Source organism: Canis lupus, chromosome 23 (assembly GCF_003254725.2).
Source record: "Canis lupus dingo isolate Sandy chromosome 23, ASM325472v2, whole genome shotgun sequence".
In the NCBI taxonomy this organism is placed as follows: domain Eukaryota; kingdom Metazoa; phylum Chordata; class Mammalia; order Carnivora; family Canidae; genus Canis; species Canis lupus.
Window position 1 is genome coordinate 22,638,844 of NC_064265.1, and position 72,089 is coordinate 22,710,932.

General features: G+C 37.2%; 1 long non-coding RNA gene across 1 annotated transcript; it reads right to left on the bottom strand.

Annotated features, from left to right (window-relative positions):
• Positions 1-10,741: 10,741 nt before the first annotated feature.
• Positions 10,742-19,653, bottom strand: LOC118352122 (uncharacterized). The gene is made up of 3 exons (XR_004808712.2): positions 19,514-19,653; positions 12,223-12,400; positions 10,742-11,191 (listed from the first exon to the last, which is right to left on the bottom strand). It is a non-coding gene; the product is annotated as an uncharacterized LOC118352122 (long non-coding RNA).
• Positions 19,654-72,089: the final 52,436 nt, after the last annotated feature.

Genomic DNA, 72,089 nt, shown 5'->3' on the forward strand with positions numbered 1-72,089 from the left:
AAATCTTTTCTAACATTCTATAATATGATTTTTTGATAGAAATATCTGCCTCTACATAGCCAATTATTATATGATTACATAAATTTTCCTGATAGAAAAAACTTCATTATCAAAGGTGCCATCTCCTTTCTTAGCAAATAATTAGCTCATCTTTTAATGAACTTGTCTTATAGGAAATCTGCTTTAAAAGAAGTAGAGAATTTCTACTATTGTTCTAACAGAATTCCTATCCAGTATCTACCTGCCTGAATTTTTGTTGTTTTTAACAGTGCCTAAAATGTAGTTACTACTCAGTAAATATTTGTTAAATCTTGAATGGTTGACAGAATGCATGTATGCATGATATTGTTAGCAGTACCTGAAATAGCACATAGGTGTAGTACCCAAAACCCAGGAAAAGACAAATATATTCTATCTGCATGGATACAAAAATAGAATAATTTGAGTGACATTTCCATAGCATAGTGCAAGTAGATTCATAATTTCTGTTCTTTATTGCAAAGAGCTAGTATGTCATACCCATAACCGAAACCCTAGTAGCCATTTTCCCATTGTGCTCCAGAGGTTAAACAAAACTCTGGATACTTTCAGTTGGTAATGAAGTTACAAACTCAGTAGATAATAGAAAATCAGGTTTCTAATATAAATACTTCAAATATCTACCTAAGATATAATTTCCATTTTAATTCTGTTTCTGGACAGAAGTAAGCCAAGCTCCCTTGTGACCACAGGCCAATGCATGCACAGCCTGCCTCTGCATCTGTAAGAAAGTAGACACAAAGACAATGTATGTCATTTGAATTGGTCAGGTGCCCCAGCATCTGTGCTTCCAAGGTGATTGTGAATGTTCCAGGAAATGGGCAGTTTGGTGGTTCTGGCTCAGGTCCATGTGGCCTGGAGGGCCATGTGCTTCAACATTTTTTAAAATAGTGCCGCTAAAATCCTGACACTCCTTTTCCTCATCACTGAATAAGAAACTGCAATTGATTCAAATATGATATTATGATTTCACAAGTCCCTCTATTAGCCTGAGAACAGATGTACTGCTACATCTTGCCAGAATCGCAGTAGTTTGGCTGTGGTCCAAGCTGTGCTCTACACACATATCAATTTTGTAAAAAAAAAAAAAAAAATTGTATATAAGGAACAATTAGACAAATTTCTTAGGTGACAGATCTTTTTTACCTTCTCTGTGTAAGAACACCTTTGCAACAAATCATTTTCTCAAAAATATTAATGTGCTTTTTTTAAAAAAATCATTGTATTTCCTTATACATGACTTGTTTTCTCCCTCATCATCCCAAAGTATATATCTACTTCAAGTTCAAGGGTTAGGGAAGCAGCTGAGGTTTAGCTTCTGACCTCTCAATTTAATTTTAATGTCTACAGAAAGACTGTAGTCTTTTTACAGTGAAAGTGTAAAGTGAAAACTAGCATTTGTCTTTTTAAAAAAGGTTTATGCTAGGAACATCTGGGTGACTCGGTGGTTGAGTGTCTGCTTCCAGCTCAGGGCCTGATCCCAGAGTTGTGGGATGGAATCCAACATGGGGCTCCCTGCATGGAGCCTCCTTCTCTTCTCTCTGCCTATGTCTCTGCCTCTCTCTCTCTTTGTCTCTCATGAATAAATAAATAAAATATTTTTTTAAAAGAAGGTTTATGCTGATTTTCTTGTCATCTTTCTCCCATTCATTTTTTTTTAAAGATTTATTTATTTTAGAGAGAGAGAGAGCGTGCACACAGGGGAGAGGTAGCGGAGGATGGACAGCAAGAATCCCAACTAGACTCCCCATTGAGTGTGGAACCCAATGCAGAACTCAATCCTATGATCCTGAGACCACAACCTGGGCCAAAATCAAGAATCAGATGCTTGGGGGGGCGGGGCAAGATGGTGGAAGAGTGGGGTCCCCAAGTCACCTGTCCCCACCAAATTACATAGGTAATCTTCAAACAGTCCTGAAAATCTACGAATTCGGCCTGAGATTTAAAGACAGAACAGCTGGAATGCTACAGTGAGAAGACGGGGGGGGGGGGGGGGGGGGGGGGGAGGGGGTGGAAGAAATAAAGAAACAAAAGGCATCCAAGGGGGAGGGGCCCCACGAGGAGCCGGGCTAAGGCCTGGGCGAGTGTCCCCAGGACAGGAAAGTCCCGCCTGGAGAAGCAGGAGCTGCACCAATCTTCCCGGGCGGAAAGGCGCTCACAGGGAGTTGGAGCAGGACCCCAGGAGGGCGGGGATGTCCTCAGGCTCCCAGGGACAGTAACAGAGCAACGTGCAGCCCGGGAAGGGCACTCCACACCCCGCGGCCGAGCTCCCTAAAGGGCTCGAGCCTGCAGCTCCTGCAGCTCGAGCACGGGTGGATCCAGGAGCAGCTCGGAGGGGCTCTGGTGGAGGCTCCGCGGAGGGGGCTGCGCGCCGGGAGCACGAATCCAACAGCACAGGCCCCGGAGCCCAGGGCGCCAGGACACAGCCCAAGATCCGGCCTCCCCCGGGGACAGGCAGAGGCCCAGAGGGCACAGGTCAGCAAGGACGCTCCTGCCCCCCGGCGGCCCAGAGCTGAGCCGCTGAGCCGATCAGCGCCCCGCCCCCGGAATATCCAGGCCCCTGCAGACTGAGAGCTCCATAGCTACTGCTGAATCCAGGGCTCCAGAGCTGGCCACCGCCACTGCTGTTGTTCCTCCTGGGGCCTCACAGGATAAACAACCCCCACTGAGCCTCACAGTGGCCTCACCGAACAAACAGCTTAAACATCTTTCACGGAGCCCTGCACCAGGCAGGGGGCTGAGCAGCTCCCCCAAGTGCTAACACCTGAAAATCAACACAGCAGGCCCCTACCCCAGAAGACCAGCTAGACAGACAGGGGAAAAACAAATTATTGACCAAGCAGCACTGGAGAAAGTTCCAGGGGAAGTCGACGGATTTACAGCATACAGAATCAGAGGATACTCCCACTTGTTTTTTGTTTTTTGATTTCTGTTTGCTCCCCCACCCTTTTTTTTCTTCTTTTCTTTTCCTCTCTTTTTTCTTTTTCTTTTTTTTTTTCTTTTTTCTTTTTCTTTTCTTCTTTCTCTTCTCTCTTTTTCTCCTTTTCCCAACTTGTTTTTGGCCACTCAGCACTGAGCAAAATGACGAAGGAAAATCTCACCTCAAAAGAAAGAATCAGAAACAGTCCTCTCTCCCTCAGAGTTACAAAATTTGGATTACAATTCAATGTCAGAAAGCCAATTCAGAAGCACTATTATAAAGCTACTGGTGGCTCTAGAAAAAAGCATAAAGGACTCAAGAGACTTCATGACTGCAGAATTTAGATCTAATCAGGCAGAAATTAAAAATCAATTGAATGAGATGCAATCCAAACTAGAGGTCCTAATGAGGAGGGTTAATGAGGTGGAAGAACAAGTGAGTAACATAGAAGACAAGTTGATGGCAAAGAGGGAAACTGAGGAAAAGAGACAAACAATTAAAAGATCATGAGGATAGATAAAGGGAAATAAGTGACAGCCTGAGGAAGAAAAATCTAAGTTTAATTGGGGTTCCCAAGGGCACCGAAAGGGACAGAGGTCCAGAATATGTATTTGAACAAATCATAGCTGAAAACTTTCCTAATCTGGGAAGGGAACCAGGCATTCAGATCCAGGAAATAGAGAAATCCCCCCCTAAAATAAAAAAAAATAAAAAAAATAAAAAAACATTCAACACCTTGACATTTAATAGTTAAGCTTGCAAATTCCAAAGATAAAGAGAAGATCCTTAAAGCAGCAAGAGACAAGAGATCCCTAACTTATATGAGGAGAAATATCAGATTAACACCAGACCTCTCCACAGGATGCCCCGAATGTGGGAGCTGCCAAATACATCAATCAATTAATAATCAAAGTTAAGACATACTTAGATAATAATACACTTATACTTGGTGACTTCAATGTAGCGCTTTCTACACTCGATAGGTATTTTAAGCACAACATCTCCAAAGAAACAAGAGCTTTAAATGATACACTGGACCAGATGGATTTCACAGATATCTACAGAACTTTACATCCAAACTCAACTGAATACACATTCTTCTCAAGTGCACATGGAACTTTCTCCAGAATAGACCACATACTGGGTCAAAAATCAGGACTGAACTGATACCAAAAGATTGGGATCGTCCCCTGTGTATTCTCAGACCATAATGCCTTGAAATTAGAACTAAATCACAAGAAGAAGTTTGGAAGGATTTCAAACACGTGGAGGTTAAGGACCATCCTGCTAAAAAATGAAAGGGTCAACCGGGAAATTAAGGAAAAATTAAAAAGATTCATGGAAACTAATGAGAATGAAAATACAACTGTTCAAAATCTTTGGGATGCATCGAAAGCAGTCCTGAGGGGGAAATACATTGCAATACAAGCAGCCATCCAAAAACTGGAAAGAACTCAAATACAAAAGCTAACCTTACACATAAAGGAGCTAGAGAAAAAACAGCAAATAGATCCTACACCCAGCAGAAGAAGAGAGTTCATAAAGATTCGAGCAGAACTCAATGAAATCGAGACCAGAAGAACTGTGGAACAGATCAACAAAACCAGGAGTTGGTTCTTTGAAAGAATTCATAAGATAGATAAACCATTAGCCAGCCTTATTAAAAAGAAGAGAGAGAAGACTCTAATAAAATCATGAATGAGAAAGGAGAGATCACTACCAACACCAAGGAAATACAAACGATTTTAAAAACATATTATGAACAGCTATACGCCAATAAATTAGGCAATCTAGAAGAAATGGACGTATTTCTGGAAAACCACAAACTACCAAAACTGGAAGAGGAAGAAATAGAAAACCTGAACAGGCCAATAACCAGGGAGGAAATTGACGCAGTTATCAAAAACCTCCCAAGACACAAGAGTCCAGGGCCAGGTGACTTCCCTGGGGAATTCTATCAAACGTTTAAAGAAGAAACCATACCTATTCTCCTAAAGCTGTTTGGAAAGATAGAAAGAGATGGAGTACTTCCAAATTCATTCTATGAGGCCAGCATCACCTTAATTCCAAAACCAAAGACCCCACCAAAAAAGGAGAATTACAAACCAATATCCCTGATGAACATGGATGCAAAATTCTCAACAAGATACTGGCCAATAGGATACAACAGTATATTAAGAAGATTATTCACCATGACCAAGTAGGATTTATCCCTGGGATGCAAGGCTGGTTCAACACTCGTAAAACAATCAATGTGATTCATCATATCAGTAAGAGAAAAACCAAGAACCATATGATCCTTTTAATAGATGCAGAGAAAGCATTTGACAAAATACAGCATCCATTCCTGATCAAAACTCTTCTGAGTGTAGGATAGAGGGAACATTCCTCAACATCCTAAAAGCCTTCTGTGAAAAGCCCACAGCAAATATCATTCTCAAGGGGGAACCATTGGGAGCCTTTCCCCTAAGATCAGGAACAAGACAGGGATGTCCACTCTTACCACTGCTATTCAACCTAGTACTAGAAGTCCTAGTCTCAGTGGTCAGACAACAAAAAGAAATAAAAGGGATTCAAATTGGCAAAGAAGAATTCAAACTCTCCCTCTTCACCAATGACATGATACTCTACGTAGAAAACCCAAAAGCCTCCACCCCAAGATTGCTAGAACTCATACAGCAATTCGGTAGCGTGGCAGGATACAAAATCAATGCCCAGAAATCAGTGACATTTCTGTACACTAACAATGAGACTGAAGAAAGAGAAATTAAGGAGTCAACCCATTTACAATTGCACCCAAAAGCATAAGATACCTAGGAAGAAACCTAACCAAAGAGGTAAAGGATCTATACCCTAAAAACTATAGAACACTTCTGAAAGAAATTGAGGAAGACACAAAGAGATGGAAAAATATTCCATGCTCATGGATTGGCAGAATTAATATTGTGAAAATGTCAATGTTACCCAGGGCAATTTACACGTTTAATTCAATCCCTATAAAAATACCATGGACTTTCTTCAGAGAGTTGGAACAAATTATTTTAAGATTTGTGTGGAATCAGAAAAGACCCCGAATAGCCAGGGGAATTTTAAAAAAGAAAACCAGAGCTGGGGTATCACAATGCCAGATTTCAGGTTGTACTACAAAGCTGTGGTCATCAAGACAGTGTGGTACTGGCACAAAAACAGACACATAGATCAATGGAACAGAATAGAGAACCCAGAAGTGGACCCTGAACTTTATGGTCAACTAATATTCGACAAAGGAGGAAAGACTATCCACTGGAAGAAAGACAGTCTCTTCGATAAATGGTGCTGGGAAAATTGGACATCCACATGCAGAAGAATGAAACTAGACCACTCTCTTTCACCATACACAAGATAAACTCAAAATGGATGAAAGATCTAAATGTGAGACAAGATTCCATCAAAATCCTAGAGAAGAACACAGGCAACACCCTTTTTGAACTCGGCCACAGTAACTTCGTGCAAGATACATCCACAAAGGCAAAAGAAACAAAAGCAAAAATGAACTATTGGGACTTCATCAAGATAAGAAGCTTTTGCACAGCAAAGGATAAGAAGCTTTTGCACAGCAAAGGATACAGTCAACAAAACTAAAAGACAACCTACAGAATGGGAGAAGATATTTGCAAATGACATATCAGATAAAGGGCTAGTTTCCAAGATCTATAAAGAACTTATTTTTTTAAATATTTTATTTATTTATTCATAGAGATGCAGAGAGAGAGAGAGAGAGAGGCAGAGATACAGGCAGAGGGAGAAGCAGGCTCCATGCAGAGAGCCCGATGTGGGACTCGATCCCAGGTCTCCAGGATCATGCCCTGGGCTGTAGGCAGCGCTAAACCACTGCACCCCCGGGCTCCCTATAAAGAACTTATTAAACTCAACAGCAAAGAAACAATCCAATCATGAAATGGGCAAAAGACATGAACAGAAATCTCACAGAGGAAGACATAGACATGGCCAACATGCACATGAGAAAATGCTCTGCATCACTTGCCATCAGGGAAATACAAATCAAAACCACAATGAGATACCACCTCACACCAGTGAGAATGGGGAAAATTAACAAGGCAGGAAACCACAAATGTTGGAGAGGATGTGGGGAAAGGGGAACTCTCTTGGACTGTTGGTGGGAATGTGAACTGGTACAGCCACTCTGGAAAACTGTGTGGAGGTTCCTCAAAGACTTAAAAATAGATCTGCCCTACGACCCAGCAATTGCACTGCTGGGGATTTACCCCAAAGATACAGATGCAATGAAACGCTGGGACACCTGCACCCCTATGTTTATAGCAGCCTTGTCCACAATAGCCAAACTGTGGAAGGAGCCTCGGTGTCCATCGAAAGATGAATGGATAAAGAAGATGTGGTTTATGTATACAATGGAATATTACTCAGCCATTAGAAACGATAAATACCCATCATTTGCTTCTATGTGGATGGAACTGGAGGGTATTATGCTGAGTGAAATGAGTCAATCAGAGAAGGACAAACATTATAGGGTCTCATTCATTTGGGGAATATAAAATATAATGAAAGGTAATAAAGGGGAAAGGAGAAAAAATAAGTGGGAAATATCAGAAAAGGAGACAGAACATGAAAGACTCCTAACTCTGGGAAATGAACTAGGGGTGATGGAAGGGGAGGTGGGCGGGGGGGGGGGGGTGTGACTGGGTGAGGGGCACTGAGGTGGGCACTTGATGGGAGGAGCACTGGGTGTTATTCTATATGTTGACAAATTGAACACCAATAAAAAAATAAATTTATTAAAAAAAAAAAAAGAATCAGATGCTTAACTGACTGAGCCACTCAGGCACTGCTCTTTCTCCCATATAAAATATCAAGAAATAATCTTGTCAATTTGATCATAGGATTTTACAAAATGGATTATTTCCCAAACAGGAAGGAAAAAAAAGAAGGAAAGCTATATCCAGTCTTAACAAACTGAAAAGAGGGAAAAAAAAAGAGAGTTAAGTAAAAGAGGGAATAAGAAACATACCCAAGCTTTGCCTGTCTAGGCCAAAGTCATAAGCATGAAAATGAAATATATGAGGTGGGTAGAAAGGAATCCTCAGAGTAGACAGACCTCTATTTCACTGCTTACTTGGATGAAGGATGAGACCTCTGGGAAGGGTATCCCTAAAGCTTCAGAACATAATTCCAAAAGAGTAAACAAAGAGGGAGCCATAGCATACTCAGAATGAGAGGGAAATTAGGTAGCAATCAAGAGTTGCTATTGACTATTAGTTTCAAAGTTCCAATCCAAAAAATTTAGGCATGCCTCCTAAGATTCAGGAAGTATGGTACACAGCTCCTGAAATGGACCCAGTAAATACTACTTCCTGTTATTCACAGCCTTCAGAATCTCCTCCTTTTGAGTAACTAGCTTTGAGCGAATTAAATGGAGTAACCCGAGGGGGATGTCAATTCTGTGATTGGCTTTCCAATATTGTGACTTTTGTCTCACTAGCAAACTCTATTGCCTTCTCAGCTTGCACACTAAAGAAGCAAACAGTCATGGTTAAGAGGCACACATGACAGAAAGCTAAGAGTTCTAATAGTCTGCCCAGGCTGCCATAATAGAATGCTACAAATTGAGTGCCTTAAACAACAGAAAATTATTTTCTTACAGTTGTGGAGACTGGAAGTCTAAGATCAAGATGCCTTCATGGTTGGTTTCTGGTTAGATCTCTCTCCTTGGGTTGCAGATGGCTGCCATCTCAGTGTGTACTCAAATGGCTTTTCCTCTATGCACACATGGGAACAAAGAGAATTCTAGCATCTCTTCCTCTTCTTATAAGGACCTTGGTCCTATTGGATTAGGGATGACCTCATTTAAACTTAATTACCTCCTTAAAGGACCCATCTCCAAACACACATTGGTGGGTTTGGGCTTCAAATTCATATGAATTGAGAGAGTGAGGGAGGATACAATTCAGCCTGTAACAGTGGCCTCTGAGCACCACCCAGTGAGGATCTGTGGCCTTCTGGCCAACAGCTAGTAAAAAACTGAATGCTGGCAACAACTAAGTGAGTTTAGAAGCAGATCCTTGCCCAGTTGAGCTGTTAGGTGAAACTACAAACTTTGATTGCAGGCTTGTGAAATACTGTGAAACCGAGGATACAGATAAGCCATGCCAAGATCCTTAACCAATAAAATCTACAAGATAATAAATGTATATTGTTTTAAATTACTCAGTTTTGTGGTAATTTGTTAGACACCAACAGATGGCAAATACAGAAAGATGTTGTGAGAGGCAGTAGGTCATCTATAGAGGCCAGGGATCAAGCAAACACATTGTGCAGGAATCAAGAGGGTTTTTTTTTTTTTTTTTTTACTGAAGCAGACCTGCTGTTCCTCCTCAGTATGTTATGAAAACAGAGAAGTTTAAGTGTGGTTAAGGATGTGGGTTCCAAAGTCAGAAAAACCTGAATTCTAATCAGTCTGACACTTTCTAGCAGTATATTCTTAGACAAGTCACTATATAGCAAAAAGGAATACAAAGTGTGGAATGAAAAGCAAAGTGTATTAATATTTAAAGTGGATATAAGAATTGTGCTAGAAATAAATGAAATAAGAATTTTTTTGAAACATAAGTATTTGATTGACATTGCCTATTATTGTTAGGATGCAATCAGAGAAAGAAAGTAGGAATGGGGCTTCAAACATGTACTAAGCTCCTAATAGGTGCCAAGAAATTTTCTATGCTCTGTGTGTATGAAATCTTGCATCCTCAGCACAATTCTCCATGATAGTTACCAGGTCCTCTTTTTTGGAACAGGAATCTCAGGGAATCTAAGTAACTGGGCTAGCTTTATCCAGGCCCCATGGGAATTTAAATCTAGGATTATGGGTCTTGAGAACTCAGACTCTTTTGGCTATACCATGCTTCCAAAATAATAATAAAATGCTGACAAAAATCTGCAGAAGTTACTTAACATACTACAGAGTTGAATGCAAGCCTCTTGCAAAATGGAAAATTTAATGACAGTAAAATACTCTTTGGTTCAGACTGTTTTCAATTTAGATTGAATCGCTTTTCCTATTACTTCTGCTAATGTCATGGCCACATCAGAAAGAGATTATCATTGGCTAATTTAAAATGATTTTATTCAATTTATTCGATTTACTTCACAAAAGAGAGAAGTAGGTGTATATTTCCCATTGCTTCTCAACAAAATAGGGGCATCACCCTTTGCGTTGCATTGATTTGATTTTTGTTCACATCTTTCTCACATACTCCATTAGTTGCAGCTGGATTATTATAGCTTCCTGGAATTGATCAAGTTTATATTGGGAAAGATAATTTTTGAAGGAGAAATCAGAAACATAAAAACCTTTTTCTTTCACATTAATAAGACAGAAGTGGCTATATAAACCGGCATGTTAACCTTCTATTTCCATGCACTCTTCTAGAACGAATGACACTGCTATGTGCATATGTGTTTCTGTGACTTTTCAATATGCTCTAAATGTTACATCTAGAAAATACAATGGTCAGGTTCTACAAGAACATCAATGATTTGTCAGGCCCATCCCACAAAAAGTGATGGGAAGACAAGAAAATGAGACCAGGGAGAAAAACACTAGATAAATAATGTCAGAAGCTAGGAGCAAACAAGGGAAATGACAAACTATCCCACTAAAGATACTTTAGATGTTGTGTTTCTATTAAATGCAGAAAATTGCCTGCTAAAATGACTAGGAAAAGAAAAAAAAGGTGAAAGAAATATAAGGTAAGTTTATTTCTCCATCATTTGTTACATACTCCAAAATCTAGTAAATAAATTCAAGGACATATTGACCATGAATTGAGGCTTTAGATCCCTTGGGAGGAAAAATAATATTAGATATATAAAATGACCAATTATGGTGAATGTAAAGCAAAGCGGCTGTAGTAATTCTCTGGTGTTCTCCTGGTTTCCTTCTATCTTTCCAGGCTGTTCTGCTATTGTGGTGGTGTTTTGTTGTTGTTGTTACTGTTGTTTTTTCTACTCTGCATCTTTTCTCTTTTCTTGTTCTTTATTGAGTTTAATTACAGTTATTGTTCGTGGGCTGTTGAGCTTCAAAATCATTTGCTGTCTTGTATGTTTACCCTGTACTTGATTCATTCACAGCTGTTCGTCAGTGCCATGCTATTCAGACCGGGGAGTGAAATTGCTTATCTTCACAGAGCAAAGAAAGCAGTTTCATTTACTCAAGGTCTATAAAGGGAGAATAATAAAATGATTATAATGGAAATTCTTTAGTTCAATTTACTTAAATTTTTATGTGCCAATATTGTGGTATACTTTTTATGACATCCTATTAACTATGGTCACTAATTTCTGGAGATAGCTGAAAAAATGAAGCTGTACTTTTTCTAGAGTAAGTAGGTCAACATCTATGGGCCCCAAATGAAGACATATAGGCATCTCTGCCTTAACAATGATAGTTATGGATTGGCTTTACTGTGTAGGCATAATTTGAATAATATCAAATAAGATTTCTTTGCATAAAAGTTTTGCTGATGTGCCTGATATTTTCACGTTTTACTGTCTAGTTTGTTTGAAAATATTTTCCTGACATAAGTTCTTTTAATATGTAAAGTGTTACCTGGGAGTAATACACCAGCTATCACCAGAATCTGGAATTTGTTTATGAAATGACACAGGTGCAAGTCATCCCATGGAGTATACTCCCTCATTTCAGGATAAATCAATCCTTCTGGGCATTGAACACTTGCCAGTGAATGCAGCTCCCTTACTGAAGTCCCCCAGAGCACTCTTCACAAGGTTTTCTATGTCAACTTCTTCTTTTTACCATTAAGGCCACCATTTAATCTGTCTCTAAAATATACTGTTTGAAGCATATTGAAACACCTTCCTACAGGTATTGAAAGAGTCTTAAGAGATCATGTACTATTACTTCTAAAGTTTATTTAAAGATGAAAAAGCATGACCTTTAGAAGTTTTAAATGAGGGACACCTAGGTGGCTCAGCGGTTGAGCATCTGCCTTTGGCTCAGGGAGTGATCCCGGAGTCCCGGGATCGAGTCCCACATCAGACTCCCTGCATGGAGTCTGCCTATGTCTTCTGCCTCTCTCTCTCTGTGTGTCTCTCATGAATAAATAAATGAAATCTTTAAAAAAAAAAAAAGAAGTTTTAAATAAAATGATGGCATGGTTGAAGTTTGAGAGGTCAATAATAAGTCTAAGAGAAAAATCTAATGAAGTAACTATCTCTTTGGCATTTACCTTGGAGGCATCTGTCAATCCAAAATGGCCTATACACCAAGATTTAAAGGGCTTTGTTGGGACAAATATCAAAATCAGAGGTCTTGAGGAACATGGGAGTTTGAATCAAATATCTTCACACAAAGACATAACCAGGACTCCCAAAAAGTGATCCTTCAGTGTCTTGGGCTCTGGTAGACTGTTGGAAGAAGGAAAATGAAATGAGACTACCTGCCAACTTTAGCTTTTAACCAAAAAGAAAAATCTTCTCTGAAAATTCTAGCTACATGCTGGTAAAAGGTCAGTATTTGTCCTACTTGCATGCCTCTGAGTACCCAAAGAAGAATACTAACTTAGTTGAAGTGGTTCTCAGTAATAGTGCCTCTAGGAACCTGGCAGGAGCAAAGAATAACTCTCCCTAGAGGAACATACTTTAACCAGGTCTCAAAATTATCATACTGATAGCAAGCAAAAAAAGATAATTTTGCAATGAAAAATTATCAATGAATATACTTTAACCAGGCCTCAAAATTATCATACTGATAGCATGCAAAGAAAATAATTTTGCAATGGAAAATTAACAAATACCCAAGACACAAATCAGATTGTACAGAGTACAAACATAAAATTATCAGATACAAAACAATAAATATGTTTATATTATTTTTAAAAATGAGGTTATAAAAAGGAACTTAAAGGCATACAAGCAATCAAAAACAAATGGGCAATTTCAAAAAGAAACAAACAATTTTTTGGAAAGAGTGTAAAAACTCAATAAATTGGATAGAAAGCAAATAAGATGCAAACTAGGAGGTTATTAGTGAATTGGAATATAGAAACAAGCATGCTGAAAGAATGTACCAGAAGGCAAAATAATGGAAAATGGGGAAGCTGAACAATGTGAAGTATACAATGGGCTAATCTATCACAAAACTGAAATTACAGAGAGAAGGAAAAGATAAGAGACAGGAAATGCTTGAAGAAATGAAGGGAGCTTTTCTAAACTAATGAAAGACACAAATATTCAAATCAAGGAAGCCCAATAAAAGTCTAATATTATAAATACAAACAAAACAAAACATCTTCATGCATTTACACCATAATAAAACTGAGAAAGACCTTAAAATCAGTCAAAGAGATAAAATAGTAAACCAACAATATATGGCAATTTGACCACTGACTTCATGCAGGATACTAGAAAATGGTAAAATAATAGCTTTAAAATGAAATTGTAACTATATATTCATCAAAATTTTCTTTCAAAATAAGGAGAAAAGAAGACAATTTTAAGCAGAAACAAAAAATCGTTGGATAAAGTTTTCCCCAATAGATCTTTACTAAATGATAAAAGATATGGTAGGCATAAGGAAAATGACCCCAGAAGATTTCTCTTTCATAAGTTAAATATACATGTTAAAATTTTCAGGATGACTATCAAAAAAGTATATGTATAGACAAAACAATAATGGTAACCACAACTATTTTAACAATAACTTCAACCAATCTTAAAATTCAAGACAAAACAATCAGAAAAAGCAGGAGAAACAGAAAGCACAAAAACCATTTTAGGAATATTTTTTAAATCATAATCAAAATAAAGACTAAATAATATCTCCCATTAAAATATAAATATTTTTTGCCTAAAATTAACAAAATATATTTTCTTTACAAAAGTATATGTAACCTTCAAGAACACTGAAAGATTGATAGTAAAATGATGGAAAAGATATGCTGAGTAAATAATCAGAAGACTTATTTTTACTCTACTAGCATGAGAGAAAATGGATGCCTGGGTGGCTCAGTGACTGACTGTCTGCTCAGGGAGTGATCCCAGGGTGTCAGGATGGAGTCCTACATTGGTCTCCCCACAGGGATCCTGCTTCTCCCTCTGCCTGTGTCTCTGCTTCTCTCTCTGTGTGTCTCTCATGAATGAATTAAAAAAATAATAAAGCAAAAGCTACTAAAAATAAAGATGACACATGTTAATAAAAGGTTTAATCCAATGAAGGATTAAAAGGGTGGGATAGTCTAAACCTGTATGAGCATAATAACATAGTCAAAATAAATGAAGTAAAAAACTGACACAAACACAAGAAGAAAGAAATCCAACATCAAAACAAGACATCAAACAAGTAAGAATTTAGAACATCAAAACATCATGAAGAGACAAGTTGAACTAAAAAACATATGTAATACCAGGTCTAACCACTCATGCATCGCTGACTAAAGTAGGTCATATTCCATCTATTTACCTGCCATAAAGTGTCAGAAAAATTTTAAAGCTTTATATCATTAAGACTATATTCTCTAAGTACAATGTTACACATTTAGAAGTTATTAAAATTCTTTTAATAATTTTAATGATCATATCATTACATTATCATTTTTTAATTCTAATGCATTTTTTTAAGATTTATATATTTTATAGAGAGCACACAGATGCAAGTGGGAGAAGGGGAGAGGGAGAGAGAGAAACTCAAGCAGACTCCCTGCTGAGCATGGAACCCAGATGCAGGACCCAATTTCAGGACCCTGAGATCAGGACATCAGCCAAAATTAAGTCAGTTGCTTAACCAGCTGAGCTACCCAGGTGCCCTCTAAAGTAATTTTTTTTAAACAACATCTAAATAATGAGTTTGAGGGCACCTGGGTGGCTCAGCGATTGAGCACCTGCCTTTGGGTCAGGTCGGGATCCTAGAGTCCTGGGATCGAGTCCCACATCAGGCTTTCTGCATGGAGCCTGCTTCTCCCTATGCCTATGTCTCTGCCTCTCTTTCTGTGTCTCCATGAATAAATAAATAAAATCATAAAAAAGAATATCAAAAAATAAATAAATAATGAGTTTGGTGTTAAAGAATAAATTTATAAATAAGAAAATATTCAGCTGATCTGTAAGAAAAATGCTACATATTAAACATAAAATACAGTCTTTAAAAGGAAATGTATAGGCTTAAAAGTATATATTAGAAAATAGTCTGAAAAGTAATGAGTCAAGTATCCAACTTAAGATAGCAAACAAAAAGAATTTATCCAGAGAAAAATTAAAGAAAATAAAATTTTAAAAAACTAAAATTGCATTTTATTAATAGGATAAACAAAGATAAATACTGGTTGTTTGAAAATGGCAAATAAAATAAATGAGCCTCCTGGCTAATTTTAAGTGTAGCAATAAAAATATATAGCAGATATTAAATTTTAAGAACATTATGAAACACTGTGCAAATAAATCTCAGTGTTTATGAATTTCCAGAAAAATATAAATTACAAAAACTGACTCAAGATATAATAGCAAACCTAAATAGTCTTGTAACCATTAAAGTTACTGAATCTGTAGTTGAAAACTAATCCAAATGAAAACACCAGACCTATACAATTCTAGAGGTGAACTTAATTAAACATTCAAGGAAGATAAATTCCTTTCTTTTCAGAGGGGAAAAAAAATTCTCCAATTCATTTTATGAGGTTAGCACAACAGACACCAAATCAGGAGAAGATATAAAAACAGAAGAATTTTTCAAGAAAGGAAGATCATAGAATAATTATATTCATGAGCCTGATTACAAACATCCTAAAAGGGGAGGGGAATAATATATATAAATATACATTTATATAATATATTTATAATATACATTCATATATATATGAAATATATGTTTATAATGGAAGGAAATTTTAAAGGAAAATTACAGAACCATTTTGTCCATGGGTCTGAATATAAATATTCTGAAAGAGGAAAAAATATATAATATATATGTATATCATATATATTTATATAAATAATAATGCAGTATATATTTTAATGGAATTATTTAACAACGAAAATAAATTAGCTATAGGTATTGCATGGCTGAATTCTAGAACTATAACATTGAGAATAAAGACTCATGAGAGAACACACTTAATGTTTTTATACAAATACCCCGAATATGAAAAATCTAAATGATACATTACTTAAAGATTCATGCTTATGTATTTAAAAATTGAACTGTAACAGTAGAATAATGAACATAAATATTAAAAATAGACATGATTATATCTGAGGTAGGAGGAAATAAATTACAATCTGAGTGAGGCCCTCAGGGTCCTGAATGATGATGATGTTCTAATATTTGAGCAATATGATACATGGGATTCTACTTATTTTTGTTTTAAAATGTGCTATGTGTTATGTGTACTCTTACATATAATATGTGTCATAATAAAAAAAATTAAAAGAATGAAGGATACTATGACTGTATCATCCTTAGAGAATATTAAGTAATAGGACAGCTTGAAGGCCAGAGTTCATGTTGATGGCTATCATGTCAGATCAGCTACTTCAGTATTTTTTTATGGCATGTCAGGAATTAGTGGAATACGAATAAGATTTGTAAAGTAGATTAATTTTAAATTCCAGTTTAAAATATAGATGATTTTGATTTTGATATGATAGGTAAAATTCTAGTAGTATTCATTGAATTTGGAGGCTATGATCAGCTAGGACTCTGCTTACATTTACTTATTGGACAAATATTTATTGGCTACTAAACTGGACACAGAAGGAAGGGCAGAAAGGTATATTCCCTGGACTCAAGGAGTTCAAAATCTATTAAAGGGATAGATGAGTAAATAGGACATTTCAATACAGCATAAGATAAATAATATAGAGTTTATTTATGTAGAGAAACTGTTACACTCATCATAGAGATTATATGATTAGATTACACTAATCATAGAGATTACAGGGATGACATATAGCTAAGAATTGAAGCAAGACTAGGAATTAATCAGGCAAAGAATAGAAAGAAGAGAGGAGAAAAAGGATGATTCAAGAATGGCACTCATTCAGGAATGATTCACCAGAAATGAGAATGGTTGGAAATTTTTAAGAAATTCAGAGTGACTGAATTTTCAGGGAAGGAATAAGGAAAACACCAAACAAAAAGTTAAACAGCAGACAAAAAATAAAGGCTTGCAGGAAATGTCAGTAAACTTAAGTCAGAGGGTGATGGGGATTCACTGATGGGTTTGAAGCAGGACAATAATATATTCTGGATTTGTATATAAATAAGACCATTCAGAGCAGTCTGGGATATTTTAAGTTTGGCCAAGACTGAAGGCAAAGTATTCATGAGACTGTTACTATTTAAGCGACTTTCTAGGTGAAAGATGATATTTTAGGACAAAAGGGAGAAATGGAAGTCTTCAAGACAGAGTTAGAAGGTACAGAAATAACAAAATGTAAAATAACTGGATGTTCAAGGTAAAGAGAGGAAGAGCTCATAGATGACATTGATGACATTTGTATCTTGGGAAATTGAGTAGAGCATGGAGCCCAGTCACTTGCTATGAAACTGGGAGAATAAGCAAAATGAGGAAAAGATGGCATGTTTAGTTTTGAACCAAATGAGTTTGAGATGTCTGAGCACAGGCCAAATGAATCTGATTGTATGCCAGTTTGAAGGTCAGGAATGGATGTGACTTGGAGACAAATATTTAGGAGACATTAGTCTCCTATGAATAACTTGAAGACATGGGATTTTAGGAGCTTTCTAACTTGAGAGGGGAGAGACTAAGGTTCTTAAAGATCTCCAACATTTTATAAGTTTGCAAAAATAGACCTTCCTGTATAGGAAGACAAAAAGTAGAAAAAACAATGGGAGGAAAAACAAGAGCATGTAGGTATTGAAGCCACGGGATCTGGTAAGAATGACAAACAGAGGTAAATGGTACAGGGAAGTTACACAAGGTAAACAAAGGCAGATTCTTCTTCACCCCCCCCCTTTTTTTTTAAACCATGACAGTCTCTGATCAACACTGACAAAAAGGAAGTCAATGACTTTGATAAAGATAAAAACACAAGGTTAAGGATAACAACAGAAGGAATAACCAGAGAACATTTAACAACTATAAAAGAACAGATAGAATTTAGTTGACCAGTTAATTGTATAGTGTAAACAAAAAACAAAAAAAAAAATCAAAACAAACTAGGAAGGATGTCACCACACAGACTTGGAATCTAAGAGAATAAGACAATAAAAAGATATATGTTCTTTTTAAAATTACTAATAAATGGGTTCTATAGTTTATGACCATTGAAAGATTTTAGTATATTCCAAACATTTTAGAGTTTTCAGTCTGAGACATAATCTGTGAACAGCTGTATCAGTCTTTCAACATAGTTTTCATTCAGCAATTTTTTTTATTTAGTTCCTCTATCCTACAAAGGCCTTCTTTTCCCCTCTCTCAACTTTTTAGGTAAATCTAATAAAAATTGAATTTACAATAAAGAAAACTTAGGTCCCACTTCTAAAATCATTGAAATAGATTTTTCTTGGCTTTTCTGGGAATTACATCAATGAATCAACCCAGTTTAAGTTCCATGTAACTGCAGTTAGCAATTAGACCACAGGCAAAGGTGACAACTCAGGATAGAGAGAACCTGCTGACTTCTGTAGCAAATATAGACACACACATTACTGACTTGATCTGATCATGGCATAATAATTTAGTGCAACATATCCATTTTCAAATGGTTCACAGGCAACATTCAGTATAGATGATTAAAAAAAAAAAGATGTATAGGTTTGCCGTCACACTTTATCCTGCACAAATGATTTTCTCTCAATTAAAGATTCATGGCATACTTTAAGTCCTATCTCTTAGAGTTTATACATAATGTAGAAGACTCTTTACCAGTAACCATTTGCCAGTGGCAATCTCTTTCATGCTATTCAGCATAGGCAATTCCTCCCTTGTGGTGTGTTTCAGCATATCCTATTAATTTACTAGTAGGTAGTATTCTTATTTTAGCCATCTTCTGTGATAACATTAATTAGCATTGAGGAACAAGCCCTTGCAGCCTATGCAATTTGACTCAGGTTTTTGCTGTTTTATTAGCATTCTGACCTTGCCTTCACAATAGAACTTGCTCAATGAAAGGAAAGCAACCTTATCTTCTCAGACCCACTGCCCTCATGGTATCTGTTCTGAGCACAGCTCAGCTGTGTGTACCAAGGAGATCAACAGACTATTCCATTTTGCCTCCTTTCTATCTGGCTTTTGGGTATTCTTTAAAGTATATTGTTCTTCATTCCCAACTGACTGAATTATGCTGTTCACAAAACCTCTTTGAATTTACCTTGTGCCAGAAATCATGTGCTTGCCAAGTGTTGTAGGTCATTTGTATCTTTCCAAAGGGAAAAAAAAAAAAAGAAAGAAATTCTCCTGCTTATGTGTTTAGGAAATGATTTGTCTCATAGTATTGGCAAAGTCCCCAGGACAAAGAGAAACTACAAAGGCAAATAAAAATCATCGATAGAGCTAGGCTTACCTATAAGTTGAGTATAGAATCATGGAATGAAGTTGAATGGTATCTTAATATCCATCTAGTCCAAATGCTCACAAAATCAACAATCATTTCTCCAAAATCAAGCTCTGTAGTCATAAAACGCCTGCTTGAATAAGTCCCAAAAGAGCATCTTGCCACTTAATGCTTGATCAAGAATTTGAACAGTTTCTTTTCTCCTTTTCACACTCAGATGGAGTCCTTGAGGCTAAATATATACAAACTCCATCCAACCCTAACCAAGACAGCCAACATCTTAAAAACACCATCCCTATTAGTAGGAAGCCTGAGATCAGGTGCACCGCTAGGAGGTTAGTGTATGATGGTCCTTGGCACGAACACTAGCAGCCAAGTCCTATCAGAAGTTATGGTTTCCCCCAATCCCTGACATACTTTTCCAGAACTAGGACTAGTCTCACCTCTAATTACTCACAAAGAACCCCAATGTCATACAAGGGCTGTAGCCTTTCCCTAAATCCAGGCTCACTGAAATGGAATCCTAAAATTTCAGCATTTGATAACCACTTAACTCTAAAAGGCTAAATTTTGTTTTTATGCCACAAGATTAACATAACCTAGCTTATTCAGCCAACCCCTGACTTCAATTTTTCCTACTCTAATATGGAAGCAATTTATCTTGTTCCTCTTAATAAAGAATGCCTCCAAGTAACAGAATTCCGTTTTCTTCTAAGAATAGAAAACTAAATTATACCTTTGTCCTTTATACTGTTATAATCTGTCACCTAAAATCTAATAATTGTGTCTTCTACATACTCATTTAAATTATTGGTTAAATATAAGACTGAATGTAACCAAATGCAAAGGCTATCTTTTGCTATAAAATTTCTCTTTTGAAGTTTTGATCTAATAATTATCACTTCAAAATTATCATAATTCAAGAATATATAGATTACAAATCTATGGATCTCACAATTTTCCCATCTTATTTCAAGGATAGAATGAGATACTTTACTAAATATTTGGAGCAGTTTGAATAGTCATCACTATTTTATAAGCAAAGGAGGGAAGCTCAATGAAATTAAGAGTTAATACTTGTTCATCTCCTTCCAGAGGTCCTACTATTCCTAAAAATGTCTTAATCAACAGTGACCCAATTCTTTATTCGTTCAACATAAAACTCGTGTTCAGTTACTATATTGAATGGTCTGTTCAATTTCACTTGGTATCTTAGGACATAATTTCTTTATAAACATCAACATGCTATCCTGTGACATTCCCATAGGACTGTCTGACTGTAAGGTCAAGGACTTTCATCCCTTCATCCCCAGCTCCTAACAGAGTTCAGCAAATAACAGGCATTAAGTAAATCTTTGCCAAAAGCAAAGTCATTATGTCTTCACAAGTATTAGCCTTCAAGTCTGTTTTACCTATCCCTGCTTTGTCCTTTTGAACTTAAAGCTAACTCTGTCAGAAGAGAAAGATACTAAATTAAGAATCAAGTAGCTGGATAGTCTCCATTTCATCCTTTTTTTTTTTTTTCATTTTCTACTTTAAGCTAAACACCTGTCCCTCCTGATACTAAAATAATGAAGAGATACTATTGACCGGCCCATGAAATTATTTTATGAAACTGGAGCTTTTGTTTTAGTCAAATTATTTTTATTTCACATAATAATTTGTGCTTTTTACCAAGTTTACCAATAATTTTGCTGTTATAATTTGACTGATGATGATGATGAAAATTGGATTCTAAGAAGTGATACTATTTCTCAAAAGTATAGTGATGGCATATTTCTGAATCAAAACCTAAATCCATGACTTATCTCTTGAAGAACTGTGGCCTTACACTGCCTTTCAGCTGCCTTCGCAAATCTTATAGCCACCTCTCATTGAAAATCTCTCTGTCTTTCATGAATGAATAAATAAAATCTTAAAAAAAATTGTCTCTGAAAACAAATTGATTTCTATGGATACCTTCTCATTTGCTTTGTCACTTAGATCATTTATATATTCAGTAGTTCATTTTTGCATACTGTCCATATTGGTTTTTTAGAATGTTAGCCCATAAGTGCACTAAATTTCTTCAAACAGGGCTTATGATTTTGCCCATATATAGCAGTCCTCCTTGACCATCTCAAAGAAGTCAGAAAAATCTCTCCCAAGATTTTTATCATATCTCATTCTCTAAATACACTTTCCCTACAGGGCTTGCCCTTACAACGATTGTATAAGGCCCTACTCCCCTGTATTAAACTCATATATTTATATTATTTTAAAAGATTTCTGATTTCTGATTGAACTCTGACTAAACAACAACTTAGAGAAAAATTAGCACATGCATTCTGGTTGGCATGTGCAGGAATATTTATGGAAACAATACGATAGCAAAACATGCAGCAATAGGAAAGTGAAAAGGGTAGTGATTCACAGGATGCTGTTTTCTTTATCACAAGAGGGAATGAAGTGAAGTGAACAAAAATTAAAACTTCCCCGTGTATAATGCTATTGTTATAATTTGTTTTACCCCCATTAAATAGAAATTTTAAGCACTTCAGATATTTTGATTCTTTTTTTTTTTTTAATTTTTATTTATTTATGATAGTCACAGAGAGAGAGAGAGAGGCAGAGACACAGGCAGAGGGAGAAGCAGGCTCCATGCACCGGGAGCCCGACGTGGGATTCGATCCCGGGTCTCCAGGATCGCGCCCTGGGCCAAAGGCAGGCGCCAAACCGCTGCGCCACCCAGGGATCCCAGATATTTTGATTCTTAAAAAATTTATGATGTAGTACTATTTTTACTAGTTTTGTGTGATTATTAGTAGTAGTGATATTTTCCCAGTGCAGATTCAGAAAGCTTAAGAGACTTGTCCAAGATCACAAAACCTAGAAGCAGTAAGGTAAGATTCAAAATCTAAATGTTCTATCTCCAAATGTTGGCTCCTTTAGCTAAGATTTTAAGGCCATTGGGAAGTTTCCTTCCTCACTTCCTCTGTCCTCTAAAAGTTAAGAGTGTGGACTCCTGTTTCCCAAGGATTTTAGAAGTTTCAGGAAAAAAGATCTCTGCTGTCAAATTCCTGCCCACATAGGCTCCCCAAAACCTAAATGATGTTCTCTTTATTCCTTTGGTAAGGAAAGTACAGGTTCACATGCCCTTGAAAAATGAACATTAAAGCTACTCCACACACAAAGCTCTTAGTTGAATTATTTTGCATTCCCACTGAGGAAATGATACAAGTGTGACTGTTTAGGAAAGCAACATATTAAGTAAGTATGAGAGCCCTGAGGGCTGCCTGTTGCATTTATCATACCTCAAGGTGAAATACCCCTCATGAAGCTAAGCTAGAAAACTTTTCACAAACTTTAATAGAAACATTCCATGAATAGGAATAATAGTAACTACCATAGGCTAATTGTTGAATATGCTATTTTACAAATGGATTTTATTCCTCATTTTGATCAGTGAAGAAACGGAGGTTGAAGATGATTAAGTAGCAAGTCTTAAGATCACACAGTAAGCTGGTACCTAGTAGAGACTGTCTTTAAATCCAGGTCTGCCTGGTTCTAAGGCATATGGTCTTTCCATAATAAGAGGTGATCTCCCATACTTGCATCTCCCTGTATCTTCATGTGAATTCTTATTGACTATGTCATTACCTATCCAGGATGTAAAATCTCTCACCTACTCAGACTGGGAGTTACAGAACGCACCCAACTGAGAACAGAAAGGGTTTATCATTCTCAGGTCTTTCTGGTCTGATGAGGAATTAGCAGGTGCTTAAAGGGTGTAGCTCACAGGAACTACAGGATGGTTCCTTGTTGCCAATTAGAAGGTGAAGTATCAAATAGAAAATAAAACCTGTCACTTTAGAATTGTCAATAATTTTTTCATGATTAAAAAGCATTTTTCTTAAAAAAATAAAATCAATTATCTGTGATTCCTCACAACTATCTTTCAAGTTAGGTAGTTAGGTATTTTGTCATTGTTGGTAACATTTTTATAAATGAGACTGAGAGAGCTCAAATGTCTCATCCAAGATAAGACAGAGACCACAAGCAATAATCCAGACCCAAGTTTCATAACTTCAACCTCAAATCTGAACTCTTTCCACAATATTATACAATTTATACTTAACTAATCATTGCTGAGATACTCTATTTATATACCAAGTAGGACCATTAAAAATCTAGTTTTGAATAAAGCAGAGCAGAAAACAGGCAGTGTAAGGTCTGGTACTTGGAAGTAAAAACTCAAAAGAATCAGGAACTTTGATTACAACATTGCCTCACACACTTGACCCATGATTCAATACAACCCACTCTGGCTCAGACTTTCTGATGAGCATCGTAAGGAAATATATTTGCATTTTTCTGTTGGCTGCTCTTTCCAGGAAATGACCCCAACATGGGGAATCAGCCTTTACATAGAACTGAATAGAGATGATGAGGTCTAATACAGTAACATGTTATCAGCTTTAAGAAGGCAAGTGGAAAACTGTGGTCAGAAGATAATCCCAGGGATCAGGACCAAAGGAATCTAGAAACAAATCAGGAAATAAAATGTACAGTGTCAAGAGACAGATCATGTTTGAGGCCAGGAAAGAATTCCTATGGTTTAAATAACCACAATGGCTGTCGGGCTGCCCTGTTTAAGGACATAAAGAGGAGCAAAAAATTAAGTATGATTGAGGAAATCAATATTAGAGATTATTTTTGTGGAAGAAAAACCTAATTAACTATTTCATAAGTTGGGAAGTGGTGATACAGAAAAAAACCATTTACTTGATGCTATTCAACCCCATAACTGCCTGGTCTGCAGCAGTGACAAAAGACTTTGAAAACTCCATGAAGAAACTTTTCTAGTCCTAACACAAAGACAGGTACCTAGGACTTCACATTCTCAATAAGATAGGACTGGCAGTGAAAAAGCATACCCATTTTTCCATTTTCACATTGAGAAGTACGTCATAATATTTCCCCCAGATCTTCTAAGATAAATTTCCTTTTTTGGACAAAGGAAAGTATGAATGGATATGTAATGAATCTCAGGATGAAAAATCATGGGATTAACATTCTCATAAAAGTGACTGAGAATTTCAAAAGAGATTTTTATTTTTTTTAAACAGAGAGTATATCTAACGTTCATCTTGCATTAGGATATATGGCCCTGATGTACTGTGTAAAACAAACTATTACAGATGACCTCTATATAGAACTGCACAGTTAAAGCATTATCCAATTATCAATATGCTCTAACAGAATACCCATTCTTTAATCTACCTCTGATAATTTTCTGGAAAAGAAAATTGGCCAAGTTTTAGAAAAACTCAGTCCCTACATAATGAATAATTATTCATACCATATATTTATCAGAAGTTAGATCCAAATGCAATGTACCTACACATCAGCTGCAAAAAGTGACTGACACATTTGGTAATTATAATACAATTTTGAAGAGAATATATTACCAGTTTGACATCTGGAAATCAGAAATCTAAATACTTATACAAGACTCTAGTAAAGATATGTCTCAATCTGCATTGTGTTATACCTTCTTTATGCTATTGTTAAAGTCATTTTCCATTTTTAAAAGCAACCTTACTAAATCGACTAACTGCATGCAGTATGGTTCCCATGGGTCACAAATGGTGTTTATCCAACTGGCTTATAGTACAGCAGACTCCATTATTTAAAATAATAAGTTAGATTTACTCATGAGAACCAAAACATAAAATATTTGATGTTACTATTCTAATATCAATTAGAGAAACTCCAATGTAACTTCTTATAAATATATAAGTCTACATGTGGCCCCATTTTCATGCCAGAAATGTTGGTTGGGTGTGGCTGGGGAAAAATCATTTAGTAAGAAAATACCAATAGATTAGATGTTAGACTAGATGAATAGGTGCTATAGAGAAAAGTATAGAACTGTAGAAAATCTCATTCACTGAGGCTATGTATCTAAGAGTATGTGATATTATTTCTGCTTCACTTAACTGTCTTATTGTGGTTTTAACAATACCAATGTTAATGGTAGAAGGAATTAGACATTAGCAATTAGCCTTTATGCTAATGAGCGTTTTGATGAAGCTCCTGATTTTTAAATGGATTCTGTTTGAGCTCGCTTGGTCTTTGCATTCTGAGATGCCCAATGACCACTCTCTACCAAGAGAGACAAAAATAAAGCTGTCAAAATACAAATGTTTGTTATAGAGACCTGGTCCAGAAATACTTTTAAGATACTCCATTAGGAGCCCTATATCAGTAAAATCCCAAAGAGATTCCTTTATACATTAGGGATACTTTATTTGTCAAATTCTAATGAGAGAATATCTTAAAGACACCAAAGTTTTAGTTGAAGGACACTTTTAATTTTATTTTACTAAAAAGTAATGTAAAATCCTAGTTTGTCAAGGAATTAAAGAGGGCAATAGTAGAAAACTTGTGAAAAATGGTTAGTTCTTAATTTTTAAGATGAAACTGATAAGGATTTAGAAACTGATAAGCATTCTCTAGAATGTTAAATGGGAATACTACTATGTGTGTTTGGGGGTGGGGGGATACCTGAACAAGCTGAATGGGGTTGAGACCCTAAAGATCTTCCTCAAATAAACAAAGAAAACCATTAAATTGCTACCTGAATCATGGAGCATCATAGTAACTAGAAGTGCTTCTGTATTTGTCTATGTACATAGGTAGACTGCAGGATACAAATCTGGAGTAGTAGCAGGAGAGAGCAGAATTTGCAACATGGTACAGGGAATTCACCCAGAGCTTTCTAGGAGGTTCTGAGAGAGGAAGAAATGGAAGACTAGATGAGAAGGGTAAAGAATCCCCCTTTGAGGACACAAACTAAAAGCTCTGGAATAATAACAATGTTTTCTGAAGTGAATGATAAAACCCTATCCCTCTATCTAACCTACAAATTCTTTAGTAAAGAGTACATTCCTTTCTAACGGTATTCTGCTATGCAGATAGGGACGTTAGGGAGCAAGAAGAGGACCTGCACAAAAAGGACACCAATTAGGGGAGGAGTGACATCCAGTCAAATAAGCAGAACCAACATGGTGCTGAGGAAAGCAAGATCCCCTTCAAGAAAATTCTTCAGTTCTTCTCACTTCTGCTGTTTTTCATTAAACCATTTTCCTAATCATTTGCAGCCACCAAATTGTGTTTACATGCTTCATAGCTCAAACTTTAAACACACTGTGTTTTTTTGTTTCTAAAGAAAACTCTCAATCCATTCTTTGCTCTGGAATATGGTTTCCTAAAATACATTCACAGAAAATGAGTCCTGTGGCATGTGAATGGTTTTTAGCCGAATAAAATATTCTGTAGTCAAATAAACTTAGGAAGTACTAGTTTAAGAGGTTTCTCCACTGCAGGACTTTCTAGAACCTCTTCTGTGTTCATGTGTAATGTGAATATCCCAGGCGAGGTTATAGTGTATGCAGCACTTTCCTAATTTATTTGACCCCAGAATCTTTTTCTCTCTTATAATCTCTTGGAATTGATATTTTTTGTGCCCAAGATTGCGAATCCGAGAAACCACCAAGGAGCCGACACCAATGCAAACACACGAGGGTTTATTTACAAGCTCGAACTTGGGTCCAAGTATACCCCACACAGTGGAGCAGGGACTTGGACCCCGAGGCTAAGAGGCGTAGCAGCTTTATAGGGGCCAGTGGCCAATGGGATTTTAACACACACAGAAAGTTGCACAGTCGTGTCAGTCCACACGTAGGTGGCCAATTGAATCATGATTCACCCTATAGTGACCACTTGAACTGGCATATCACTCTGGTCAGAATTGGCGCACAGTTTTGGCGGGCACAAGGCGGGGTTACATTTTTTTTTCGGGGTTGCATTTTTATGAGCGGATTTCCCGTAAGGGTGTGCTCAGCGGCTTGACTAGGGTGGGGCAGCACCTTAAGCAATAAGCAGGTCATGTGGGGGTCATACAGGAGGTGGCAGGTGCAGCACAAAATGGAGTTAGTCCTGCTCTGCTTGTCCAGGGGTAGGGGATTTTTGTTAAATTTCCTGGGTCCCACAATATTGAGAGTAACTCTTTCTGAGAAACAGCACTAAAAGAAAAAAAGATATGCTACTTTCCATATCTTAAAATGCTTGAACAAAAATGCATCAAATGCTTACATCTTTCAACAACAGCTAGCACTTCCTTTTTACTTATGAGGAATCTGTAACATAGATACATCAAGTAGCTTGACCAGGTTAGTAAGAGTATTCTTTGGCTTATAAGGAACAGTAAGTTTCCAAGACTGTGAGGTTTGGATTCTCTGGATTCTTCCTCATCACCTGAACTGAAGGCAGATGCCTAATGAACTGAGCCACCTACATGCCCCAAGAGAGGAGTTTTATTTTATTTTTTTAAGATTTTATTTATTCATGAGAGATACAGAGAGAGAGAGAGAGAAAGAGAGAGAGCCTATAAGCCTATAGCAGGACCCAAGTATAACTGAGCATACTGATTCTAGACACATTCAGGAGACTTTGCTCACAAAACATGGTTCTTTCTGGAGTTTATGGCTACTATCACCCTTTCTATTTTCACACCTGCAGCCTCCCAAGCACCTGCAATTTTCTCAAGTCAAAGGCAGAACTATAGCAAAGACTCATTAGCAGTGGGTGCAAAATTTGAAATTGACAAGGTCAAGTGGGCTGGTTGGAATGATCTTATCAGTACAACCCTGTTAGCTTCCAGAAAAATAGAAATATCTTTGGGTTCACTACTAGTATTTTTCATGAGTAGCAAAAAGGATTTATGATACACTCTGCCCCACCAACTGCCCCCACCACCACCCCTGAGTAACAGGAAAGTCTGAGAGGGGCTACTAAAACATGGATTCTCTGTGAGCTTCTATGGTTGGTTCTATTTATTACACTGTACAACCAAGTGCAACCTGGCTATTCTTCCTCAGTCTGTTGACATGGGAGCCAACACAAAGTATTAAAGATGTGGCTGATGATTTATCACTATGGGGGAAGAAGTCCTAGTCTTTAATAGAGGTTAGGAGACTGACCACCTGGGTTTGAATTTTGTCTATGTCATTTTCTAATTTTGTGCCCTGAATAAATGACCAAACATCTCTATACCTTGGTGTCCTCATCTGTAAAATGAGGACACTTTGAGGGTTATTATAAGTAATAAAGGAGATGATACATGTTTTCTAGGATGTGTTCCACCGTAAATTGACCCTGAGAAAAATATGCATGTACATATAGTTTATCTGGGAAGTGATCTCAGGAAACCTAGCATGAGAGTGGGAAGTAAACCAGAGAAGAGAAGGACACAAATTAAGGGTGTGATATCAAGAAAGCTACTGATGTGATCATCTAGGACTTCATTCCACTGGGAGACCGTATAGAACACAGCTGAGAGTTATTCTGACCAAGGTCAAGGATGATGAAGTATTTATCTGTGTATTTTGTTTGTTTGTTTGTTTAATCTGCCATTGGTTAAGGTCTGCTTCCAGGGTCATTAACTACCCAGAATTTGTCTTGTCCTATAGGTGTGATTTGTGGGTTCCTGTACACCCAGAAGGAAGTAGTTCAAGTACAGATAGCCAGAAGTATTTTCTGAAAGCAGCCTCTGGTGGAAATGGGTGAATGCTTACTAAGAGTCTTCTCTATACCTATCAATATGCAATAATGCCTTGTACATATCTATTAAAATTTATATTATCACTCCAGTTCAAAAATTTATATAAATCCCACTATTTAAAAATTATCGTCCTTGGCATTGGCTCCCTTCATGGTCTCAGAAACTCAACCCTTATTTCTAACTACCTCCCAGGGGCAATTTAAGTGTCTTAAGCTGAATTTCTCATGGGTCCCCAAAGATGCTTCATGGTTTCCCACTGCTATGTTTTGTTTACATTTTTTGCCTCACTTAAAAACCTAAGTTCTCTGTCACTGTATTTCCTAGTATTGCCTGTCCTACTACACCCAAATCAAACATTTCCTCCCTTTTAGCACCTTCTATGATTTTTCATGGAATATCTTCTCTCTGTCCTGTGAAAGCCCATAGTATTTTACCTGCAATTCTCTTATAACATTTTTGCCCTCTGTGAGAAGGCATTTTCTTTCCCTAGTAAGAGATGAGTTTGAGAGAGAAATAGCAAGAGAGAGAGCACAAGAGAGGGAGAGGGAGAAGAGGCTCCCCACTGTACAGGGGGTCTGATAGAGGCTTAATCTCAGGACCCTGGGATCATCACCTGAACTGAAGGCAGATGCCTAATGAACTGAGCCACCTACATGCCCCAAGAGAGGAGTTTTATTTTATTTTTTTAAGATTTTATTTATTCATGAGAGATACAGAGAGAGAGAGAGAGAAAGAGAGAGAGAGAGAGGCAGAGACCCAGGCAGAGGGAGAAGCAGGCTCCATTCAGGGAGCCCGATGTGGGACTCGATCCCAGGACTCCGGTATCATGCCCTGAGCCTAAGGCAGACACTCAACTGCTAAGCCACCCAGGCATCCCCAAGAGAGGAGTTTTAAAGACAAATTGTATTTTACATTTTATCATATGTTCCCTGAATGCTGCTATGTTCAGAAGTTTTATTAAAAGTTTGCTTGAGAAGAACACTTAATGATGAACTAAAAAAAGTTTGGCGTAAATGTATATAGTGTTGATTTCTAAGAAGTAATGCTCAAAGAGAAACAAGATGATGATACATGCTCTTGCCACAGCTACTAAACATTGTACTGATGGTTCTAGCTAGGGTAATTAGGCAAGAAAAAGAATACACATGCACTCTATATACAATTAGAGCTAACGAATGAATTCAGCAAAGTTTAGGATGCAAGATCAATATATAAAAATCAATTGCATATCAACACATTAGCAATAAATAATCTGAAAATGACATTATGAAAATGATTTCATTTATAATAACATCAAAAATATTTAGGAATAAATTTAACAAAAGTTAGTACAAGAGTAGTACATTAAAGGCTAAAAACTATCATTGAAAAAAATTGAAAATAACTTAGGTAAAGGTAAAGATATCCCATGTTCATGGGTTGGAAGACTTACTATTGTTAAAATGGGAATATTCTATAAATTGATATACAAACTGGGACACCTGGGTGGCTCAGCGGTTGAGCATCTGCATTTGGCACACAGTGTGATCCCAGGGTCCAGGATCAAGTCCCCCATCAGGCTCCCTACTGGGAGGCTGCTTCTCCCTCTGCCCATGTCTCTCTGCCTCTCTCTGTGTGTCTCTCATGAATAAATAAATAAAATCTTTTTTAAAAAATTGATAAACAAACTTATCATATTCTCTTTCAAAATCATAATTTGCTTCTTTACAGAAATTGACCAGCTGATCCCAAGATTTATATGGAAACGTTGAGTCCTATAATAGACAAAATAATCTTGAAAAGGAAAGAAGGAAGTTGAAGGATTCACATTTCCTGATTTCAAAACTATAAGTTATGGAAATAAAGACTGTGTTAATGGAATAAGTGTAAACAAATTTTCAACAAGGGTGCCAAGAGAATTCAATGAGGAAAGGATAGTCTTTTCAATAAGTGGTACATGCTACAACACTGATAAGCCTTAGAAATTAAGTGAAATAAACCATACCTAAAAGGCCATATATCATATTATTCCATTAATATAAAATCCAAATTCATATAAGTAGAAGATTAATAATTGCCTGGGGGTAAGGGAGGAGAGGAAAATAAGGAGTGACTACTAATATATACAGCGTTTCTTTCTGGGGTGATGAAGATGTTTTGGAATTAGGTAATGGGGATATTTGTATGAACTCATGAATGTATTAAAGCCTACCAAATTATACTTTTTAAGGTGATTTTTATGTTACATAAATATCTCATTTTTTAAAAGGGGGTGATCATTGTTCTAAAAACGAAAATTCTAGTATGTAAGAGAAGTTGATACAAAAAGTCAAGGAAACTCCTTTTTCTGTCTCTTCAGTTCCTGGATTCTATCTTTTGCTTAACTGAGTTCTTAGACACATTTCTAATTTATGCCAGATGGTATCATATATGATGGGCATACAGAAGTGTAGAACCAGATATGGTTCCTGCATTTATGGAATTTACAATCCAACTCTAAAGTCAGTCAGTTCTATGCCAGAGTAGGGGAAAAAGAAAAAAAGGAAAAAAAAAAAAAAAGCAATATAATTCACAGCAAGACTTCAGCAGCTGAGCCAGGGTTTCAAGCTTATCCCATGTGTTCTCAAACTTCTCAACTTGTTTTCAAATGGTTTTCAACTCTGGAGGACTATGTCCACTGCTTCCTCTAGCCAACAGTGAGGACTGATTTTGAGGTGTCTGGCATGCAGACTGCATACAAGACAGAGCTGCCACATTTATATTACCTTTATTTATTTCCTGACCCTAAAGATATACTATTATATAACAGATTCTCCTGAGAAACAATTAAAAATCTTAGCCCAGTTGAAAAACCCCGAAACACAGCAGCAAATATTCACACTAAGTATCTTGGTCATTGTCTCTGGTTCCTTGAAGGAAGGGATCTGGCCTTCAAAGATACCTACTTTAAAATTGTATACTCTGGTTATTGCATGTAACTTCTCCATTTATCTATCCCACATACAGTGTTGAAATCCCATTATTGGTATTTTTTCCTTAAAAATTTGGGGATCCCTGGGTGGCGCAGCGGTTTGGCGCCTGCCTTTGGCCCAGGGCGCGATCCTGGAGCCCCGGGATCGAATCCCACGTCGGGCTCCCGGTGCATGGAGCCTGCTTCTCCCTCTGCCTGTGTCTCTGCCTCTCTCTCTTTCTCTCTGTGTGACTATCATAAATAAATAAAAATTTAAAAAAAAAAAAAATTTGGCCATGTGGGATCCCTGGGTGGCGTAGCGGTTTGGCGCCTGCCTTTGGCCCAGGGTGCGATCCTGGAGACCCGGGATCGAATCCCACATCGGGCTCCGGGTGCATGGAGCCTGCTTCTCCCTCTGCCTCTGTCTCTGCGCCTCTCTCTCTCTCTGTGACTATCATAAATAAATAAAAATTTAAAAAAAATTTGGCCATGTTATAGGAGGAAAGAAGCAATGTCATTCTCAGTATCAACCATACAAAGCACATAAGGCATGAACAGCACAAGCCTTGCATATATGCATAGAAAATTCATGCAGGTGCAATGGAAGAGAGAAAACAGTGTGAGGCCCTATATATTGGAATAAGGGTTGCAAAGAAGGCTGTAGGGTCTTTTCTTCCAAATAATTTTAATTTAGTCTGCAAATTGGCCTAGGTAATTTCTTGCCTAAAGACAGGAGGAGTCATTCCTGAGAGATCTGTTCTCCCTAGAATTCAAGCATGGCTTTGCATGGGATTTATATCTCTTTGTAACTCTTAGTGACCTGGAAGAGATCAAAATAATTCTACATGAGTGTCTTATGTCCTAGAGTTCTGCTGAATCATGTATTTTGCCCATTACTTTTGAAAGCGATAACTAAATTTTGCCATAGTCTCTGCTTTTACTTTTCTGAACTTTTCATGGCTCAAAAGAAAGAACTGGCATTTAACATTTCAGTAAAGAATGGTTGTATTTGGGGATATACTATTTTTTAAAATGTTCATCATCCATAATAACTTAAACTTGAAAATAAATAATTCCACATTAAGCCATAATATTTCCAGCATGACACATGTGTTGCAAAAATATTTCAATGCCTGTGCTCTCAAGCACAATCATAAAATAAACTAGAAATTTGGCTCAGAGAAAACAGAACAGGAAACAAATGGATGTTAGTCCTAGCAAAGGAACACATGATTAAAGAGCTGAAATAACATCCTAATTTGTAAAGGAAATTGCATCTTGAGTTCCAGATGCAAAGTAAATTCCTATCTTTTAAAGGTTTTTGACCTGGGATGCTGGGGTGGCTCAGCGGTTGAGCGTCTGCCCTCAGCTCAGGGCGTGATCCCAGGGTTCTGGGATTGAATCCAGAATCCGACTCCCTGCATAGAGCCTGCATCTCCCTCTGCTTATGTCTCTGCCTCTCTCTGTGTCTCTTGTGAATAAATAAATAAATATTTTTAAAAATAAAGGTTTTTGACCAAATGACAACAGAAGTTCAATCAAAGCTAAAAATACCGAGTAATTCCAGAAGGAATAGGAAATTAGAGTCCTTTGCTATAAGAGAGACCAAGAAAATGAAAACTAAGAGGAGAAGTTGTATATGTATATAAAGATTTACTGGAATTAGGCAACATGTGTTTATTCCTATGGGTGAAGTCTTGATTGTGTATAGGAGAGGGAATAACATAACAACTGTAGCATTTAAAATCACCATATGGATTTTTACTACTAAAGATTGGCAAATTTACTATTGGTATATTTCAGGGAAGCATTACACTTTCACTGAAAATCAACACTTGCCCATCCATGTGCCAAATCCTAAATTAAGAATTTAGGTCAGTGTAAGAATAGTCATGTCACAGTGTCCACAATATGATAATCTAAAGAATAAAGATGCTGTTTCTAACTACTAAAGATGCTCATGAAAAGACTGAAATAATGTCTGATTTATTTCCATTTTTAAATGAAAAATGTTACAGAAATGAGATTTTGGCTGACAGATATTTATCTGTAACTGAATAAATACATAAGCTTCTACCATATGCCAACACTTATGTGTGTGTGTTGGGGGGGGGGATGCTGCTACAGTGAGGGTGGGTGATATTACATATATTGGATATATTTACCATATTCTCATGATCAGAAGATCTTCTGATGGAACAGTTGTATAACTCACTGTATAAGTAAATGTCTGCATTTAAATGTTATAGCAGTACTACTCCAGCACCTTCTTTGGGCCAGCTATTATCAGCAACACCTGGAGTTGATTAAAAATGCAGAATCTGTGGTCCCAACCAAGACTTAGTGAATCAGAATTTCTGGGGTGGAGCCCAGGATTCTAGGCTGGCATTCACCATTTCTTCCTACTGTTCTCTCTTCTACCAGGGTAAATTATTTAAATATTCTTCTTATAGCAGAGACTCCTATAAACTCAGATTCTTCCCCTAGCCTTGGAAGCATCTTGGATAATTCTTGGGTCTCTTCCATCCAGGATGTCCAGTTTTATGTCTGGTCATTTCTATCCTGGTACACCAAACACATGCCTGTGATTCCAGCTGTTACCGGTAATAGAGACCTTTGAGGTACAATATCACTTACTCCTCTTGTCCTTATAGTCTGCAAAGGGTGTTGTTTTCCTGCTAATGCTAATCTTGGAGTTAGGGTACTATATTCACTTCTTGGCTTGGCCCTACCATCACCTGCATAACTTATTCTTTGTATTAAATTCTGCCATTTTTAAATACTTAGAGTGATGTCTCTTTTCAAGGCTGAACACTAAGGGATAAGTATGCTTAGTGATTTTGATCCTTATTCTAGCTCTTTTCCTCTTGTCCCTTCTTCTGGTTCAGTATTTTTTAAAGTCTGGACTTCTAGGTCAATATTTTTGTGTATCCCAGTTTCCTATCTCTGTGACCTTGAGTCAGTTACCTTTCTGATCTAGTTTCTTCAACTGTGAAATAGGAATAAAGTTTCCTATATTTTTAGAAGTAATGGAAAAGACAGTGGTTAAGCTCACTGAATTTAGAGATGGATTGTAGAACTCAAATTCTGATTCCGTATCTTTCTTACTGTGTGACTTCAACAAGTAGCTGATGTATATAAGCCTCAGTTTCCTCCATAAAATATGATTATTGTAAAATTCTCACAGAACTGATCTGAGGACTAAATGAGATCACAGACATGAAACATTTAGTAGATTGCTTGGTACCCTCCAAATGCTCAATAGTTAGAACTGTCATGACCATAATTACCATTAGCACAATTACCACTATAATTGTAAATCAGGGAGAAACATCATCAACAGTACCCCCATTTTTTTCTCCTTTCTCTCATTTTACTTCATCACCTTTCTATTTCTACTTCTGAAGTACTTATAAAAAAGTAACAAAATTCACTTACAATTTTTTAACTTACCTCATAAAGCTCTTCCTATAAAATTTTAAAATTAGGTAAAACAAAAGCTAGCACTACAGAGTTTTTAAAGTCATTATTCATAGTCCAACACAAATGCTTTTCACAGCTGAAAGAGAAATAACTTGTGATATATTCATATACTGGTATATTAAGCAGCAATGAGAATGCATGAAGTACAGTTACATGCAATAGTGTGAATTCATCTTACACACCATGTTAAGCAAAAGAAACCAGATACAAGAAGGCATAGTGAATGATCCTATTTACATAAAGTTCAAAAACAGGTAAAATAGGAGAAGTCAGAAAAATGATCATGACTTGGTGACTAGAAGGGGACACTTCTGAGATTGTCAGTCATGTTCTGCTTCTTGATCGCACTGCTTATCACAGCACTCAGTGAAAATTCATATAACTGAATCATATCTGTGTTTCCCTACATATGTTTTAATTCAATAAAGACAAAAAACACAACAAAACTAACTGTTCTCTAGTATTATGTTTAGAATCAACTGTTTTATGTTCATGGCCACCAAACAATGTTCCCTTCAATGCTCTCAATAGGAACAAAATATACTTCTACTAGACTTCAGGACTACTTGCTGCTTTTCTGCTTCATTCTGTAGCATGTGAAGGGGATCAGCAGCAATTGTCATTAACTGTATCTCACAGTTCCTGGGTGGAGTGGTGAAGGCAACAAACTGAATACTGTGGTTGAAGTATGGAATAAAGTACCCAATTTCAAGATGGCAAAAAAGCACTGTTTCTAGGCCCAATTCCCTTGCTTATTTACTAAAGCCTTGTGAGAAATCACAAACCCTCCCTGCACCTTGGGTGTTTCATCTATAAAATATTGATGATATCAGTGATGATAAAATACCACATGGCCACCTGCCCAGAGCTATACACAGAAACAAATGAGGCGGTCCATTTGAAAGGCTTTTTTCAAAAGCCTTGAAAGGTGAATGTGCTGTATGGACCCAATGTTAATATAAGAAATAAATGTAAGACTCTCCATGACATGTTTACATCAGTTTTTAAATAGGCACACAATTTTATGCTAACATTCCCACTGTTTATCTTATGTGTCTTACTTGTCTAATTCAAATGTCACTTTCTCTGATTTCATCCTTCCTCCAAAGAATAACTTTATATATATACATAATAATATATATTTCAATATAATACATCTATATTTCAATGTACCATAGGCACACTCCCATCCCAGAATGAATAAGTTATTATAGTTCATTTTTCATGATCTGTTTCTGTGATTTTCCTGGCATAGGACTCTGGCTTTCTCATCCCAATAAATGCGTAACAAAGCACAGAACAGGGGCTTAAGACGTGCTACACTGAGAGGATGTTGGGATTCATTAAAGAGTTTTACACTTATTGACTACATTCTATCTGTTCTTATACACCCTCTATGTCACACGGTTTTCAAATTTATGCAAACATTTATGTTTACTTCCCTTGCATGGAATTAGGAACAATGTGCACCCCCTCAATCATCTCTAACAATGTGATTACGGTACAATATACCCAGTATTTCCCATTGCACAAGCTTTCTATTGTAGGGTACGAGATGCTTGAAAACCCTCAGTTAGTGAAAATGCCATCGGAGTTATAATGACCTTTGTAACAAAGAGAGTGAATCCAGTGGCATTTTGGAGCATTCTTCTATTGTAACTGAATACTTCATTTTCTTTTTAATTTTTTTTTATTTTGACCTTTGTCTCCCACTCTGTATGCCATATTTAGGCTTGAATGTTTCAGAGAAATTGTAGTTTCCTTAAGATTTGACCTACAAAATCAGAGATTCATAATTCAGGTCACTTTGCTGAGATGAGACCTGAGGTATAAACAGAGGCCAGATGTCAGCACAAAAGGCAAGCTGGAACAAAAGTATTCACCATGGATGACTTAGCTATGAAATGGGCTATACTGTATGATCTAAGTAACATGGCAGGCTAGCTGAGAACCTGGCTATATAATGATGAAGAGAAGATTTGGACTCCCATCCAACTGTGATGCAAATCCAATAGAAATGTTCACTTTGGTCCAATGAAAATGTTGATAATCACTTTCTGGAAGAATAAGATATGCACTTTAATTGACTTTGTACAGATATGGTATCTAATCAGATAATCCTCCTGCTTAGTTCCTCTACACAATATTGAGCTCTTCAGATCTCAATCTCCCTGACTCATCCTTGGCATGCCTTCTTTGTCTAAACTGCCCCAAAGTGACAAAGGTAGAAAATTTATGATAAACTAATGTCCTGAATTAAACTATGGTTGTTTTTTTCCCCAAAGAAATGAATTCTGTAAGTCTTGATTTCAAATATTATATTTTATTATCAGATGTGCTTTATTATGAATCTAAAAATATAATGCCCACATATCTAATATAGAATGGGAATATATGAAGTCCTATGACTCCTAATTCCACAACATTCTGTTTCAGGTAAAATGATCAGCATTCAAAGAAAAATTGAGAGAATACATTTTCTTATACTCCAGTTAACTCTTTATAAATGGTTTAAAGATATATTTATTAGAATGGTTGACTTACTCATTTTGCTCTATCCCAAAAGAGAATATACAGCCTTGTGTCTTACACACATTAAATGCTCAATCAAAATTTATTTGCTTACTTCAAAATCACTCCAGATTTTCTGTTTAGCAACTTAATATAGATTTCCTGACTGCAATACCAATAAAAATAATAAATTAAGATAAACCATTGAAATTATTCAACAAACGAATTGTATCTTTATATGCCAGAGGCTGTGTGCTTCTTTTAAAACACAGCTGATGAACAAATATGACTTAGGTTTGAACTATTCCACAGGCATCATCATTCTACTTTCAATATATGACTAGAATACAGTCATGGAAATTTCATCAAATTCAAAAGTTAAGGGAAGACTTTCACTAATGGGAGAGAAGTGGTGGAAAACAATGCGTTCGAACTTTTATTATTTTTTAAAGTTTATTTTCTTAGTAATCTCTACAGCCAGAATGGGGCTTGAATTTACAGCCCCAAGATCAAGAGTCACCTGCTCTTCTGACTGAGTCAGACAGGCGCCCCTTTAATAACTTTCACATATTTGTGAAATATATATTCTTTTCTGTCTATATGATAAAGCATTCAAAATCTTTCCTCCATTCATAGTTTGAATCTTCTCATATCTTGAATCTTTCCACGGTTTACATATGTGGGATAAGTATAAATGCAGAGATATATTTGAAGAAGAAAAAAAAGATTCCCACACAATATCTTGCCCTGAGTATGTTTTCTTTGCCAGGATTGACTTTCTTGTGTTGCTCACTCTCATGGAAGGTATAAGGAATGAGCTCTTGCATAAGAGATTTCAATCCTAATTCAGTTAAGTACAGAGAAAATTTATCTCCTTATACATACAATAAACTATGATATCTACTTTCAAATATGTATATGCAAAAGGAGGATTAGGAGTGTTCTGGTCTATATTAATTCTAGCTCATGAATTAGAATGCTAATCAAATGAAGTTATTTTGGTTTTGGTTATGCTTTACTATATATTTGTTTCAAAGGCAAATTCAGATTGCATGTATCTCCTCTCTAGTTAATGTCATACACCTGGAAAGAGTAAATTTAATCTTGGAGGGAAAGAATTCTGAGAAGTTTTTGTTTCCAGTGTACTTGAGTTTCTTTTTTCAAATGTGGAATATGATAGAGTATGACAATTGTTCAATATAGCCAATAATAAAATTCCAATTAAGACAAATAAATACTACTACCTATTTATGTGACCAAGTCAAATTTTATTCCTTCCTTTTTTTAAAAAAAAAAAAACAACTTATTTACTTATTAATGAGAAACAGAGAGAGAGAGAGAGAGAGGCAGAGACACAGGCAGAGGGAGAAGCAGGCTCCATGCAGGAAGCCCGACGTGGGACTGAATCCCGGGACTCCAGGATCACACCCTGGGCCAAAAGCAGGCGCCAAACCACTGAGCAACCCAGGGATCCCCTATTCCTTACTTTCTATTGAGCTCTAGTTAAGTCTGATATCATGGCCTACATGTATATTTTAAGATACTCCACGCTGCTACTAAGACCTATGGCATCAGAAAACAAGAGCTTTGACAGTTAGGTTTCTTGTAGATATATGACCTTGGCCAAGTTAGTTAGCCTTTCTAAGACTGAATTCCTTCCTTAGTTGAATAACGAATTTGGGCAACAATTCCAAATTTTTCTCTCTCAGGATCTAGTCAATGGTGGATTAATGATAAGTTTCTTAAGTCCCTTTAAATCTGTAGGTTTCCCTCCAACATTTTTGTTCCTCCTTGAAATTTATTTGTTGAATAAACAAGTTCTGTATTTTGCTGATTGCATTCCTGTAGTGTTAGCATGTCCCTTTGTCCCTGCATTTCCTGGAAAATGTGAGTTAAATGTAGGTTTAATTAAAAGCAGATCTGATTTTTTTGGAAAAAAATATTTTAGGTAGTATTGTGTTCTTCTACCTAGAGGCACATAATGTCTGTCTGCTTTTCTTTTTGTGATGTAAGCAACTGTTGGTAATCATTGCCCAGTTTATAATTTCTATAGATACTTTTAAGTTTGTTCTGGATGGACAGTTTCAAAGTATATGGTGAGGCTGTAAGAAGCTATTTGTGTTCAATTTGTCCTTACTTCCTTTTCTATTAAATAAAAACTATACATTTCTATTTCTCAAGATTCTTGGTCAGTAGAAGTGATCAACAGAAATGAAATGGATAGAAATGCACAATTTTGCTTGAGTAATTTAAAATGAAAAATAATTTCCAAGGCCATGATAGGAAAAGAGAAAGGTAAATGAGAAAATAAAACTGTAGCACATACTTAAAGTACTTAATTTTGTTGTGGCCTTGGTAAAACACACTCGTCTGATAGACTTCCCCATTCTTGGAAACCAAATAAACATAGATGAGTAGAAATAAGTCAACATTCCTGCGTACTTTCCTGAGAAATTCAGTCTATCAGCCTTTCCAAGAAAGCTTTGAAAATGTTTTTTCACTGTACTGCAAATCTGAGTGACAATTTCTACCTTCAACCTTAACAGGAAGGAAAGAATTTATCAGATATAGCAATGACATTAATGAGAAGACACTCTCCTAGTTAGGCTGCACCAGAAAAAGTCTCCAGAGGACAGAGCACATGGAAATGAAATGATACCCCGCCATAATGCTGGTACCAGGGGCAAAGGAGAAGCCTCATTATAAGCTCTTCTCATTATAGTGAGAGGGAACTGTGTCTGCATTGTAGAAAGGAGTGATAGGGCTGGAACCATAGCATAAGTTGTGAAATCTGTGGAATGAAATAAAGCCTCTCCTGTCATCCTTCAAAGCCATCTGTGCAGCACACAATTGCCTATGACTCTTCTCTTAGACCATGCCTATTTGATCTTTTGGCATTTAGGATAGCACATTAGGCATAGTCCCAGAAGGAGTAATTTCAGCTGGAGAGTAAAAGTAAGGCTACATCTGAAGTGTAAGGTCCTAAAGTGAGTAATTACAAATCAGATAGGAAGAGAAAATACAAGTCAGGTTTCCATAAGGGAATCCTAGAAAACTCTACCAGGAAGATTGTGATATAGAATGGGACAGTACACCAGTTTTGTGCTCCAAAAGTCTATGTGAAAGTTATTTGTAACTCCAAATACATTTTTTCATAGAAAGAAAATTTTGCACAATGATCAAGTTCCCAGCCTGCCCAGAAATTGGCAATGTCAGAGACAGCTATTTTTTTATCAGTCATCCATCCATCCATCCAAAACATGAGTTCCTACAATATTTAAACAGTGGGGATGCAGAAGTAAATACCAGTTCCTAATTATTTAGCACTAAGACAACTGGATACCACACAATATCAGGTATAAATATATTTTCTACCTGTACTTCAGTGAAAATGTAATATAATAAAAATGGTGAGATTATAAGTAACTAATGGTTGAAAATCACTCTTAGTAAAGCACTTTTTTAATGGTTACCTGTAAATGGAAGAGTTCTCTAGTAAAGTTTGGTGGCAAGAAGAAGGGCTTAGAAGCTGTGATGATACTTGCTGTTTGGTGGGGATATGAGTGAGCAAAAGTAAGTTGCTAGAGGACTTTACTGTAAAACAGTAAATTGCTAATTTTCTGAATCTAAGGAATAAGAGGCAATCTTCTCCCCCTTGGTTCTTGGGACTCTGGAAGTGAATGGCCATGAATCTTTGACTAACGCCACTTAACAAAGCAATGGGCTAAAGACACCAACAAAATCTTCAAAATAGACTATTTGGGCTCCATTTGTTACTGAAAATACACAGTATTTGCAACTTTTGGATATGTTGTTTTTAATCAGGACACAATCACACTCACTTTCAACAATAACTATTTTATATAAACTTCCTAAAATTTATTTTGAGACTTTATAGTTAAATCAGGATTGCTCTTCATCTTCCTCACAGCAATGATGAACTTAATCAAACTGATGGAATTTTCTAAGGAGTAATTCCTTCACTATATGATGTTAACAGTTCTTCAGCATTTTCACTGTTCAATTCACTAAATTCTGACTCCTTAGCAAGACCAAAGATTTTTTATTTGGGTTCAATAACTTTTAGGTTCAAATTTCTCCCAATAGCTCTTTTTTTCCTAAGATTTCATTTATTTATTCTTGAGAGACACACAGAGAGAAGCAGATACATAGGCAGAAGGAGATGGAGGCTCCCCACAAGGAGCCCAATGTGGGACTTGATCTCAGGACCCTGGGATCATGAACTGAGTTGAAGGCAGAAGCTCAACCACTGAACCACCCAAGTGCCCCTCTCCCAATAGCTCTTATTTTCCATTTTCCTTTTAATCTGTGGGCTATTCTAGGTCTTTAGACTCATTTATGTTCTTCAAAAGCATTTCTAGCTGCTCAGAAGATATAGTTGCATGAATATTGGAGGATAATAGTTATAATGTATAGTACATTAAACAATAAGAGTAAGATATTAAATCCTTTTGAAAAAACAGCCAAATTAAGACTTCAATGCACTCTACATTCTCTCATCTGGAATTTATGTGTATCTTAAATTATTTTAGTAGTATACTCATGTATATTTGTTACAAAAGATTATTTTGTGCAGTGAGTAAATTCCCAGTAAAAAAATTTTTGTAAGTTACTATATTAAATACTCAGAGAGTTCAGATTGCAGGGGATATCTGTCCTTAAAGTCAGGCATACAATTAGCTTCTAGATTACCCTAAACAGCTCAAAATCTGACATTATTATTATTATTATTATTATTATTAGAATCTACAATAGTTGCTCATATGTCACTACCCAGATCCATCTTTCTCAGAGAGCAACACAAACCGAAATATTAGATTTCCTTCATCATGGAAAACTTGTGTTCAGAATAATAGGCAACTACATGGGGTTCATAGAAATGCACTAACCATTCATAGGAATGCACTAACTTAACAGATAAGTTCCATGACACATGCTTTGAGCCCACATTCTATTAAACCATGAAATTGATTCATTTGTTTTTCCCAGGCTATGCATGGAAAATGGAATTACATCTTGTCATGATTACAGAAAATTTATGAATGTTTAATCTAGTGATATGTTAAAATGCTATAAACAGTAAAAATAAAAAGGGTTGCTGCTACGGACTGAGTTGTATACCCCTAAAATTTACATATTGATGCCCTAAACCCTTCTGCCTCAAAATGTGACTGTATTTTTTTTTTAAGGACTTATTTATTTATTCATGAGAGAAAGAGGCAGTGACATAGGCAGCTAGAGAAGCAGCCTCCTTGCAGGGAGCCTGATGTAGGACTAGATTCCTTGACCTGGGATCACACCCTGAGCCAAAGGCAGACACCCAACTGCTGAGCCACCCAGGTGTCCCAAGAGATAGAGCCTTTACGGGGGCAATTAAGTCACAATGAGACCATCAGTGTAGATCCTAATGCAATCTGGACTGGGGTATTTATAAGAGGAGGTGATCAGGACATGGAGAAGCACCAGAGGTGTGCATGAACAGACCATTCTATGAATAGGCAGGAAGAGGGCGGTTATCCACAAGTCAAGAAGAAAGGTCAATGAGGAAACCAACCCCACTGGCAACTTGATTTTGGACTCCCAGCCACCAGAACTATAAGAAAATAAATTTATGTTATTTACACAGTCTGCAGTATTTTGTATGGCAATGCTAGCAAACAAACACAGTTGTTATTATTACTTATTTGAAGTTAAAATAGCAATAGAGGTTAAAGTCACTATAAATCCTATCAAGCCAAAACAAATTTTTAATACAATAGGCTGTCATAAATCTAATTGTTCCAAAAGGAGAACGTTCTCCTAAAGGAGAAAATTCTACAAGCACAATTTCTTTTATATATGACGAAAGAGAGGCCATTTCTATGGTAACCAAGTCTCCCACCATATAGCATTTCACAAATATGCTTGTGTTAATTCCATATTACTCAGCAAAACTCTGAGGTTTCAAGTTACCAAAACGATTTTGGAAGCTATTTTTAAGTACATATACGGTAAAATATAATTATTGCTAAAGAGTTTACTTTAAAACTCTTATCCCACTTACATCTACTGAAATCATTTGCTTCCACCAATTATGTTTAGATTACTCGTGACAACTTCGTCAGCCATCATTCCAATTTATTTTTCTTGCTGAGAAATTTTTTAAGAGATTTAACATGAATTTATTTGACTAGTAAGCCAGGCAGAATAAAAGTATGTTTGCATCACATTAAACGTCGGTGACTCTAAAAAGATGACTTTTTAAATTAAACCAATGAACTTAGAGCAGCTTTAATACCAAATATTTTTCCAGATTATGTGAAAGTGAAATTCACTTGGGTTAGTTTCTGTTATATTTCTGAGAACTGCAGGAATACTTCATTTATAAGTGCAAAATTTTAAGCCAATTAAAAAGGGTGCTTTACAAGTTAATTTTAGCAATACCATCTGTAGGAAAAAAAATCACAAATCTAGAAAATGCATATATGAACACACAGAAACATACAGACACAGATACAGCTTTCGTCTTAAAAATTTAGCCCTGAGACAAGTATGATTATGCAAAATTCTAGTTTACAAAAGAGCAGTTGATTCCACATTGTGTTTCTGGAAGGTGGACTATATTAAGAATATCTGCTTTGATAGTTAAAACTTTTTCTACTAATATTTGTGGGCAAGTAAGATTTTTCATTAGCCCAGTTTCCAAATACCTTTCCGCCCCCCCTTAGGAGAAATATCTCTCTAAAGTTTGTATTTCAAAAGAATGGCTCTTAGTTCCTAGAGAAGATGGGATTAGAAAATATACATCACAAAGGCATAGAGAAAGTATTCAAATTTCCTCCAAGGAGTTTTGGGGTATATTTGTCTATTATCAGAGGTCTAGAAAAGTTACTATTTAAATTTTTCCTTTCCTTAAGTACAAGACAATTTTGTTTCCAGTGCTTTGATCTTTTACAATGTCTACAAGCATTTTGAGATAAGTAGGGGAGGTTTAGAGATTGTTAAAGATAGTTGGTATTTGAAGTTGCTGCTTCTAGAGCTATCTTTATGGTTTTGTAGAGATTTAAAAGACAAAGATGCTGTTTCCAACTCCCCAAAGAACTGGATTACAGCCTGAATATCAAGAGACTGATTCACCTATCTAACTTGCTTCTCTTTATCAGGGAAATTTCCAACTAAGATGGGAATCAAAAGATTTCTAGAGCTTTGGGGTTTAATTCTGTATGTCCTTTAAAAAAAAAATCTGTATAAAGTATTCAACAAAGGCCTTCTGAGTGCACAATTCAACCTTCGACCAATTCACCTTAATGAGAAGAAACTCTACTTTGCTTATATCAACCCCTGAACATTGACCTTCAGCTAATCACTTGTAGAACGACTTGGAAAAATTATTATTACCCATTTCTTCTGTGAGGGGGCATTTTCTTCAGGGGATTGTCTGGCTTATCTGATGGTTACAGTGCAATTATGGGTGGGAAGAACTCTCCTTAGTAGCCAATCAAGGTCCCTGTGAGTGAGAGTGTGAAGGACTAATTTTTCTTTTCTTTTTATTTGTGAGAGACACAGAAAGAGAGAGGCAGAGACATAGGCAGAGGGAGAAGCAGGCTCCATGCAGGGAGCCCAATGTGGGACTTGATCCCAGGATTCCAGGATCACACCCTGAGCAGCTGCACTTAAGTGCTGAGCCACCCAGTCGTCCCTAAGGACTAATTTTTCTAACTCTTCTCTAAATGTGGTAAAATCTTCTCAGAGTAGGGCAAAAGAGCTTTGTAATTTCATCTTTTTAAGGGAGTCCATAAGACTAGCTGCTATACTAACTTCATGTCATCTTTTCAACTTTACCTTTCCATAGGTACCAATAAGACAATTGCTTAGGATGAGAATTCTTTTCAAATTTTTTCAAATATAGAAGTCTGTCCAACTCAAATGATCTATCATCTGGCCGCTGATAAGTAGGACTATATACTTACCTCAGTGGTGACTCAAACCAATAAGCCTCTTTGTGGCTTAAACATGGATGCAAGAGGCATCCCAAAAGAGTACAAAAGATGTAACCCTTACAAGATTTTAAAAACTCACTCCCAGAATTAGCCTAAAAAAGCAAACTCCTTCGTTATTGTAGGCAGTGAGAATGGTGCAGTGAAAACAGTCTATGGTTTAATCATCAGAATGTAAGACATCTCCAGTCATAGCCCACTGACCCGTGACCCCAGGCAGGAACTACTGGAATGAGACTTTTCCAGCACTTATGAGACAACAAAAGTTGAAATGACAAAAACTTCTTAGCTGTGACCCCTTAAGACAAACCCCTTGACAGCTATCACATTTAGATAATGAGAGTTCTGTTTGTGACTTTATGTCTGTTTGAGTGGTCACCAAGATATACACCAGTAAGTATACCTTCCTACTGGTGGAGACCAGAGAGAATGTGGTCATGGGTCACAAAGCCAAGCTCTCAAGACAGAAGATAAAAGAAAATCTCATCCTAATTTTTCTCACATGCACATTAACAGCTTTAGATAAGCCTTGGGTCTTGCAGAACCAAACTAATACCAAAGATGGATATGCTTCTGGCTTGGGGATTGTGTGGTTTTATAGCATATCTTATTGCACAGTTTTCTTGAGGTTGAAAAATGACCTAGTGTCAATCTAACCTATGACCAATTTCTAACATGGGAGTTGTCTTTGAGTTGGATGGTAAGCACTCTGTCTTTAATGCTCACACTATGCCCACCAATTTTGCAACTTGGGCTTCCAAGATATCCTTTAGCAATAGTCTTTATCACATATGCATATTAACTCACAGCAAAGTTAGTCTAGACATCCACCAGTCTCCTAAGAACCATAAACTCATGAGTCTCAAACAGGAGGTTCATTGGACCTATGCCTGCATTCCACACTATGGTTTTTCTATTATGACAAATGATACAACAGAGATAAAACTGACCACGCCTGGAAGGAAAAGGATAAATAAAAACCAAGAGTGATTATAAGAAATCTTTACTGGAGTTGCTATACCCAAAGATCTAGTTCCACAAATATTTCCTCCTACTAACCTAAATTTAGCAAAGAAAATATGTGGTATATATACACAATGGAATATTACTCCACCATCAAAATGGATGAAATCTTGCCATTTGCAACAACATGGATGGCATTAGAGGGCATTATGCTAAGCAAAATAAGTCAGTCAGAAAAAGACAAATACCATATGATTTCACTCCTTTGTGGAATTTAAGAAATAAAACATAGGGGAAGGGAGGGGAAAAATAAGATAAAAACAGAGAGGAAGGCAAACCATAAGAGACTCTTAACTATAGGAAATAAACTGAGGGTTGCTAGAGGGGAGGTAGGTGAGGGGATGGGGTAATAGGGTGATAGGCATTAAGGAGGGCACAAGATGTAATGAGCATTGGGCATTATATGCAACTGATGAATCACTAAATTCTACCCCTGAAAATAATACACTATGTTAATGAAACTGAGTTAAAATTTAAAAAGTTTTTAAAAATAGATAAGAAAACAAAAAGGGACTCTTACACTCTCATTTCCGTTGTTCTCTGTAGGCAGAGAGATTCAGAGACTGATGTGACAAGAATTCTTACCTTCTGCTGGGTTTTTATCTGAAGTTTCAGGATTTCTGAGCTGTAACAGCCCCAGGAGCAAGGTGTCCAGACAGTGAAGTTTGTCCCTTCCTGGTCACCAACTATAGAGAAAGAAAAACTTTTCTTTCTTCCGTTCTAGATTCTTTGGCTGGTCTAGTAGTTAAATGAACACAAGGCAGATTAACGGGAAAAAAACAAATTTTGTACAAATGGCAGCCCTATAAAAATCTGAGACCCAAAGGGTAAGCAGGTAATTGAGGCTTATATAACATGCTGACCTAAGGAAAGGGGTAGAAATCTAGGGATACAAAGAGAAGGAACACCATTCACAGAGAGGTGAGAGTGGAGACATTTGGAAAACATAGGTTCCCATAACAGTTCTCCTGTTATACAGTTACATTTCTTAGGAAAAAACTGTCTTCTGATAACAACTGTTTTCCTGGTACAGGCCCCTTCCAATGTAAATTTAGGCAGTTGAGGGGCCAGTCAAGAGCTTTTCCTAAAACCACTGGGTTTTGACTAGCTTTAGCTCAAAATCATCCTTATGCCAAAAAGATATATTTTGGGGTGAAACCTGCTCCCCTTCCCTCAGTAGCCAGTAGCTGCCTAATCTTGAAACCATTAACTATTAATAGATCTTTGGATACCAGATTTCAGAACAGGCAATTATTTCTTCAGTGAATCCTACAAAGAAGTCATAGAGGAAGTTGTTTATAAGGTGATAAGATCAGTGTTAAATTAAAAGGCTTCATTCTGCAGAAAACCTCAGTTCACCCAATAGTTCTTGAATTTTTGTTTTCTTTTTTTGATCAGAGTGACCATCCTGGCTAAGACATCTCTGGTTGCCTAAGACCTTGCTGGCTCTGACTTCGTTGTATCACACCTAATGCAGAGCTTATGTTACATTGGACATTAAAGCTCATTCTTAAAGTCTATTTGGCCCTTTACTTTCATTGTTTCACTAATTCCTTGTTAATGGCACTCTCAGGCACTCAGTTACACAAGCTATAACCAGGCAACCTTAACTCTGGTCTCTTCCCACTTCACCATATTTAATCCATGATTATTTTAACCCAAGTTATTTTATATATATATATAAATATAAATATAATAAATATCTACTACTGCTCTAGCATGCACATTGTTGGTGCATCCAGTCTATGCTACAGTCAATAATCCTTTGGAATTTAGATCTAAACAAGACACCCTCTTGATTGCTTATTCCCACATTAAACTAACTGTTCACCCTTCCAAGACCCCTTCCAAGACACAATGATCTCCAGTTCACCTTAGGATAAACAGCCAAAATTCCCAACATAACCTACACTATCCCCTTAGTCATATCTGTGCCTTTCTTTCTGGAATCATCTGCCATCTTTCTCATGCTTGATGTTCTAGCCACTGGCTCTCCCTGAGTTGAGTGTTTAGCTTTGTTTGAAAAGTGGAGTATGCTGAGAGACTAGCCCCACTGTCTCTTAGAGAAGTTGGCAATTAATGGGGTTCAGTGAATACTTGTTAGATGAATTAGTGCATATGTAAGCAGAAGAATGCTTGAATTAGTGAAACAATGAAAGTAAAGGGCCAAATAGACTTTAAAAATGAGCCTTAATGTCCAATGTAACATAAGCTCTGCATTAGGTGTGATACAATGAAGTCAGAGCCAGCAAGGTCTTAGGCAACCAGAGACGTCTTAGCCAGGATGGTCACTCTGATCAAAAAAAGAAAACAAAAATTCAAGCACTATTGGGTGAACTGAGTTTTTCTGCAGAATGAAGCCTTTTAATTTACACTCTCTTGTGAACCAGTCAATTATTTTCCAAATATTTCCAAAATAGAATATTTTAAGCCTTAAAGGATTACCACTATCAAAAATAATAATATCTGACATTGGTGAAGAGAGTTCCACTGATTCAATTGCATGTAGCAAAAGAAGTACAGCATTCTCCAAGAGACCCAGAAGCCCAAATCCAAGCTGACTTCTTATGATCCAGCAGAGGCAACAAGACTCCTGGCATCGAAGCTATATCCTAAGTGACCCAGCCATGCTCAGTATACTTTGAGCAGTGTGGAGTTTTGGGTCCAAACCATGAAGAGCTTGATAGCCCATTTAAGGTAAGAAAACACAAAAGATGAAAAAAGAAGAATAATGCCTTGCACATCTTTGTGGAGTCAAGGTTCAAATATAAGAACCTGTTCTCTCTAAATGGCACATAAAATGCAATGCTAGATTCTGAATTTGAGGCATCAAGAGTTTGTACTTGACTTTAGGACCTTTGTGTATGTGTGGTTTTTTTTCTTATTTTACCAGTGCATTCTCCAAATTGCAGGTTATCTCAACTTAAAATAACCTTCCTCTAAATCTGCCAAATATAGTCTCTTAAAAATGTTATGTTGAGAATAAAAAGTGGGCCTTTGACCTAGGTGAACATGGTAATACAAACAAGAATAAATGTTTTAGCTACAGCATTCATCCTAAAACAACTATAATTCAACAACCTAAAATTCGACTTTTACTCTTATTTTGCAGTTACATTTTACCATCCATTTACCATCATGCTGCCAATGATTGTCCATAAAACAACAAAACTGGGTTGGCTTTTCCCTAACTCACTCCAAAATGGATGACTCTAGGCTCTGCCAGAACCCAAACAAAGGATAGTTGTCCCCTTGATCCTTCTTGCTTTTAATGTATCTTCATATAAATAAGCAAGTTGCCCAGCCCTTTCTAAACCTGAAAGCCAGCCTTAAATGCCTAAATGACATGACCCTACACAGGCACAGACACCTTAGGACAATGAGATGCTGAAATTGGAGGTGTTCATTGTTCTACATCACAAACATTCTCATTGTGCATTTTTCAAACAAAATAACACAAAGTGGTGACCCACTTGACCTGGCTGGCACTTCTTAGGGCAAGCAAAAAAGCAAATTGACTCCATCTTTTAAAGTAATAACAGCAATGACAACATAATTGGTATCCAAATGGCACCTTTCACACTGCTCTAAGGCTCACATCAAAGACCAGCTCACCAAGAAAAACTCCAAGTTTAGCACTAGATCTGGTCTTGAGTGGTTGAGTCTAAAACATTTCTGAAGTGCAGAAACATTTCAATGCTCTTGGTACTCTTCCCATTCCAATATCTTTTGCATAAAGCATTATCAGCTTAAAACAAATACAATTAGACAAGGCAGAATGAAAAACTGACTGAACAAATGCTACTTTAACTTACTTGGGTTACATACGAGGCTGATGGGCTGGGGTGTTGTGGTATTTGCATGCTTGCATTTAGATCCATCATGGTCCTCCCCTTGCTTTGCATCAAAGAGGGCTGACCCTGCAAACTGCATTTCCCAGGCCCCTCTTTTATCCAGGTTTGGCCAATGGGAAGTACTTACTAATGGATGATAGAAGGGAAGGTAAAACAGAGACAGAAGCCAGGATATTTGTCCTCCTCCTATTCAGTGTTTTTGTTCTTTGAGCAGTAGTGCCTGTGACTTCACTATTGTTTTAGCTCCCATCAGACTTGTCCAATGTAGTTGCAGCTTTTACGAAGTGTCTCTAACCCATGATTATACCACCTGTCCCTCAGCCCTGAAGTTGAAGACAGCTTCAAGGAATTGCTATTTTCTAGGTTTCTTTTCATTTCCCTGTGTGCCTTTTTCAGCTTTTCTAACACCTTGTTACTGATTCCCCATACTGAATTCCTTCTACTGAGTAACTTGGCCTAGTGGTTTTATTTTTCTGGTCGTATCTTAACTGATGGAATTTCTACTGGACCTGGAAGGAGTGGATGAATGATAAGAAAAAAAATAGAGGTAGAGTGGTCATAGCAGCCGCTCTCCACCCTGCCCTCCCTCTCTTATAACAGTTGTGTAAGTAGAGAGTTTTTATGATGAAAAGATACATTGAGTTAGATCCTTTTCAAAGAAGCTACTAAGAGGAAGTCACTCTGGCACAGGTCTTTCTCTCCCTACTCAGGGATTATTGGTGCAAACAGAAAAGGAATTTGTTTTCTCTCTGAAAACAGGTGGTGAGTAATGCTAAAGACATATACGGCACTGAAGTGTGACTGGGCCTTCTGTACTTCCTGCTTTTTGGACTCCTGGGCATAGTATGTTGGACAACTGATACAAGGACACTCCATAGTCAGCCTCAATCAGTGTGAAAAAGATGCAGGTGGCCTGGCAAAGAGGCCATAGATACTCCATATTGGTAATGAACAACACAAGAGAGAAATACTCCAAAGCTAAAATACACAGCCTCATGCAGACAAATCAGTGTCAGCCCCAAGATTCAAAGCCATCTCACACACACAAACCAAAATATCTTTATGGGATAATGTATTTTCCAAATTTCATCAAGGAGGAAGGAAATACAATACATATAAAATATGATGAAAAACTACTGAAGAAAAACAGCTAGATGTTATGGAGCTCAACTGAGGTTCTGTGGTAGATTTAAGTCCTCATGTTCTTGGCTTTCAAAGTTGACTCCCCCAAATAGTGGCATCTTTACCACCTGGGCACATGTAGAAATACAAATTATTAACTCCCACCACACACCCATAGAATCAGAAACTATAATCAACATATATATATAGATTAAAAAATTAAGCTAAAAATTGTAAATAAGACAAATGTCATGATTCCAGAGTCAGAAAAGTAGAAGAGTTAGAATTAAAACTGGCTTCATGATATCCTATAGACTGTACTATTCTGTACACATACTCTACCTGAACAAGAATGGCAAAAGGATGATTTTCCACAATGTTGGCTATTAGGCAGAGTTTTAAGAAGAGTGTTAGGTCACTGCTGCCGTCTCCTCATTAACAAAAGTAAGTACTCATGATCCCACAGACTATCAGAAATATTTCTCTGCTTTGGAAATTGGAGCATGCCAATCATGAATCTTGCCAGAGCCCAGGATTCTGTCCTCCCTGATACTGTACAGCAATGCAGTGTAATAGACAAAGGCATGATCTTCAAAAGCAGTATTTACCATTATGTATAACTTTCTCAATCTTACTGAGCCTCCACTTTTTCATTTGGTTAATGGGGGCATCAACATCCCCAAACTCAGAGAGCTGTAATGTGGATTACTAAGAGAGGGTTTGCTAACTCCTTAGCACACTTCTTGGTATTCTATTTTCTTTTGTCTCTTCTCCAATTCTATGAAAAGCAAGGGTTATGTATTAGATGGAGGCCACTGAGTTGTCAGAAGGCTTGTTTACAGACCAGCCATAGAAATTTTAAATGTTTTGTTTCATTATCTACACCAGAGTTTCTCAACCTTAGCAATACTGACACTTGGGCCAGGTAATTGTTATATGAGGGTCCTCTGCATTATAGGATGCCAGTAGCACCTTCCTCCCATCTCCTGGTTGTTACAGACAAAACAGGTCTCCAGATACTACCAGATGTCCTCTGGGTGCAAAATCTACTCCCTTCCAATCTCAGTATCAAGTCAGAACTTTGAGGACTAAAAAAGAAGAGGGTTATTCTACCCACTTCCACAAACGATCAGAGAAAGTAGTTATTAAACCCTCACAGGAGATTTTTGCTAAACAGATTTATAGCTATTCATGTTTTGGCAGACCATTTGCTTTGACAAAGAATATGTTTACACAGAAGAAGCTAGTTGGTGGACTGGGGCAAGTAATTTAATGATTTGGATAGAACCAAAGCCAACTACTAAACAAATTCTTGTGTTTTATGTTTGCCTTTCTAATTGGTTTATTTATCCATATTAATTTATTACATTCAACTAGCTCTACTCAGCACAACGTAATGTATCCATAAGTTTTTCTTATTAAAATATTATCATTTTATTAATTTATATTATAAACATAATTAATAACCCCATTCTTCCCAGATACAGCACTTAATGTGTTCAATGATCAAATCCTTAAAATAAAGTACAAAACACATCTGTCCCTGAGACAGACCAAGAAGAAGCTCGTATAAGTCTTACAAATAAGTGGATGCATTTTGTTCAGCTACCTCAGCTGAGTCTTAGGGCTTGTAAATTAGAGAAGACAGCCACAGGGAACTTCTAGCTACCTTAATTCCTTCCCCTTTGGGGAATACCTTCGGCTGGACAAGCAGAGGTCTTCCTGGAGTCTTGAGGGGAAACAGTGAGCAGGTGGGAGGGAGTGGTCTGGGGGTCTGAGTGATGAATACTTAACATAAGTTTATCTTAGGCAGTAAGAATGAGCTGAGCCCTGTATCTTTGGAGTATCTTGGATAGTGTGTGTCTCAGGTGTTCATGTGACTAAAGTGGTCAGAGTGCCTGTATTATTGATTAGGGTTTTCACAGGTGGCTGTGTTCGGCCTGTCACCAACTAATTTGAAAAATCGGGATAAAGCAAGTTGTGACTGATTCAGGCCAGTCTATGTTTCTAGTCCATTCAGTGTGACTTGAGTGATCAATTTGTCCTGAGTAGATATTCAGTCCAGAATGGAGAATGTAACTGGGGCCAGCAGCATATTTGGGCCATAGTGTGGCCATATCTTTAAGCCTCTCCAAAGTGACCAATCTAGATTGGATGGTCTGCTTGGACTTTCTAGTCTAGCAGAACCATCATTATGCATATTTGTGTCCCAGATAACAGGGATATGTTATGCAGTGCATGTTTGCACCCCACCCCACAAAGTTCATATATGGTGGTATTTAAAGGTCAGGCTTTGGGAGGTAATTAGGTCATAAGGGCCAGGTAATTGTTAAGGGATTAGTGTCCTCATAAGAGAGTTAGCCCTTTTTCTCTGCTATCTCACATGTGGGGAAACAACAAGATGATAGTCATCTGTCAATTAGGAACAGGGCCTTCTTCAAGAATGTAACCATGCTGGCACCCTGATCTTGGACTTCTGGCCTTCAGAACTGTGAAAGATAAATGTCTGCTGTTTAAGCTCCCCGTCTATGCTGTTCTGTTATAGCATCGTGAACTAAGGCAGGATTTTTCTCTAAAGTTTTGCAGGGCACGGTTCCCACTCTGATTTCTCAGCACTGTGGCTTGTGGTTTTCACATATCACTGGATACTTGCTTGTCCAGTGGCTGGAGAAATCACACACAAAAAGCATATCAAGCTAAACTTTGGGGAAACAGAACAAAAACCTCTCCTAGATGGAAATGCCACTACAGATAAACTTATTCAATATTTACTTCACTCAGGAAGACTGGGTCAGGATATGTTCTTAATTTTTTGTCTTGACATTCAAAGTAACATTCTTTTCAATCACGGCTGACAGAATCGAATACAAAAATGGACCACCATGTCCGAAGAGACTCAAAATCCTGTTTTACTATTATTTGAAAGAAAAGCGAGTTCACCAAATAATACATTGCCGAATGAGAAACAAGAGCCAGATGATATACAGTCTGTGTGCCCTTCACCTTACTGTTTACTTTTCCTCTGCTCTTGTTCAAATAGTTATTTAGTGGATCAAATGCTCGAATGCCAGTCTGGCAGAGACTCAAGAAAAATAAGCAGTCTTTTTTTTTTTTTTAATTGTTATTTTGTTTGGTTCTTGTTTTTGTTTTAAGACCAAGAGAAAATATTCCAATGACACTGAACTGACAGAGAAGAACAGATGTCTGCAGTTTATTTTCCTTGATTGGATTTTAATCGAATTTGCATAGGGCCTTATTTATTTTCACTTTATCACATTAGGGAGTACGGACTCACAAAGCCAACTGAGGGTCAGTGTTTGTGCTGGCTGATGGATTATGGAGCCATGAGACTGAGATCATCTGAGGAAAGTCTGCGATTCTAAGCAGAGACAGATATTCAATACCAGAGAGCAGCTGCAGATCAACGTATGTAACTTTTTCTCTAGGATCTTTAGGAAATAATACTACTAATCATTGTTAGTAGCTTACATTCCTTGCACATTCTGTTAAGCACTCTACATGAAAAATCTAATTTAATATATTTATCACTGTGTGCATGAAATGCAATTCTACAGCCAACCCCTTATCAACAACTGTGATATCCAGTGAACTTAGAAACAAAGTAACTTTCCCCACAAGCTTCTGGCAAACCTATTTGCGGCAAAACATGACCAGAACTGATCTGAGGACATAAAAGACTTATTTATTACTCTACTTAGTGTGAATATTCATCCATTTGCTACAGAAATAGACTGTGATAATTACAGGGTGCTAGGTCTCCTGGGGAGGGAGGTATATAATTAGCTTTCTGGAATAAAATTATCTAAAATCTGAAAAATGCTAAATTTCAAAATCTGTATTTCCCCGAGGTTTTGGATAAGAGAATGTAAGCCTGCCATATTATTATTATCTACACTTCAAAGATAAGGAAACTGACTCTAAGAGGTTAAACTGTTTGTTCTTCAGAAAGTGTTTATAAAAAGATCAGTTCCTTTGTCTAGGTGATACAGGGCCAGTGCACATAACTATATGAATGTTAGACGTATTTTAGGCCTCATTGCCTAAGCCAACAATTTCTCCCACCGTCTTCCTTAGTCACCTGACTCTCTCACCTGAGAGGAAATCCTAACATCACAGAATTGCCATTTGACTTACACCTAAATGGAGACTTGTGAGGATGAAGGGAGCACTATTAATAATTTTACCAGGACAAGGAACAAAAAGCAGGTCTGGTACAAACTGGGTCAAATTGTCTCCCTATATATGTGACACCTTTACCCAAGTTCTCAGGGCAGGAAACAATGACTCTCCCCATGGTGAATTACCACTTAACTCTCATGCTATTCCTCTGCCACCCTGACCACTTTCCCCAGGGTTCATAGATTTTTCCACACCAAACCTCTGCTTGAAATGTCCTTCCTGTCTCTGCATGACAACATCCTTCTCACCCTCCAAGACAGGTCTAGTGGAGCCCACTGCCAGCAGTCTGCCTGAGGAGCCTCCTGTCCTCTGCACCTCCACAGTTCAAGACTGGCTGCCTCCAGTACAGGACATCTTGTATACAGTTTCATGTTAGAGTTGGTTTAGTGGCACATACATTTATAAATCACCCGGCTGTGAAAGCCAGTGTGGGTTGGCAGACATTCCAAACTCCATGCATCTCATTGGTCTTTTGAGGTGGAAAGCTCCACCCCTCACCTTGATATCTCTGAGTGTACCAGAACCAATGCACACATAAACGTTTTCAGTATAAATTTCAAAGATGAGAGATAATGCTTTTTGATGGCTTCTGATTCTTCAGTCAGATTTTAGGATTGATGCTTTTTTACTCTAAGAGGAACATTTCCTTGCCAAATATATGCCACTGAAAAGCTTCTTGATGGCATTTACAAGGCAATAATAAGCATAATCTTGTCCTTTAAGATTTGTTTTGCCCAAGTAATACCATGTCCAGTTGGCCTCCCTTCTAATTAGAAGGCTCTTTGGTCACTCTAAAATAATTGCCATTCTGTCCTCACCGTAGAATAATCCATTAAAAAAGGAAGATTTATGATTTCTTGTGAACCAGTGCTAGTAGGTCCTATCTCTAAGCTGATGTTCTTTTTTTTTTTTTTTAAGCTGATGTTCTGAAAATTGTGGCCAATCCAATCTACATCAGAACTGCCAAGGGCGTTTGTGAAAATGCCCATCCCAATCTTACTACATTTGTTTTCTGAATTGAGATTCAGAATACTGCAGTTTAAGTATGCTCCCCAGGTGATTATGGGTCACACTATAGTTGGTAAGCTGCTGCTCTAATTAAGTTGGAGTCAATACTGTTTAAATCTTCCTTCTGTTCTACTGCAGCTTCATTCTTTCTTCCTTTTTCCCCCCTTACTCCTTCTTCATTAATGAAAAATTCAAGAAACAAACAACAAAAAAAAATGGCAACAAACAGAAGCCTTAAAAAATGAAAATCTGATGCATTTTTCTCCCTTGGTTACTGCCTCTTTTTCCTTCACATACATATACACTCTAACCCTAATCAGCTGAAATGGGGATATATAGAAGATAAATTACAAAAACAGGACCTGAGAGAAGTTATATTCAGTTATTTACATATTCAGTAATCAACCTGTTTGATAATTTTCATCTGATTATATAGACTATTTATTAGATTGTTATCTGTGCTGTTCAATATGGTAGCCTCTAGCCACAGGTGGCCATTAAGCACTTAAAATGTAACCAGTCTACATTGAGTTATTCTATAAGTTTAATATATACCTCATATTTCAAACATGCAGAAATAAAACAATGTAAATTATTTCATTAGTAATTATTATATTACATAACAAAATGACAATATTTTGGATATATTGGGTTATATAAATTATATTAAAATTATTTGTAACTTTTAATTTTTATATAATATGGCCAGTAGAAAATTTAAAATTAAATATATGACTCACATTTGTAGCTCACATTATATTTCTACTGGGTAGTGTAATTACAGACGCCTATAGCATCTTACTTGACAAAGTATCCAAACTGAGTGTCCCAAGTTCAAGAAGTAGGGGACCCAGGTTCAGAAAGATGACAGTATGGGAACATAGGGACCCTAAGGACATAACTCCCATCACCTGGGATGGAGCAGACTCTGCATCTAAAATATGTTGCCCAGAGATTCTAGTAGGACTTAACTGCATTACCATCCTCTATAATACTTCATTTTAAATGAATTTCAATTCATTCTCTCCCCATAAGCTAATTCTAAAAAGAGGTTTGTTGTTGTTTTAATCCTACCCAGTTAGGGGCTGAGTGAGGGATTCATGATAAGCAAAGTGTGCTATCACCAAAAAGTTATTCTGCCTTGTTTTTGTGTGGAAAAACAAAATGCACTTGATGCATAGGCTGGAGCTGGATAGAGATGATGACAGGGAGGAGAGGCAGAGTTCAACCTCATTTCTTATAGCAAAAAAGAACAGAGCCACAGATCATCCCTTTATCTAAAGCCCCATTCCTCCTCAACTGTCATAATCTGTCTGCCTTTTCAACCACAGATAATTTGGCTTTTCAAGAAGCACTTCCTTCATCTCTTATCAGTTTGTACATCATCTGTAAGGGTTATGATACTCAAGTAGCAGAATCCTCCAGTGGCCTATTAGAATCAGAGATCACAGCACATTTTTTCCTGAAGACAGATATTGGATATAAGTTTCCTCAAGCAATGAATCTCACTCATAAGATTCTAGAAAACTACCAAGAGCATGTCTTCTTTACAGTCGTTGTTATGGTGACTCAACGTGGGCCTTCTGGGAGGCTTCAAACAAATGAAAGGGAAATTGGGCATCAAATGTATGTACTAAAATTGTTCATTTCAGTATTAGTCATAATTGCCCCATGATGTTCATCAACAGCCAAATGGATAATTGAAGTATGCTATATTCAAACAAGGAGTAATATATAGCAATGACCACAATACACAAAACCATGGATGAACCTCATAACATTGAGCAAAAAAAGCCAGACACCAAAGGATATACTGTGTTATTCTACTTAGACAATGTACCAAGCCAGGCAAAGAAAGCTATGATATTAGAAGTCGAGGTGATAGTTACCCTTGGGGATGGATTAGTAGTGATGAGAAGGGAACGTGAGGAGGGTTTCTTGGATGTTGGTTGTACAAGTATATTGTCTGCTCTACATTTATAACGTGCAACTTTTTGTATGCATATCATACTACAATAATTAGTTTTTTAAAAGCAGCAGCAGCAGCAAGAATAAGAAGGGGGACAAATGGGATGGCAACAGGGTTTTTATCTAATAGAAACCAGAGATTTTTATTAGGCAGTAGCCTGCCCATTGCCAAAGACTTAGGAAATGTCCAGGTCCATATCTAACTTAAAGAGGAAAGGTCATACAAATATTGCATCCTTAGAAACACTTCCAGCCTCTTCTCATGAACTGTATTTTTTTAAAGGGAGGTAGAACTTTTCTCTGCTAATCTACCATCTCCTTTGTGATTCTAGGTTCTTTACCACAAATACTTCTACATTATGCTTTGCAGAAGCAAACTGCACAGATAAGTGGGTTGCTATGAGGAAGTTCAAGAGGTAACAGTAACATCTAAGGTTCATTCATAGCAAGTAAAAAAAACCAACAAGGAGGGGGCAACAGGAACTACACTGAGCAACTATACAGGCACTCCAAACTTAAGAAGATGCAACAGAGGAAAAACAAGCACTTTCAAAAGCTTTCTGCCACTTGTCTGAGTCACTAGACTTTATTATGATAAATTATAGACCTATTATTGTTATTCCTCAAAAATACATTTTTTATAGAATGAATAGTACATTTATTCATTCACTCAACACATATTGATTGAACACCTACTAAAGGTCAGGTATTATGTTAGATTCTGACAATATAAGAAGAATGAGTTGTAGTCTCTTATTTTTTTAGGGTGCCATAGATTAATGGGAGAAAAAGCTAGTAAATAATTATAATATCAGGGCAGCCCTGATGGCCCAGCGGTTTGGCACTACTTTCAGCCTGGGGTGTGATCCTGGAGACCTGGGATCAAGTCCAACGTCAGGCTCCCTGAATGGAGCCTGCTTCTCCCTCTGCCTGTGTCTCTGCCTCTCTCTCTTTGGGTCTGTCATGAATAAATAAATAAAATCTTTTTAAAAAATAATAATATCGTAATGGAAAAGGCACAGATTATTAAAATTGTCAAAGCACCTCCTCTACTAGGTTGTATAGATAATAGGTGATGAGAAATTATTTGCTTTTATAACAAAAATCACTCATGCTAACTTGAGCAAAAGAGATTTTATTGTATGGATAGAAACACATTTTACAAAATCCAGAGCAAAAGTGAGACAATTCCAAAGGCACTGGAAAAGTCACCAAGAATTGAAGAAGTAATCTCTTCTCTCTTTGAGTCCCTCACCTCCCACATAGAGTTTCAACCTTCTGCTTCTGTAGCTCAGCTTCAATTATCTTTTTCCATTGGTGACTTTTCTTGGTGCATTTGAACTTGAGCAAGCATGGCCATCACTGCCCTGGTGTTATGTCATCTCTAAGTGGGGAACCACAACAGAGATTATGTCCCAGTTTCAAGTTTTTCAGGAAACTTGCATCCTAGCATATTGGGTTAGGGGCTCATTTAAGGTATTAGGAACCAGAACAATCCCTGAAAGTGAGCATTAGCTCTCCAAAAGCTTCACAAAAAAAGCAATGTTTTAGTTGAGTTTTGGAAGCTGGGCACAGCCTTGCCAGCAAAAAATAAGGATCTGAACATTCTAGATAAACAATGCAACATGTAAAAATGCAAAAAAGGCATGAATTGTTCTAGATGTGGTTTTATAGAAATATCACTTTCAAAGCTTTTAACATAGGGGTTAGGAGATTTTCTGCAGAATAAAAAGATCATTTTGACAAAAAATATTTAAGGGAAGTCACTTTAAGAAGCATTCACAAATTACCCGTATCTCCCAGAGATGTTTGAAAATGACTAGCTGCTAAGGAAGTGTTATCTGGAATGGGTTATGAGAGAAATCACTTATAAAGATGCAAGAGTCTTTTGAAGATCATAAACAGAAATTCTATTAAACTAATAGTCAATGGTGATAATAAAAGCAAATATGAAAAAATCTCTCACCCTGAAAATAGGTTAGTGTCTTTCAAACAGTATTCCCTGTATTCAAAAGTCAGACTCAAGATAACAAACCCCTAAGGATTTGGTAAACTTTCACAGTGGTATTCGTAACCTCTCAACTTCCCACTTAATTTAGTAAATATGAGTCATGGTGGTGATTTCCAAGGGTCTTTAGTGGCAATACTGATCTGAGTAAATCAGATATATCCTTGGCGTTCTAACACATACAGCAAATAATTTCCTTCTCCTACATGCATGTTTATGTTAACATTTATGTATGGTTTCTAATATTTTCCAAGTTGTGTCCTGAATGAAGTACGATTCTTTTCCCTTTATTAATTCTTCTTTATTAGTCTTTTTTATGGATCTATCAAAACTCTTTTAGCTAAGTCAGAACATCAGTGCTTTCAGTTTCAATCAATAGGCAACAATACTTGCTCTCTTTCAGTTTCAATCAATAGGCAACAATACTTGCTCTCCTCCATTTTAAAAAATTTTACTCTGAGTGGTATGTTTTAATTTTTTATTAAAAATTGAAACTTTGCTTCTTAGATTCAAACAATTTCTTTGCTTTCATATTTCCCTCTAGTTGTAAACTTAAAGAAAGCTACCCAGAGCTTCAAATTAAGTAGTAATGAACTATATGTGTATGCATTGCTGCTAAAAGAATGTTCTTGTGATCATTGACAGCTGGACTTCCTGGTCCTTGTTTCTGCATTTCCCCCTGGAGTCCTGCTTCCTTTTTAGGCACCTCTGTGGGAAGATGATGTTACACTTGCTTAGGAAGGAACTACAAGATATGCTGACCTCCAGGTCTAATCAAACACGGAAACACTTGGGCATTGTTCAAAGAACCCTTGATCTGAGCTTCAAAGTCTCCCTTAGCTTCCCAGAGTCTCTCAAACAAAGGCAAGCCCTTAGTCACTGTGAGGACAAGGCATTGCATCTGAAAATTGCAGAGGTTGTATAGCATCATGAGTTTAAAAATAGGTCTGAGATGATTTGGGGTTCTACCTAGGTGCTTTACCAAAGCAGACACATATTTACCTGTTTTCAATATTGAAGTTTTAAGATTTTATCTGAATAAAGGTGTTCTCTTAAAGTTTTTGAAACCCTTTGGCCTCCCTGATGTCTCAATTTCTTTCCACTTCCCAATGCCTATAATCATGCAAAAGGCACAGGAGCAGTTTCTATTTTTTCTATAAGTAAACTTTGTCATTGCACTGTTTTGCCCAGAGGAAAGAATAAAATCCATCATGACATGGTCTGAATATTAGCAAAGTCAAGACTAAAAATCTCTAGGAGGTTCTTGGTTGAAGTCTTCAACCAAGAACATTCCAGCACTGAGATAAAAATACATAAGGACAGAGCAAACAGCCTCTTGAAGCATGAATTGAAGAAGCTCTATTTCACTGCTTCCCACCAATTGCTTCCCATTTTCATAAGAATTTTTTATATTCAGACTCCCAATTACCTAAAGGGTTACTGTTCACTCCTCAAGGTTTTCACTATATAAATGAACATAATTACTGAGAAAAGACATGATCAGACCATTTATATTGATATTGATCTTTCCCCCAAATAAAAAGCCTGTGGTTTGCTCAGTGGACTCTAAACCAGTAGTTCTCAGAGAATTACAGGACCAGAAGAATTGGTATCACCTAGGAATTCATTTGAAATGCGTATTTTGAGGCCCTATTAGCAATTTTGGGGGTAGGCCCAGCCAACCCAGCCATCCTGGTTTAGCAAGTCCTCCAAGTGATTCTGATATACACGCATGTTTACTGCTCTCAATTATATCAAGCTTGACTGAGGAAATATAGATATGAGATGTAAGGACTTGAAAGATGGAGAAATCTCTGGACAATCTCATCAGAGATAGTTACATTTTCCTTCCCTCGCTTTCTGCTTTTTCCTCATGCAGAAAAAGAAAAATAAAGTTTTCCCTTCGGGATACTTTTATCTTGAAGAAATGACAAAGTCAGGACAGAATCTAAATGCAAAGGATTTCAGAAGTAACTCTGAGACATGTGGGGGCTTTCAATTCTGATCATCCATGCTAATATCAGGGCAACTGTGACTCCATTAACTAAGAGCTGTGACCTTGGGCACACTTTGGCATTAGGTTCAGTGGCTCCTAACTCCAGGTACACTGAGGTCATCTTGTTGCCACAGGTCTTAGATGCTCTTCAGGCCTTCCTTTTGGCTGTCCTTCCTGCACCATCCCCATTCTTGTTACAATTCTGAAGTAAAGAGTCATCCAAAGTTCTTCAGACAAGTAAGTCATGTGCTTCTGTAAAAGCCTTTATGCCACCTGGAACATAATTCTTTTTTTTTTTTTTTTTTGAACATAATTCTTGCTCAAAGAATTGGCTCTAGTTTTAAGCGGTTACTAGCTGCCTACTGCAATCATTTTCAAAGAAGTGAAAATATTCTTTATTTGTTCTTCTGATTGATGGTAGCCTGGGGTTTTAAACAACAGTTTCTTTAGAAAGGTGGCAATATTAGAGTGATGGGGATGGAATGATTTTTGGTATGTGTCATACATAATCTGTTTGCAAAATGCTGTGAGACATTTGGATAAAAGGCAACATTTGACTACACAAAAGACACTTTGAGGGGGGCCCAATTTACCTACTGAGACAAAGTTTTTGTGATTATTTATATTTATTATCATGTTCTATATGCCAGCTTGCAGAATTCATGAAAGAGAGTCATGGCTTAATCTATATTCTAAAGCCTTTGAAATACTATGGGAGGAAGGAATTTTCCTGTAAGGAAAAACTTAATAGTAGCCCCTTACCTGTTCATTGTGCTTTGTGGTTTTAAAAGGGCCTTTCATATACACACTTTCACAATAACTCTGTAGAGCAGATAAGATGAGCATAATTATGCCATTTATATAGATGAGAAACAGAAGCTCATAGAGGTTACAGGTCTTGGCAAAGTTATACACCTAATAAATGGTAGAGTTCACACCCTGACACAGAAGGGTACCATTCATTTCTGCTTCTTGAAGAAAAGGAAAATTGAAAGGAGAGGGGGAAATGCTGTGAACAGAACTCAGAAATACTAGTGCTTCTATTTTCTCAAGTTCCCAGTCTTTTCTACTGGCTAATTTGAGCCACCTGTGATTCATCCCAGATTGGGCTTCACAGAATAACTCTTAGAGGCATGCAGCAGACCTGAGAAGTGGTCCATCTTTCATGTCAGAGACTGTGGTGTGGAACACAGAGACAATAAAATCAGTTGCAAGGGAGAAATGAGATTCAACAGCCATCAATTTAGGGTTGGTTTACTGTCTTTTGATCAGATGGCCATCCACAATGTCATTATGGACAATGTTTTAAATCTTTTAATAGGTAATTTTAAGGACCAGTAGTCAAAATATCCAGCAGTGCTTAGATGAAATATGGGCAGTCAAGATGGTTTTACTTATAAACCTTCCTTCATGAACTTTCAGCAATGTGCCTGGTGCAACTCATTGTACGTGGAAGGAAATAAAACACGTATAGAACGCTAGCTACGTGATAAACACAAGTCCAGTCATTCGAACATATATTATCTCATTTAAGTTTCTGTGAGATAGATTGTTAAACCTATGAGGTAGATGTTATAACTTCCACATGGAAGATTCATTCCCTCAACTGAGTTATGCAGCTTCTATTATGTGCTAACCCCTAAAGAGAAAACTTTAAAAGAAATTTTGTACCCCCAGATCACTCATTCTCTACGGTGAGAGAGACAGGGACAGAGATCAAATAATAAGGCAATGCAGTGATAGAAAACAAGATATTTGGAAACTGAGAAGGGGTAGTGGAATTGAGTCTCAGTAAGTAGGAGTTAAACAAAGAAGAGTAGAAGAATTCCAGGGATAAGAAATGGAGACAAAATTATATAGTGTCTGGGAGAAATTTTAAAAAGAGAAAAATTTAAAGAGTATAAAGTAGGAGAATGGTCTGGGATGATAAGTGGGGTAAACCATGTTAAGAAATGTGGCTTTGTCTGAGGAAGAAGAGGACTTGTTGAAAAGGAAAAATAGGGCAGTCCAGGTGGCTCAGCGGTTTAGCGCCGCCTTCAGCTCAAGGAGTGATCCTGGAGACCAGGGATGGAGTCCCACATCGGGGTCCCTGCATGGAGCCTGCTTCTCCCTCTGCCTGTGTCTCTGCCTCTCTCTCTCTGTCTCTCTCATGAATAAGTAAATAAAATCTTAAAAAAAAAAATAGTAGTGAGATCAGAACTTTAAATGACCACTCCCTACAGGATGGAAGAGGACTCTGAGAGGAGCAAAATCAGACAGAAGAAATCGTTAGTCCAGTTAGATCATTGTAATGATCCAGGCAAGAGGTGGTACACAGTTGAACGTACACAGCTGAATTTTCACAGTGGAACTAAAAATGGAAATAAAAGGAAAGACTTAAGAAATATTGGGAATTAAAAAAAATGTATCAGTAGTTAATGATTAAAAATAGCTGGAAAAAAAAGTTCTGTTAAGTTAAATATCTTCCTCAAGCAATGTTGCCAAGAGGTAGCAGAGCCTGGAATCTAACCCCATAATGGAGAAAGAGAATTTTAAATGGGGGGGGAGGGGATCCCTGGATGGCTCAGTGGTTTAGTGCCTGCCTTCAGCCCAGGGCGTGATCCTGGAGGCCCGGGATCAAGTCCCGCATCGGGCACCCTGCATGGAGCCTGCTTCTCTCTCTGCCTATGTCTCTGCCTCTCTCTCTCTGTGCCTCTCATGAATAAATAAATAAAATCTTTTTTTAAAAAAGGTGGTGGTGGGGATCCCTGGGTGGCTCAGCGGTTTGGCGCCTGCTTTTGGCCCAGGGCGTGATCCTGGAGTCTCGGGATCGAGTCCCGCGTCTGGCTCCCGGTATGGAGCCTGCTTCTCCCTCCTCCTGTGTCTCTGCTTCTCTCTCTCTATGTCTAAAATAATAAATAAATAAATAAATAAATAAATAAATAAATAAATAAATAAATAAATAAAATAAATCTCTCTTATATACACTGTACACTTTTAGCTCAGGAAATATAATAGGCTAAATTTAATTCCGTATGTGTACATTCATTAATACATAACTTGTTTCCCCCACGTAACATATCAAGCCTCAGCACAAGGAATGTTAGTGCATGGTAAGAGAGAAATCCTTTAGATATTTATTTATTTTTTTAGAGAAAGGTTATTTTAGAACTAGATTTTGAAAGAGAAACAGAATACTCAGGGAATGACTTGAAAATAATAGAACAAAAACAGCAAAAAAAAAATTATTTATATAGGTGAAAGTTTCCTGAAACAACCAGAATTTTCTTTTACTAAAATAAGTTCAAACTATTTTCTTCATCCACAGAGAAATCCTGGTGTGCATCATCTTAGACTCATCCAAGAACACTTATGTAGCAGTACCTGCTTAGGCAAATGTAAGGAGAGTACACATCCACCTGGGGGGGTGGGGGGAGGGAACAGTACACCCTTGCACTTGAGGAAGGCTAATCCTTCCAATCTATTTGGGTGCTAGAGAAACTGCTGAAGAGTAAATGGATATTTGCATATGGGTTGAAGAGACTTCTGGGAGGGAAAGGGATCATAAATCCATCAGATAATCAATGGATGTAGAGCCTCTTTGATGGTCCTCACCATGAAAGGGACTCACATACTCAAAAGGGCTGTTAGCATTAAGGAGATCCTGGCCTCGGGAATAGCACTGAGTACCTGAGAGCAGTGTGCACGTACAGAAGTCCGTTTAGACAGAGTTCTCTTTATGATGGTACTCATCCAAACTGTAGCTTTGCCCAATACACAAAAATATTTTTAACTTCGGTAGCCCAATTATGGGTGCCACTTGTAGCTCCTGCAAGGATCTACACAAATAAGGCACTGTTGCAGTGGTAGTCCTTCATGGAGCTACGCCAGATATATTTTCAACAGCACCCCCATGTTGCTGCTGCAGCAGAAGCCACCGAAGGAGTAGATCCGGAAAAGATGCCAATTCTTTAGGCCTGGCATCTGTCTCATTAGGCTGGATTAGCAACTAGGGTTTGTACAAAATTTGAGAATTGGGAGAGGTAGGAAGGTCTCAATCAGTGGATTACTGGTTAATAGAATCTGTACGAGCTCAAGTATTTAACCAAAATAACAAAAGTGATCAAAACATATTTGTGCCTCAAGCTGGTGAAACTGAATATACAATATTAATGAAATCTTTAAAAATTCTATTTCTATTTCTATTGTCCATTCACCTTCTTCTTATTTCATATGTGCTTTACAGAACACTCTAGCATTAATTAGATAAAGCATCTTCACAGTAACATATAAGGTATTCCAAAAGACACTATAATATACCCAGTTTATAGATGAGGAAAATAATGACAGAGCTGAAAATAGGTCTCTACCCCAGCATTTTAGCGCTGGTCCACAGGCCCCAGATGTAGTCTATTTACAACTCCTGCTCCTGCCTTCGAAAGTTCCAAATCTGCATAGCTGTTTGTAAATTAAAACAGAAGGCTAAATTAAAAGGGAGAGAAAGCAAGCCATGTCTGACAGTAATATTAATCCCTCTGAAATCGCTGGTCTTTTCAATTAACAGCCTTTTTCTGAGATGTTTATTGCTCTTGGCTTGAACTGAGGTCATTAAAATACTCATGAGCTGGGTTCTCAAAAAGTCTGCTTAAATACTCTCTACAAGGGTTTGGGTACCACTTCTGCTTTGCATATATTTAGAAAGAAGGCATAATAAAGCAGGCCCCAGGGCTGTCATTTTTGCCTCTTTGCCTTTACTTTATTACTCGAGTTCATGAGCCTGTTCAGAATTCACCCCTGGATATACTCCATCATCCCGGGAAGAAACCTATATACTTCATTTCAAACATAGGTCTGAAAGAAAGTAAATATATAAATTAGGTAAACCCCTACATGCAGCATAAATTCCAGCTAACCTCAATGTGATTTTGCACATCCACCTAAAAGGTTCAGCATAAAAAGCATGCTACATGGCAAGATGAATCACGGCAGGTTTATTAACCTACATTGAATTAGCCTCCTCACACTGGAATATTTTACAGCATTATTTTATTGGCAGTCACTGTCACCAAATAAACTACAAAGTAGTGACTGATGGAGTAGAACTAGACAGCTTGACGGATCTAGATTACTTGTAAAAGAGGAGTATTTTGCCAAGCGCTGCAACAATAAAGCAATCCTGATGCTCATAAAATGAGATAACGGATGGTGGCAAATCTCAGCTGAACTGGGGCTTGGGAAAATTACCTGGTGAGGATAAAACTGACATCAGACGCCTTGGTATTTTCAAATGCATGAGTTTGCTTTTGTTTTTACTCTTTTATAACAGAAGGCAATAATATTTTTGAACATACTGTATTTTATCACTGTAGCCAAACATATCATATGCTCATTACACTCTTACATTTGGGAGAAAAGTAAGTAGACTATAATATAAGAAGCTGCTCAAACTAAGCATGAAGCGTTTGTACACAAGGAATGAATGATTCTGGTCTGTTTTTCTCTAAGCTGGTTGGCCAATCATTGATCTAAAAACTAACGATCATTTTTCTCAGAAAAAAAGGAGTAACGGATTGTTTCTGAGGTGAAAGAAGTTTGAAATTTAAATGTCTAATGCCATTTTGCAAATGTTTAATAGTGGACAAAATTTATTTCATCACAGGAAGAACCTTCAGTCTCTTGAGTATAATACAACTGATTGACAATCTAAAGACTATGTCCTAAATTACATAAAAAGGAGGAATTTTCAAAGTACAGGGAGGTATACAGGGTCCTGTGTACCTCCCTTTTGTGCCTCCCAGAGCTACCTTTCTAAAACCAAATCTGATTATTTTATCCATCTGGTTCAAAACTTTTGCCTATAGGAGACAACTCAAACCACTTAAATTAACCTATACAAACTTTGCTCTTGGCCCCAACTGTCTCTCCAACTTCAGCCTTCATCTTGTCCTAGGAACATCCAGCCACAAGGTTTCATGTCCTTTCATTCTTCAATACTGACTCACATAACTTCTCTCTGCTGGGAATACCAGTGCCTTCTCTGCTTTTTCATTCTCTACCACTCAGTCCTTCCTTTATGATCCTTTCACGCTTCACACCTACCTCTCTAAAAGATATCTCGAGTCTTTAAGATTTAATTATTTCTTCATGAGAGACACAGAGAAGCAGAGACATAGGCAGAGGGAGAAACAGGCTCCCTGCAGGGAGCCCAATGTGGGACTTGATCTCAGGACTCCAGGATCACACCCTGAGCCAAAGGCAGTTGCTCAACCACTGAACCACCCAGTGCCCGATATCTTGAGTCTTATTGGCAGTTCTTGTTTCAGGGCTTAAATGGATAATAAAATATACAACAATGGGGATACTGTTAGACTGCTAGGAACCAGTTCAGTGCCTGGTACAGGCTCTGGAACATAACAAGAACTCCATAAATGTTGAAATCAACTTAACATAATTTTTTTAATTGTGCTTATGAAAAAAATAAATAAATAAATTGTGCCTATAACTGTTCTCTTCACTACTTAGAGAACTAGGACTATGTTTTATTTATTATACTATTTCTAACTCATGCATCTAGCAGAATGAAAAAAAATGATAAAGTGAACAGGAATGCTTTTTAGATACAAATATCTAGATTTAAATCCAGGCTACTATTTACTAACTTGAAGACTGGAGCCAGTCCTTCGCTTTCCTCAGCTATAACATGGTAATAATGCAAGTATCTACTCTTTAGGGTTATTGTGAAAATTAAGAGTAGTAACGTGTTAAAGGAATAGCCTGGTGTTTGACACAGGGTACTTGTTCGATCAGTGTTGATTCATTCCCTCTTCCTGCTGTATATTTCGATTAGTAATATTACCAGCTGCCAGTAACAGAACACCCAATATACAGTGCCTTAAACAAATACTAGCCTATTTTTCTTAAATAGCAAGCAGTACAGAAGTAAGCAAAATTTGGTCACTTTCTCCTAACATCCACTGTATTGAGCCAGGAGAAAACCTATCAGCTCTTCATGTTTATGGCTCTGAATAAAATCACTCCAGCCCCAGCCTCTACATTACTATCAGTTAAGAAGAGGGTCCCTAAAATTCTACTTATCCTAGCAAGCCTCCTCATCCTAATATGTACCCACACCATCTGCTTTGCTACCACCAAGGCTAATTTCACACTCTTAATTTACATTGCATGACATCAAGTTCAGAACACATCATCACTCACTTTTGAGATTCTAGTTCATGTATAGCTCATTCTGCAGTGAAACATATTCACACCCTAGCACTCCTAGCCCTCTTTTTCCTGCTTTATACTTCTGATAATTTTTTTTGTCATTTTGACACACCATACATACACACACATACAGAAATTTGTTTTCTGTCTCTTCTCATACTAGAATATAAGATCCACGAGAACAGGCATGTTGTCTGTTTTCACTGCTACATCTCTAAAATCTAAAACGATGTCTGTAACCTGTAAATGCCTGGTAAACATTTGCTGAAAATTGGAATAAACAATGGAAGCACTGATTCAGATGTCTGTCAATGACATCAAGGCTCGCGTCTTTTCTATATTTTAGCTCTGTTATTTTTAGCATGTTAATCTGTAGGATGGCTATTGCACTTCTAAACGGTCCCCACATGCTTTGGGCAGATTTCCCCTGGCATGTTATTTATCAGAACTGTTTCACAGGGTACCCTTAACTTCAAGGGTTTAGTTTTAGTAAAGAAGAGGTGGAATTTAAACTGTACTATTGTCCCAGAGTGATTATCCAACTATGTTCCAAGCTCTTCTTCACACAGAAGACCATATTGCAGTGTGTCATCCAAAGTTGTGTACTGCAACGTAGTTTGCCTAGTTTCTCTTCCTAATCCAGATGCTGACCCATCCTAGATGAACCACATCCCTTCGGACTGATGCAAGGTCCTCCCCAGGGATTCTTGGATCAAAGAGAAGGCAAGAAGTGACTAGATTATAAAGGCTTTCTTCAAATAAAACAAAGCGCAGGGAGTTGAGACGTCAACTTGACTACCAGATTAGCTCTGATCAATACTGACTCCCTTGTCAACACAGCAAATCTGTAAGCAGAGAAGACCTTGTCACCAAAGGGGAAAGGAATAGATTGTGCTGTGGATAGAACTCTGGAGTCTGTCGTCATTTTTCAGTTGCTCCTGAGCCTTTTGAAAAGAACTTCTATTAAAAGGATTCTTGATAACTGTGATGCCAACCCTCAAGAGGGGCACTATCCTGCCAGTTACCTCCTCCTTTACATACACCTCCAAAGTTTGGTATTCATGAAATGAGAAAGGAGGAGAAATTGATGAGTGGCCGCTGCCTACTTCAGCTCATACACTCCCTTCATCAGCCTCCAAACCACAGAACATTTCCAATTATTATTATACAAAAAAGAAAAATAACCTTTCTTCTCCATAAAACAGTCTATGGTCTGACTCTAATAAGAATGTATTCTAGGTATTGCCACAGTAAACAAAGCAGAAATCAGTAGAAAACTAGAAGATAAAGAAGTAGAATTCTTGACAAACATTTTTCACATATCACTGCTCTGAATCCCCATAGCAATATCGTAAGGCATGTATTATTTTTATTATTTTACAGATGAGGAACAGAGGTCAGTGAAGCTCAAGATCAAAAAGGTAGTATACAGGGAATATGTCCATCTCATGACATAACATGTATTTTGCCACTTGACCATACTATCTTTCAAAAGTTTTAACTTTCCCAAGATACACCACTTTTTGATTCAACTGTGACCATATTTTAAGATGATCAGACCAAAGCCAACTTGAATCAATAAAAGGAGCTGTAGATTTAGGGCTATAGAAAAAAACATTTGGGTAAAACTAAGCCTCTATACCAAACAGTCTCCAAACTACAGAATCTCTAACAAA